Here is a 58599-nt window from a genome sequence, read left to right as displayed (position 1 = left end):
AAATAGTATCTATATTTATAAAGTGTATTTTTTATTTTATTTTGAAAGAGAGATAGAGGGCAAGCAGAGGGGGCAGAGACAGAGAGGGAGACAGAATCCCAAGCAGGCTCTGCGCTGTCAGTGCAGAGAACCCCATGTGGGACTTGAATTCACAGACCTTGAGATCATGACCTGAGCCAAAGTCCAGAGTCAGACGCTTAACCAACTGAGCCACCCAGGTGCCCCAAGTAAGTATATTTATACCTATAGTTAGTTACAAAAATTCTAAAATACACTTATAATGATCCCAAAACTCATGGCTTGTCTTTGGTTCCTTTTTCTTATGAAACCTGCGCTTGGGGAGAACAAATGGATGAGGATTTATCTGCAGGTAGATAAAAGAAAGGAACTCCTTCTGTGAGGGATGCTCCACTTTTTGGTGCCTGCACATCGCCTTCATTTCATCTCAGCTCGTGGCTCTGTTTGAAGGATGAATGGCCAAGGCCACAGGAGCAAATCTGCGTCCTGTCATCCCTGCTTAGTTAAGAGCAGCCCAAGGCCTGGCCAGGTCTTCTCCCTTCAAGTCGTGTGCCCGCACCAGGACACCGTGCCACTTGGGGGCCCAGTAGAATTTCAATGGACCTTCTTCTTCATCCCATCTGGCTCTGACTGCAGACTCTTGGCCCCATCTTTTGGACAAGATTCATCTCATGCGTTTGCTCTTAGAAAATCGAGGGGCGCCTGGGTGGCTCAGTTGGTTAAGCGTCCGAGTTGGGCTCAGGTCATGATCTCACGGTTCATGGGTTCGAGCCTCGTGTTGGGCTCTGTGCTGACTGCCAGCTCAGAGCCTGGAGCCTGCTTCAGATTCTGTGTCTCCCTCTCTCTCTGACCCTCCCCTGCTCATGCGCTCTCTCTCTATCTCAGAAATAAATAAAAAATATTTACAAAAAATAAGAAAATTCAGAGTCCCACCAACACTGGGCCAACGTGGGCCTGCTGTGACCTGCGAGCTGTGCTGATGGCCAGGCATGCATAGTGTCACCAGCAGGTTGGACCCCTGGCTGAGGTGTCTGCGAAGGGCCCACTGGAGTGGCTTCAGGGACGAGCCAGCACACCTCATGGCCCAACATGAGCACCCGCCACCATGTGGAGCTGGCATGCCATCTTTGCCAAGGTTATTTTGTATAAAAAGAATGCCACCATGGGAATGTTTCCTTTGTTCCGTCTAGAATTGTCCAGACTATTGACACCGTCATTTTGTTGACTTAGTTAATGGCATCAAGCTTACCTTTGTTGTAAGTGTTATTTCTGCTGCCTTTTATATACCACAGAGCTATTAAATACAGGGAGAAAAAATAAAGCTGGATTTCACCCCCAATTCACCAACTTTATGAACAAGGTGTGCGCTGTTTATCTCTGAAGGTGCAGAGTATTTAGAGCCACAGGAGCGCAGACAGACAAACTGTCAGGGTCCACTTGGGCTCTTTCTCTGAGCAAACAAAACCCTGGAGTGCAAACACAGGCCTTTTGTTCTCATGGACACTGTTCCAACCCAGTGCTCTGTCACGGGAGGGACAGCCTCAGCCATCCCCAGGGTGTAATGAATTGACATATTGCCTCCGGGCATGAAAAGCGCGCGGCTTGTTCCCTCACCACCTTTTACCAGGTGTGACTTGGCTCCCCCCACTTCTCCCCTCCCCCATGGCCAATCTGCTTTCCAGTTCTCATGCCTGGGCTTGGCCACTGAGGGCCCTCAGAACAGGGCCTCTCCACGACAGTGGGCTCTATTCCCTAGGGACAGGATTGCTTTGAAGTGCGTGGTCTCTATGCCCACTTGGCCACCACAAATAACAGCAACCCCCTGCTTTGGAGCCCTGCTTTCGCATCATGCAGAAGTACTCTGTCCTCCATCAACAACGCTTTCTTCCTTCCCGCCCCAAATTCTGGTTGCTTTTTTTTTTTAATATGGTGACAGTCTTATTTGCCTGCTTTTGCCCTAACCCCAGATATGTGTAATAATACCAAATGGATTTATTTATGGGTTTCTTTCTATTGCATCTCAGCCCGATAGTCAGAGTCTGACATGCCAGAAATGCAGAACAGATTTCTACACCGTGCGATCAGAGAAGGCAAACACCACAGAGTGTCTATTTCTCTTTTAAGTTTCAAACTATCAATCAAAATATTGTAGCTAAAGACCCCTGGTAGGCCAGTCAAAGAAACGCAACCCAATCCACCACCGTCCCCAGGCAGTCTGGAAACAAATAGTTGGGGATAGAGGCATGGAGGGCAAAAAGGGGAAATTGTCCCTGGCAGTAAATCTGGGGCCTTCTTACGTCTGTGCACTCTCTGAGGTTTCTCTCTATTTCTTAAACATGGCTTTTAAATGGGGTTTGTGATTTTGTAACACTCTGAATTAATTTACAGGCCTTTTGAAGCCAGAGGAGTTTGGGGTGAGGGTGAGGGTTGGCCTCTCCTCTGGGGAGAGTGAGGCAAAGCCGGCTGGGGACTCTTCCCTGGGGGTTTGCACACCCTTGACGTAGAGGGTAGCCTTGATTTCATGTTTCCTGTGTTGTCTTTAGATCACTTTCTCCCACTTTGGTTTGGAAAGTCACCTTTCTACAACTTCCCCTTGACTTTAGTAATCTCTTCCCAAGTGGCTGAGGCCCTCAGCTTTTCTGTCAGAAAAACTCACATTGAAGTCCTGGAGGCTCCCTGAGTTGTCTGCATGGCACAGAGGACAGTGTTGGGGTGTGGAGACGCGGTGACACAGGCCCTCCCTCGGATGTGTGGGCCCTGACACGGAGTTCCTGACACGAGCGAATGACATGGTCTCATGTAGGGGTTGAAGGAAGGTGCTGACCTTACAGTTACTTTCCCCACTCCCCTCTAACTTACCCTCTGAGTGCGGAAAGGAGAGTGGTTCCTCCCTGTCACAATCCCCTGTCTCTTTGACCAACTTTCTTTTTGTGATGGAAGAAAAGAATACTATTTATTTAGCATTTATGAAGTGCCAGGTACTATTCTAAACACTTCCATGGAAATATTAACTCATTTAATCTATACAACAACCCTGTGTGGTAGATACGCTGTTTTATTTTTTAATCCTGATTTTACAAATGAGGGAACTGAAGCAAAGGGTGGTTTGTAGCTTTGCTTAATGATACAAGCATGACACCGTTGGTGGCTGCAGCTTTCTCTGTGGTGATGTTCTGAGCCAGGTTCCCAATAAATCCATCATGTCGGCCTCCCTGAGCTCATACCCCAGTCCCAGCCCACCTGAGCTTGCTGGGTTACTTACATTTGGGACTCATTTCAGTCAGTTGCTTCATTTCACTTCAAGGTCATGTCTTCGCCTTCAAATCAGAATCCATTCCAGGGTACAGCATAGAAGGGGCTGACGTACAAGGTTACACGACCCATTTAAACAGAAGGTCATTGTCATTCATTCTAAAATGTTCACTCAGCTCTAAGGAAGGTGAGCCAGGAGGTCACCATAAGGTCAGCCTCATTTTAGGTCTGCTGTTTTCATGGGGCCTCAGATTCCTCATATAGCCTGAAAGCTTCGGAAATTAAAAGTCAATTGGCCCATTGTTCTTTAGCTTCTTCAAATTCTGGCATAACCACCAAGCGAATCTATTTGGAGAAATACAGAATCAAAGCCCAAGTAAGCATAGTGAAAAAAAAAAGGTTTTGAGTTTCTCACCAAAGGACAATGAAGATGCTCAGGGGAAAGCCGAGCAGACAACTGGGGTGAATCTGGGGTGGTTGGTGGGAGGCAGTGCTCTGGGCTACATTGCTTTATGCCGTCATTACTGTTTGCCTGGTGGCTCTGAATAGGCCTGGTTCTCAGTAGGACCTCTGCAAGTTGGTGTCATTAGACAGTAAATGACAGGATGAATATCATAGTACAACCAGCATCTGGCCCTCAGAGGACTGCAGGCCAGAAGCCATGAGGCCCGGCTTCCCCCCAGTGCTACCTTCTTTCCTTCTTCGCTTCAGTGGTCTCCTCAGGTCGGAGCTATAGAAATTCCCTCTCTTCAGCTATGTTAACATCTCTACACTCTTTCCGAGTCTCTGACCCTCCTCCCTCCCTTCTCACCCTCAGAGCCAACAGAAACTGTGGGAGAGAACTTGGAGAACTTTCTGCCACCAAATCTACAATGTTCCTCTTTCCTCAGCTGTTCTCCTCAGAGCTGCTGCTGTGGAGAAGACGGGGGGCTACTCTCTCTTCTCGTCTCTACAGGGACTTCTCTTTATGATTGGTTATTCTTCCCCACCTGTTCCTTCCAGCTCCTCAGCATTCACACATGCTTAGGTCTCATTTGTAAGTGCCACAAAAATGCCTTCCGACCTGCATTCTTACATCTCTCTCTGCGGCTACGGGCTCCTTCCCGTTATGACCAAACTTCTTGAGAGTTCATCTGCCCTCTTCACATCTCATTCATTTCCGGATTCTGTTGCCCCCAACACAGTTCTCAACAAGGCCAGCAATGGGGCGCCTGGGTGGCTCAGTCGGTTGGGTGGCCGACTTCGGCTCAGGTCATGATCTCACAGTTCGTGGGTTCGAGCCCTGTGTCAGGCTCTGTGCTGACAACCAGCTCAGCCTGGAGCCTGTTTCAGATTCTGTATCTCCCTCTCTGACCCTCCCCTGCTCACACTGTCTCTCTCTCTCTCTCTTTCTCTCTCTCAGAAATAAATAAAACATTAAAAAAAAAAAAAACAAGGCCAGCAATGACCATCTTGTAGCTATAGCACCAATGACACTGCTGGTCATCTCTGCCGTCCTTGAAACATTTCCCCAGCTTTTATGACATAGAGGACCCTCTTCTGGTTTTTCTTCCCATCGGTCTTCTCATGGTCTCTTCCTCGGCTCTCCCCTTGATGAGCTTCTTTGGGTTCTGTCCTGCTTTCTCTTCTCTTCCCCTCCTACATGTTCTGCTGACTGTTTCTCTTCCCATGGTCTGAAGTGTTACCTGTGTCCTCTGACAACTCAAATCTAAATGTCCAGTCTAGTTGTTTGTTCTGCATTCCAGTGTGCCCAATCCACCCCAATGCTCACCTCCATGCGGTGTTTATGGATACCTCAAACCCAGCATGTCCCAAATTGAGCCTTTTATCCTTCATCCATAACCCACTCCTTGACTATTTCCTATCTCAAGTGAGCACAATGGCTCTCCACCCAGTCACCCTTGACTTCTACATTTTTCTTGACATCCCCCCCGCCATCCAGTCAGTCACCATGCCCTGCAAATTCTATGTCCCAAAAGCTTCTTTTTTTAAAAAAAAAAATTTAATGTTTTATTTATGTTTGAGAGAGAGAGAGAGAGAGAGAGAGAGAGAGAATGAGCAGGAGAGAGTCAGAGAGAGAGGGAGACACAGAATCTGAAGACAGGCTCCAGGCTCTGAGCTGGCAGTCAGCACAGAGCCCAACGCCGGGCTCGAACCCATGAACCATGAGATCATGACCTTAGCCAAGGTCGGATGCTTAACCGACTGAGCCACCCAGGTGCCTCAGAATTCTAAATGCTTCTTGAGTTTGTGCCTGTCTCCCTTTACCCACTGTGTCCCCCATACGGGCTACCATTAGCTCTCACACAGGTCACTGTGTCTGCCTCCTGGGTGGCTGTCTCAAGTATTACTATTTTTGAATCCATTCTCCAAACTGCAGTTAGAGTGATCTTTTAAAAATACACGTTATCAGGTCACTCCTCTGATGAAAACTTCCAGAAGATTCCATGCATTTAGGAAGAAGTCCAAACTTCTTAACATTATATGGATTTTCATGTCTTGGCCCTGACTCCTTTTACTCCCATCTCTCCTGCCCCTGCTTATCTGTGGCAGATTTTTACCTTCTTCAAGGAATAAAATGTGAGCTGTCTAAATCCCCCTCTGTCCATGGTGATTTGACCCACCGCATGCAGCGCGATCACCTCCCTGTGCATTCCTAGGGTCTTTGATGAGCCTCAAGGAGAGGGGGGCGGGGTGCAGTCCGGGAACGTCACCTTCCCTTGGAGCTGTGGTGCGTCTTTGTGGTCACAAGACCTCTGGAGTGCCGCCCTGAGGCTTACCAGTTTTATCGTCATCTTCACTTCTTAACTAAGAAAGAAGGAGGGGACAGGGGTGGTGGACGCTTCAGTATTTAGAAGCACCAAACCCAGCAAAATTTATGTGGACATTGTAATTATTACTATGCTGAATTAATGAACTCTATCCTCTCCTTTTTTGGCTGGAAGAACATAACAATTCCAATGAAAGGAAACAGATGTCGTTGCTTTGAGCATTTCCAAAGGAAACTGCAGTAAAATATGAAGCATCACCGTATAAAAGCCTGCTGTGTAACGGAGATGTGCTGATATTGTTTTCATTTGCCAGCTGTGTGTAAGTGGAGTTGGTGCCTCTGGCCAACACAGCCCCCACATCAGAGTAATAACAATGACAAAGTCATGGAAACGTTCAGGGAAAAACTTAAACTGCTTCTAAGTGCGCTCGGCTTTCCTTTTAACCAAAAGCCACGTAAAAGAAGTGAGTCCAAAGGAGGATGCGAGGGCCGGTAATTAAAAGTGATTTATAAAACCCCCAGGAGGGGGGAAGAGGCTCATCAGGAAGAACAATCTTTGGTGATCAATTTATAAGCCAGTAAGCAGACAAGAACTCTGGTTCACCCTGACAGTGAATGAGAGCCAGTATTTGCTTCAGGGGGGCTGTCGCTCAGGCTCGCTTCAGTCAGAGCATCTGCGGATGACCCTCCTGTTTGACCTTCTGTGTTCAGGGCGTCAGACCCCTGCCCAGTGGCTTGATGTCTTAGGATGTCCTCTGCCGGTGCATTGGGAAGAGGAGACTTTTTCCCCTTTCCCAAGTCAGGGGGTCAGTGAGTATTCTATTACCCCTCTGACAAGCTTGCTTTCCTACAAAATGTGAGAGCTTGCATACGTAATTCTGTCCATTTAAAAAAAATGTTTTTAATATTTTATTTATTTCTGAGATAGAGAGAGAGCGCATGAGCAGGGGAGGGTCAGAGAGAGAGGGAGACACAGAATCTGAAGCAGGCTCCAGGCTCTGAGCTAGCTGTCAGCACAGAGCCTGATGCAGGGCTCGAACCCATGAACCATGGGATCATGACCTGAGCCAAAGTCAGATGCTTAACCGACTGAGCCACCCAGGCGCCGCTATGTCCATTTTTTAAAATAGGCGCCAGATCATATTTGTGATTAGCCTCTCCCTCTTCTTTTCTCTTCCTTTTTGGCCTTCCCCTTACCTCCTCTTCCCCTCTTCCTGCCACTGCAATTTAGAGAGTGGAAATCAAGGATGAAATGAAGGAAGCTTGCCCTGAACACCTGCAGCGGGAGAACCCAGGGATTGTGCTGATACTTTCTGGTGGCAGAATCCAGTCGGGGAGCCCACTCGTGGTGGGGGAGCCTGGGGACGAGTTGGTCTGTGCGGAGCTCACTGATTTGCTGGGTTCTCCCCCAGTCCTCAGCAACACCCGGAGGCCTGTGAGCTGCAACAGGGCATGCCTCGACCCCGGAGAGGGCTGGAGCGAGAGGGTGGCCCCACGGTCATTGTCACCCAAGCAACTTGCTTTGATGGATGCCTTCATTCTTTCAGGCTGCCCGGATACCACGGGGCTTGAATTAATAATTGACTAAAATTCATAGGCCAGTAATTGTCTAAATGAAATGTGGTCTGGTCTTCATTTCAACTTGACGGTTCTTGTTCCCCTGCTGGATTTTTTTGTTGTTGTTGGTTCTGAGGAAACATTAAAAGGATGTGGGTGGATGTGCCCTAAGTGATTTGTGGTTTAGCTGGATCCTTTTAAGTCAAAATACCCGGCAAACAAAAGGCCCAGCTAGTAGGTCCAGAAAACGATTTACAGAAGTCCAGGGTCTGATGACGGGAGTAGCAGGGACAGGAATGAGACAGACTAAAGGTTGGTTGAGAAAAAAGTTAATATGTGGTACTGGTATGTTGTGTCTGCCAAGAACACGAGATGTGCTGTGTTAATAAAAGTACAGTTTTATTTATTATTTATTTATTTTAAAATGTTTATTTATTTTTGAGAGAGAGACAGAGCGCGAGTGGGGGAAGGTCAGAGAGAGAGGGAGACACAGAATCTGTAGCAGGATCCAGTCTCTGAGCTGTCAGCACAGAGCCCGACGCAGGGCTCCAACCCACCAACCACAAGATCATGACCTGAGCTGAAGTTGGATGCCCAACCACTGAGCCACCCGGATGCCCCAAAAGTGTAGTTTTAGAAGGAGAGTTGCGATCATCTGATTCTGGCTTACTCAGGCCACCCATGGCTTATGGCTGCGTTCTGCCAGGGTCACCTCTCCTTAAAGGGGTCATATCGAATGGGGGCGCTCTGAAAGGAGAAGAACCAGATCCATGTGAGTACCCAAACCACGCTGCATGAGAAACTGGGGAAGCCTGTGATTGGTTCACATATCTTGGTGAAGAGAGTTGAAGGACCATTGGACTGTGTGGGGACACGGTGCCAGGCCAGGACACCAAGGGGTGCTGCCTCAGCGCGAGGGACCCCCTCCAGCAGAACTCTTCAAGGGGATGGAGTTTTGGGTGGTGGTGAGGACCTGTCATGGGAATACTGCATGATCACCCCATTTGTGAGCCTTATCCAACTATGAGAGTTCATGATTTTCAAATGGACAAAGCTGTATTTTTAATAAGTTTAAATGAAATCTGGTAAGTAGATCAAGAGGAATCAAGCTCTTGTGTTCTTTGAAAGAGCTGCTTGGACCAACAGCAGTGGGGTTTCAACTCTCCCTCTGCCTCAGAGACTTGTCCGGTTTGACTCTTGATATATCTTTCCAGTCTTGACCTGCCTGCCAAGGAACAAGTATTTCCTCCTGCCTCCTTCAATGTGTCCCCTTCTCTCCTGAGGAGGCATTTATTTGCTGGGAACAGGTAATTACTTATTCATAGCATTTGTTGGATATAAAAAAATTGGTACAGACAGAATTCAGTACGTTTCCCTCTTTTGACTTTACTGTTAAAATCCAGAGATGGGGAGGGCATCTGAACTGACCCAAATTTGGGGGGAACAGTATGGCAGTGCTTCCTTCCTGACTGACACTGTGGAGGGAAATTCAAGCAGACTCCAAGAAATCCAACAGACAGGGTAGAATGAAAAACCCCATCGTTCCAAGTTTCTGATCTGGGGCCAGAATACAGGCCATTTAAGCTCTGTGGGCAAATGCGCTTGCGTTTGCTTCCCGCCAGAGACATGGAGGGTCAGAGCTGGTGCCCTGGCGAGGACCAGGGCAAGTAGCTTAAGAACAACTTTGAAAGTGGTGTAGATGTTTTCTTAAGGCTACAAGAAAAAGAAGGGGCAGGAGGAAAAGTACCTTGAGATGAGCCATTTACCTTCCCCCCATCCTGTTGAAAGCAGGGAGGCAGAATTGCACAGTAGAAGATGTAATGCCAAGTCAGATAACCATTCCTCACATTGACCCATCGCTTATCCTAATGTCAAAGGCACAGACAGCACCCTCCCGCCCCCCAACTAGGGTGGACAACCAGATCTCTCACAGTGTACAGCACTGTGGCTCTTGGTGGTTGTTGGAATGGCTGGAAGATACCGGGGCCTGCTTCTGCCATCTGAAAGCAATACACCATGCTTGCTTATTAGCTACCTTTCTTGATTATTAATGATACCATTTGGACAGAGACTCTCAGAAAGGTTCTGCTGACTTCAGCTGGCTTGGCCTGGCTGCCAGCGCATGGACCACATCCACCTGAAGACTCTCACTGTTGAAGTCACTTTTGAGGTTGACATTTTGAATTGGGCTTTCCAGCTGGGTCACAAGCCCTGGGCTTGGCCAGCTGGTGAGTAGGACCACAGAAATGGGGATGCAGCCCCAGAGGGGGATCCTACCCCAGCCCTGGGACACGAGAATGAAGCAGAGGGGCTGTGGGCCTTGCGCGCGTGCGGGTGTGTGTGTGTGTGTGTGTGTGTGTGTGTGTGTGTGTGTGTGTGTGTGTTGGGATGGATTGGACAAGGCAGGGAGAGGAAACAAAGGAAAGATAAATGGTGAAGAAGAACTTGGAAAAAATTGAACTAGATTTATTCTGACAGTGTGTGGGCCTACAGCCGTAACATTATAAATCAGTTTCCTACAGAGGAATTCACTTCCTGAGCTTTGCACAACTTCATGAGCCTGGCTTGCGTATGAGAACAGAACCTAGCAATCTGAGAAGGGAAAATGACGGTTTGCACAAATGTGGTTTGAAACCACAACTGGTGATTTTGTCAGCACAAGAGGCTCCTGGGACTGGGGCCCAGCATGGCCGGGAGCTGAGACCGACCGCTGAGGCGTTCACTTCCAGTACTTCCAGGATGGAATCTTAAAGAGCAGAATTAAAAAAATATTTTGTGGTGGCCACATGGCCTTGAACTCTGGATTAAGAAAGAAATTAAAGGGAACTTTGGATCTGAGGATGAGCCCAGGATTAGACCATCCATAGAAGGTCTTTGTTCAATTGATCCTTTTCCAGAAATGAGATGTCCACCTGGCCAGTGCAAACCCGGGTTCTCTCTCCGATCCTGTCTGTAAGAATATTCACAGTTCTAACGTGTTGGTGGGTACATACCATGAGCTCAGAAATTGTGTTTGATTTAATAAATAAAAAATCAAATCCTGGTACAACTGGAATTGCTCTGGTCCTCTGGGTCAAAACGACATGTCCCCTCCTATGTGAAGTCTTTCCCAGTTTTGTTCTGTATTTTTCTTATGACACTTACCTGATATTGTAGCTCTCTTGAACTATATGTAGCTTTCCACAAATGCGGCATTTGTGACTTCTCAGCCTGTGGAGGGCATAGCTCCATGCCTTATATGTGCCTGGCCCAGATCCATGTTAAACGGACTTGAGTTTATACGCAAGTGACCATTCATTAGGGAGTAACATTTCCTTGTCCAGACAAGTGAAGGAAGAGGCTCTGACACTTGCTTGTGATGTATAATTGCACCTGACTCATTAGCTGGACATTGTGATGCTCGGGAGACTGAAAAAAGGTTAAGCTACATAAGGAGAATGGATCCACTAAGCCCTGTAAGGATGCCAGGTCTATTGGCCACAGTGGGTCCACTTTGTGCTGCTCAACATTCAGCTCAGGCAGCATCTACCTGCCTCCCAGTGTGCCATTGCTCAGAAGGCCAGGTGCATCTGGGGGATCTTCACCTCCCTCACAGCATCATCATGGCAGGTGCAGAGTAGACCTGGTCAGTTCCTCCATTCGGGTCCTGTGGCAATGCTGACTATCCTTTAGAAAATCTGTACAGCTTTGCTGCTTGAGGACATCTGTGTGCAGTGCCCCTTCCCCTAGGCGTGCATGGAAAGGAGGCTGCACAAAGACCCAGAGAGTAGAGGCCTTGGTTTGTGGTATTCTCAAAGGCAAGCTTGGACCTTGGCAGCTTCCAGGTGTTGAGGAATCAGGTTCTTCAGAGACACCATCTCTTGTCTTTTTAAACCATGCAAGGTAAGTATTAATTTCCATTGACTGCACTTTACACACAGGATAACTAAGTTACTGAGATGGCAAGGATCTTGCTCAAGACTCTACAGCTTTCCCATGGCCTTTGTATAACCAATACCTAGCACAACAGTGATACGTTGTAGGGGGCTGTTGATCGTGCATTGATTTCAATTCAACTTCATTTCTCTTTACTTTCTCAAATCTTTTAACTTGGTATTTCTGTGGACATAAGGAAACACACTCTGTTCTCTTGTGGGGCAAAGGTAAATCTACTCTTGATGATGTGAAAAATAGTGATTAGGAGGATACAAAGGAAAAAGCAAAGATTGAAGAGGGTTGGGCCTCCAGATCTTACACTTTGAGCCCTCCATTTTTGCACATAGAACCTTTGTTGCTCCATGTCCTCACTACCTATTATAAAGCTCCAAGGGAGAGTTAGTTTCAAATGTGGCTGGTGATGCCCAGCTCCATCCATCTGATCATGGACTCCTGCTCACATGGAGGCCACACAATGCCCCAGGTCCTCTTTTGCTACCTAAGCCGTATTTGTGCTGCTCCCCGAGCTTTATTTTTAGAAGCCCCACTGGGGAGTGCATCTACCAATCTATAATGGACTTCATACTCCACTTTATTAACTCAAGTTTAGATGGTATGCCCGAGACAGCTTTTCTAGAGCTGGCACTTGGCGCAGGGGGTATTAAACATACTGGATGGTCTTTGTAGTAACTTACAATGGGGTGGGAGTAGAGAGAAGAGCCTAATGAGAAGAAGCCTTTGAGATGTGCACAATTGCTTTTTCCTTGAGTAAGACATGTATTTTGTTTTCATCTTTTTGCAGCCACAATCTTGCCATCTGGCCTTAGGGCAGAATCAAAAGAGAACTCTGCCTGAAGACCAAAGGCAGATTATGACCCACATGTTATATTAAATGGTAACTTCCCTCAAAGTCCTCATTAGTCAAGAGACACTATCATGTTGCCATGGGCAGTAGTGCTTGATAAAGAGCACTCCTGCATTTTCCTCCCATCTGTGTCCTCAAAAGAATTCATAAATTAGAATTTCATGCTTATTCTTATTTCTTTACTGCCACATGCACTATTTACTTTGAAGTCCCCAGGACCAATAGATCGTGGATACTCGGTAAATCATATTACTTCTTTAGCACATACGTTCCTCATTTTCATAAGGATAAGGTTGAACTAGGTAACCTTTAAGGTACCAAACCCAGCCTATCTGAGAGAATCCTGACATCCAATGAGTACCTCCAAAGGCTAAAGGTGTCAAGTTTGGGGTAGAGGGCATGCTATCTCTCATCTGCCCAGACATGCAAGAGGTACTACGGATGCCCTGAAAGGCAGTGGTATGTGTATTTACAATTTCCATGTTATAAAGCACCATCATAAGATCACATGTGTCTCCCCGAGCTGGGATATCCTGGTGTTTCCTGAAGGTCCTAGCTAGCTTTCCCCTGCCATGTGGAGCCCCAGGGGCAGAGTCTGAAGGTCAGGGCCAGGAGATGAACAGACTTTCTTTTTTTCTTTTTAATAATTTTGTAAAAGTTGTTATATATTTATTTTGAGAGAGAGAGAGACAGCAAGTATGCAGGAGAGGCAGAGAGAGGGAGAGAGAGAATCCCGAGCAGACTCTGCACTCTCAGTGCAGAGCTCTATGTGGGGCTCAAACCCACAGTGTGAGGTCATGACCTGAGCTGAAATCAAGAGTCAGATGGTCAACAGACCAAGTCACCTAGACGCCCTGAGGAACAGACTTTCATAGCTTTATCTAGCATCAACCCATGAGGTAACTTACTTGGACTCCCTCTGTCTCCGTGTCACTTGGAAATGGATAAGGATGCTCTTTGATATTCTTATATCTACAGGTTGGTTGAAGGTCTGACTATGAATATCAGCATTTGTAAGGTGCCTGTTAGTTGGTAGAGACTTTCACCTTCATAATTTCTTGTAATCCTTTTACTTACCAGGAAGACTAACCAGGCATTATTATTATTGCCCTTCTGCAGGTAAAGTAACTAAAGCACCAGAGAGACTGAGTGAGTTACCCATTATATTAGAATAAATAAGTGGCAGACTGGAACCCAGCCAGATGTTTCGATTCAAGACCTGGGCATTTTCCCTATGCTACATTGTTGCCCAAGAAATTCTAGACTAAATCTGTCCATAACTTTTTTCAAGCAGAGGATAGCCCATTTGGCATTTTCCATTGTTCTTGCCTGCCTAAGTAATCACTCTGCATATAGGTTCTCTGGCTTCTGCTCCCGTTTACACTGGCTCTCCTTTTGATCTCATTCACATGTCTCTGTTATATGGTGCTCTCACTGAAAAGGAATTTTGGTGATTATAATTATGCTGTAGTTTGATACACCTATAATCACCAAGGAATGCTAAATAGATGTTTTTGGAAAATGATCAAGGAAGGCAAGGAAGGGTCCATCTTGATGCATGCATACAAAGAATATCTTTTGTCCATATGGTTCTCATGTCCATCTTCTCAACCACTCATGCATCCTTCCAACTAAGCATGCATGCATCCATCCATGTATTCATTCATCCATCCATCCATCGAACCATCCATCCATTCACCAACCCTCTCATCCATCCATCCACCTTATCTACTCATCCATCCATTCTTCCATCCTTCTATTTATCCACCTATCCATCCATCTGTTCAGTATTGATTGCACACTTCCTATGAGATGGACACTCCAAAAGGCCTCTGTATTACAATGTAAAACAAAAACTACACAAGGCCTTCCCTCATGGATCTTAAAGTTCACTGGAGGGTATAGAGAAATAAATAGGCAAGTATAATTTTGTGTGAGAAGTGCTTTGATAGAGAGAGTACTGGGGGTTATTGAAAGTATGCATAGAGGAGCCTTTTCCTTCTCTGTCTTTTAATTCTTGAATAGATTCTACTTTCCCTGAAATGCATTCTGCTAAGATTGATCTTTCTTCAAAGGGCATTATTCTTTTGATATTGGTCATTGGTCATATTATGCCTTATATAGTTATCCTTTTATGAACATTCTCTCCCGCTCTCAACACACACACACACACACACACACACACACACACACACACACACACACACACGGCTATTTTCAGGAAAGATTTTGTGAGATGTGAAATACAGGGCTCTCCCTTCTGTCAGATCCTGCACTCCTGTGGTACCCAGAGCATCAGGAAACAGCACCTGTGAGGACAGCTATGCTCACGTGCGTCGCTCTACCCAAGGTAGAGCCAAGGTAGGTCGCTCTACCCAAGTCCTCAGGGTCATGGGCACCGACATGAGGCTCTGAGAGGAGAGGAGGGATGACAGGTGTGGCTGGATATCTGGCCTGGGAGCATGGGATGTTTCCTTTGGATGGTCCCAGGAATACTCCAGGATGAGGCTGCTGAAGATCTTGTGTGCATGCTAAGGGGAGAGGGTATGGGCTGGGGGGGGTCTGCTTCACACATACTTCCTCAGCTGGATCCTAGGGCTCATGATGTCAGAGGTCATGTCTGAGGTGCCCTATCCTTTGTAGACTTTTTGGCATTGCATACATATGCCAGGCTCTGAAAAATGACGTATTGATGATTTCTCTCTGCTTTGTGGAAGTGTTAGACCGATCTGGGCTCAAAGTGTGGCATTTATGACTTATTTTACTATTATTTTTTAAAAATTTATTTTGGGAGAGAGCACATCTGGAAGTGGGGGAGGGGCACAGAGAGAATCCCAAGCAGGCTCCTCACCGCCAGTGCAGAACCAGACGTGGGGCTTGATCCCACAAACTGGCATATCATGACCTGAGCCGAAACCAAGAGTGGGACACTTAACCAACTGAGCCACCCAGAGGCCCCTGTCACTTGTTAACCGTGACTTTGGCTCAGTTACCCACAGTGGGTCTCGCCTTATGATTTTGGTGGCTCTGCCCTTGCACTTGACTTTACTCTGAGCTCCTCTCCCACCACCCCTACCTCCCCTACCACCTTGATATGTCCTGTTCATGCCATCATGAGGGCCCTGCTCAGAGAGGCGACCCCTGTACCAATTCTTCTGTTGTCTCAGAACATCCAGAAAACTTTGTCTTGGCTTCCCTTTCTACCTTTGAATAAAGCTGTTTCTGCACGGGGCTGACTGTTTCCCCTGTGGTCTGCCTCCTCCCGGTCAGCAGCATGAACTGGGTTTCATGCAGAGAATGCTGCCCATGCTGGACATTAAGTTGAGGAATGTAATGCCTCTTCTGCAGCATTCTCCTCTGCAAGGATGGCTTAATACAAAGAGGTAAGGGTGGTTCATTTCTATAACCATTTCTGTCTACTCAGGATTTAAGATTCCTCTAGATGTTGCACAACAGGACACACTGGGATAAGCACTTAACTTTTTTTTTTTTAAGTTTACTTATTTATTTTGAGACAGACAGAGACAGCGTGAGTAGGGGAGGGACAGGGAGGGAGAGAGAGAGAATCCCAAGCAGGCTCTGGAGCTGGATGCAGGGCTTGAACTCATGGTCATGACCTGAGCCAAAACCAAGAGTCAGATACTTACCTAACTGAGCCACTCAGGTGCCCCAAGAGCTTACCTTTTGGACTGCTGTTTTGAAGCCCTTCAGCTGGTTGGCAGACTCCAAGCCCACCCCCGACTTTCACTGTAAAGCTCCTTCTTTTAAAAGAACAAACCTGGCACTCTGGGCAAGCATATCATGGCTGGAAAGAGCCACCAAGGAGAAGCAAGAAAACAGCAAGCTCAATCATCAACATCAAAACTGCTGAGTGTTCTAAAAAGCATCTCAATGAAAGTAATTATAGCTCTCGCATCACTCTGGCCATGCCTAGTGCTTTAGGCAGTGAAGCTCATTCTCATTATGTTCTCCCCTTGTTTATTTAGTTGGTCTCCAAGGGCAGGGAGAATTTATCTCAACTAATCCATGTGCCATAAATCCAGCTCACAATGCCTGCAGCCCTGCCTCTTTGAAGCTGGTACCTGCCAGCCCTGCCCAGCCAGGAACTCAGGTTGGAGCAGAGAAGGTCATGCAGACGGGGCGGGGACGGTGCAGTGCACCGGCTGTTCTCCTCCTGAGGGGAGATTCCTTGGCACAACTGGTCCCAGATTTTGCTAGGCCAATGTGATGAAGATTTCATAGTGGCCAGGACTCATGCTGCCCAGGGTACACGTTGAGAGTTTGACCCTACATAGTAGAAATGCCAATATCCATACAGACCTTTCGAGTTAGTAAAATGCTTTCACATCCAGGATCTATCTGATTCTCAGAACAATTTGAGGTGGCTGAGCAATTACCAAATGCAGGATAATTACAGTTTTTGGGTGGTGAGCGACAGAAACCAATTCTGGCTAACTGCAGCCAAAAGTGGATTTATCAGGAGGAGATAGAAGACTCTTATAATTGAAGGAGCAGCTAAAACACCAGCCTGAGATGAATCAGCTCACAGTGTCCATCCTTGGGACCCTATGGTTAAGAGTCAAGGATCTGGGGAGAGAGTCTAGTGGGCCCAGCTGGGGTCAGCACGCTGTTCTTGTGTAGGCAGAGCCTTTACCGACAGAGCCCTGCCAAGACTCAGCAGGGAGGGTGCATTGGATCCTAAAGCAGAGGAAGGTTATTTCCCCCAATGAATTTGAGATGCTTTTACCAGGGAAAGTAAGGTTGGTGGGTCAATCACAACAGTGTATACCACTGTCCCCATTTCACAGATGAAGAAACAAGTGCTGAGAACTTCAGTGGTTTGTCCAGGGAACCATAGAAGTAAAGCCAGGGTTGTAATGCAAGCTGTCCAACTGAAGTTCAGTGAGCTTTTATTTTATCCCTTCCCACTTCTGATTTTATTGTGGAGACGATATGAAAACAACAAAGTCTGCTTTGAGAAGAATCACTCATCATTGCATCAGTATAACTGTTGCCCATTTCCTCATCGATCTGTCCTCGGTGCATTTTCTTTGTCACATGGCTTCAATCCCAGTGTCCCTGCACTGTCCCCACTTACCTGCGAGGCTCTTTGAGCTGGTGAGTTCTGTTAACTTAGGTATTTCTGGTACAAATAACAAACCACCAGGGTCGGTGGATCAGGAGTTTTTCACTATTTATACCAGTGGACATTTAGAAGGACAAAGGCAGCCTTTCGTTCAAGATCTAAAATTCATTTTGACACTGTGTAACAGAAACCCCCGGGATAAGAACTTAACTCCTGAAACTACGTTTTGAAGTCAATGCCATGCTTTTGCTGAGGTGAATGGATGGGTGACTGAGCAATGGGTGCATTTTAGCATGTCTCTGTTCACGGGCTTTTTCTTTGGGTAGAGTGATGGATGTGAAAACTTCACAGCTCCGTATTGAGTGCCTACCAGACCTCTCTTTAATTATAAGGGCCTCGAGTAGGTAGGGCCGATGGCTACGGAGACAGAGGACTGAGGTCACATGATAAATCCATCAAGAGCCCAGAGAACCAAGTCTACTTTTCCTGATTCCAGAGGCACTGCATTAGGCCACAACGAATTCACTCCAGGTGTACATGCTGCTTTCCAGATGACTGCAAGTCCATGTGGGTCCCTCAGTGAGCATGTCCCTCTCCTGGATGGTGAACAAGACAGGAACAATGACCCACAACCAACAGATGGAGGTATGAGGGGCAGCGGAGTATGTGTGAGGGGGTTCAGTGCTATGGACCTCTTGATGGCTGGAATGTGGGGGACCCTGGAGGGTTCTCTGTTTAAGCTGCCAAAAACGTTTTCTGTTTTCTAGATGGAAGTTTGGATTGTTCTTTGCAATTACCTCTTTGAGGGGGCAGAGAGCAAGTCCTCAAAGAGCCTCTTGGTTGTGTGCTAGAGTTCACCAGGGAACCCCTCACAGCCATATAGAGGGAAATAACCCTATCTGGGCATTCTGTTTGGTTCTTGCCTGTGACCAAGCTAAGCCTTGTCAGATACAGCCAAGAGCCAGGTGACATTTACTGCCCTACCCCCAGACACCTTTGGTTTCCACATGCCCTGGGTAAAGGGTGCCTGTCCCCATGGGTTGGCCCAAGTGTGGTGACAAGAATCATGGAACGGCACAGTACTCTGCCAGCTGGCATCTTAGTGGCCTGGACTCTGGGGAGAAGTCCTGGCTGACTCCTTTCTTTCTTTCCCAGTGTTGGGGGAGCACATCTAGTGGGAGCAGCTCTCTTGGCTCCCAGCTTGGGACTTCAGGTGAGCTGCCTGGGACCCCACCCATAGGGTGGAGAGTGGTTATTCTGACTTGGCCAATACTCAGATATTGTTAGAGCTTTATTAAAGGGAAGGAAAAAAATGCGTATATGGTTCAGTTCTTAAAAAATATATATTTCTGAACTTAATCTGATAGCATAGACCGACAGAACTACACTCTGCATATTATTACTCTGACTCCAAAGCTGGTTTTGGACAGGATATACCTTTTCCCTCTTGCTGATCTTTGGAGAGGTAGAGGCCCAGGACTCTGGAGAGAGGCACCCATGATATGCTGATCAAAGCCCTTCTGAATGGCATGGTGGGCAGGTAAATCATGTAGTTCATCTTTCTCTTTGGGGCACTCACAGAGCAGGAGGGAAGCAGCAGTGATTAGTTGGGGACCCATCCAGCGATAACTGCGCTGTCCTTCTCAGGCAAGCTGAGGGGTCTAGTGGGCTTGGGCCTGTGGACAACTGTGTGCAGCTATATCTGGCATTCACTTCTAAGGTTTTTCTTTTTCTATTTTGTAAATTTCATCTATTATCCCCAATTCCTCAATTTATTCTTACAGCCTGACCTCAGTGTTGAGGAAACGGGGGCATGGCCCATGCTGGGGGCAGAGGCGTGGGAAGACCAGCATGGCTCAGGGAGGGCACTGTGATATGGCAGAAGGTGGTTGGCCAGGCCCCCTGGTGACAGGACAGCTGGCCAATGACAGCAAAAACTTGGACTTGGGAGCTGTGTATTCTCTGGGATTTCCAAAATCAGGTAAGTGGGATGGAGGCTACACTATTGCTCTTTGGCCTTAATTAAGGGATGTCTGAGTAGCACAGAGCTGAAGGGATATGTGTCCTGCAGACAGCCATCCTCTGCTTTCCTTAGTTCTGTCACCCCTGGGGTCTGTGTGGTCCCCTGCACCACTTGTCTTTCTGAGGGTCCCGCAGGGTGGTGGCATCACTCCTGGATCTTCCACTGCATCCCCAGTGTCCCAGGCCTTGCTCTTCCTCTGCAATGACAGTCACGGTGACACAGACTGTGTGTGGAGGAAAAGGTGACCACACACTGCTCTCCCATCCCTCGGACAAAATTCCAGCTTGTGTTGGACGGCGTTTCAGGAACCTGGGCTGGATGGCCACAGTGTCAGAGAGAAGAGCTTTGTGCTGGGATTGGCAGAGACACCTCAGAGGGTCTGGGACCCCCGTACCACTTATGCTGGAGAGGATGTAATTAGTGTCACAGCAAACGCCCCAGATCCAAAGATGCTGACAAACGAATTCATTAAAAAGTAGATGGTTTCTTCTTTAGGACGTAAAACATCTTAGATGCTGTGTTGAGCAGTGTTTTGGATCATTATTTTTGTTTGTAAACTCTTTTTCCACACATAATTTTCAGTCCATTCACAAAGATCTTACGATGCAGAAGAAAAAGCCGTTGTGAGAGTTAGAGGGGACAGAAAACAAAGGGACATGGATACCAGGAAAGGGCAAGTGCCTGTCTTGCAATTGAAGAGCACAGAGCAGCAGCCGTCAGTGGGCATGTGACTCAGGAGGTGGAGGTCTCTTTCTCGGCTAAATTGGTGAGATTATTGAACACCTGTCTACATTTGCCTACAGAGTTTTTTCAGAAAGGACAGAAATACTCCTGCCTCTACCCTCACTGCCGTGAGTTGCCTCCATTTCTCCTGTGTGCTCCACGATCCATGGTCTCTTTTTCTTCCATCATACGTACTCCTGGTTGAGACCAGCCACGCTGTGGCTTCAACCAACGGTTCATGAATCTAAGACTCTTGCTTTGCCCTCTTTCTGGAGCTCTAGACTCCAATTTCGAACCTGTTGCCAGATGCTCCCAGTTCTAGGCCCTGCAAACATGTCCCAAACAGAACTTGGTTGTGTTTCTGCAGCTGTATTTTCTAAGTTGGTGAATATCTTCTGTTTAGAATGCCCCTTCCTTTCTAGTCTGGGGAGTTATTATTGACCTTTCCAGTCCTTCTCAAAGGTCACCCATCTCTCTGTCCCCCTCACCATGTGGTTAGGACGGAGTAGTTCTCTCCTTGGTGTCCCTGTGTCCCCTCCTGTGGTCATTGTGCTGTGTGTTACTGTGATTCTTTTTTTATTTATGTCTTATTCTAGAGCTTGCTTCCACTAAATACATATGCCAGGATCCGCGCAGAGTTTAGTACGTAGGAAGTACTCCATAACGGCTTGTTGGTGAATGCAGGAGTGGGTTAGGTGAACTCCTTCTTGCAGCAGGAAAACAGTCACTGTTATGAAGTGGGGAGAGGCAAGCCCTCAGCTCAGGGAAGCGGAGCCAAGCCGCACTCTGACTTCTCACGCTGTGGGGGCAGGAAGGTCTGGGGAAGGAAGCAACAAAGAACTCCTACAGAGGTGATAGTAAGAAAAGCAAAGCATGGTCTGGGTTTTGGTTTCTAATCTCCGGGAAGAGCTACAGAAAACTGAAACTGTGCTCCAAAACTTAGCAGTCAAAATCATCTGCCCCTACTGTGATAAAAGTTAGCCTGGGGCTGATTTAATGCGTGGCTGTCTTCACTTCTGAAATATCCCAGAAGCACTTGGAGCTGGGTGTGTTCTGGGAGATGGCTCAAAGCAAGATTTCCTTAAGCCTGGGAAACACCAGGACTCGACTAAGTTAAGCATCGATGGATAGGTTACAAATGTAAAGGAAAAACTGAGAACTTTATATGAGTGATTAAATACTTCTGTTTCTCTAAAGCTTACCCCCCATTATGCAAATACACTACAGTTAAATGTCCACTGCACTAACCGAGAGATTGTGGTCAGTGGTGAAATACATCCTTAAAATTAAAAGCAAAACAAAACAAAACTATTGAAAGCGTGATTCATCTTTAAAATACTAAGCATGGCTTAAAATACCTTAGGTGTCTTAAAATATTTACGATGTAGTTTTAGACTTTTTGATGGGCAAAGACCCAAAGATAAGCAAATAAAGCCATTAAGACTTTTCCAGGCTGGGCAAAAGCGGAAAAGGGGATTTTTAAAAATCATGAAAAGCTTGAACTGAGCTAATGCCCAATCTGGCAGCCAGAAGGTAATTTCAGGGCTCATAAAATGTTTAAAAATACTGAATAGAACAGTATTTTATGGACTGTAATATGATAAATACACAGAGGCAGGCTAAACGAGGGATGCTAGGTTGCGGGTAGGTGACATTAGTGAATTTCATGACAAATGACAGAATACTGGGTTGGATGAACTTCTGGTTCTGTAGCTGTGTGGCTTTCATAAGAGTAAATGCAGTTCACTCACCTGCCTGTATTACCCCAGAGAGACACATGTATATAGAAATGTATTTCTTGGAGCTTTAAAAAATCCCAATTTTTGGTCACCTTTATAAGCACAGATTTTCATTTTAAATCTGAGGCTCTCTTGAAGGTGAGAAGCATGGGATTAAGTAGGGACTCGTGTTCTAATATCATTTGTCTATTAAATGCATCCTTATTAGGTGCACTTATCCTTACGGGCACACCCTACCATTTTAGCGAGAATCTTCAGGAATCCTGTCAGGGAGAGCTTGTGCCAGAAAAAGACACAAGAGGGGGGGCGCCTGGGTGGCTTAGTCGGTTAAGCGTCCGACTTTCACTTAGGTCATGATCTCGAGGTTCGTGTGAAAACAGAGCCTGGAGCCTGTTTCAGTCTGTGACTCCCTCTCTCTCTGACCCTCCCCTGCTCACGCTGTCTCTCTCTCTCTCTCTCTCCTAGAAATAAATAAAATTTATAAAAAAAAAAAAAAAGACACAAGAGGGACGTGTCAGTGGTGGGGGAAGCCTCAGCCCCAGGAGATGGGGGGACAAAGCAGCCAGCAGAGGGGGGTGTCCAGAGGGTGAGAAAGGGATGTTGGGCCCCAGGTGGGGACAGTCTCAAGGGACAAGGCCAGAGCCTGCCCGTTTGCTGGATCCTGGGTCCAGGGCCTCCCCCAGACCACACCTTGTGTCTTTCAGAGGCTTCCATACACTACCAGCCAGAGCAGCTTTCCTTTCTCTTGATTAGATTCAGGATTACACCCTGAGTATGGGGCTGGGTCTTCCGAGGAGGGGGAGGGTGTGAAGATGAGCTAGCAGTAGCAGCAGGCAGCCTCGTCTCAGACAGTCGGTCGAGGCCAGGCATCTATGTCATCTGTTGTTTTCGGGGGCTGACTTCTCTTTAGGTTCAGGTTCTTTTCCTTCTTCTGATTGGTAGCTTCAAGCTTATAGCTAAACATTAACAAAAAAAACAAGCCCTCAGAACAAGGGTTGTATGCAGCGGGACTTCAGGTAGACTGTGCAAGAGAAGGGTAGGAGAAAGGCATACACATTTGCTGAGCTCCTTCGGCTGACCGGCCGTTGGTCTGGGGCACACTGTGTACAGGGAAGGAACCAAGTGTGCCCCACATGCTGACACATCACATGCTGAATCTTTTACATCCCCATCATCTAGGTAAAACAACAACATCTAGGAGAAGTTGAACGATGTCCCTGTGGTCACACAGCTAAGGGACTGAGCTGGCTTTCAACTCAGGTCCATCTGACTTTCAGATCGGAATGTTACCTGTTGCCTTGGGACTAGAAAAGGTGTTTTTATCCCCTGGGACATGGAGAATAATCTCAAATCTCTAATTCATTGTGAAATTTCTTGATAAAATTTAAGAGAATAGAAATTGGGCATTAGCTCTGAAAAGTACATTGAGAGAGTCAGTCCATGGAAACAAATGGAAGAATATACTATAAACCTAGGCTGTGGTGTAATGGATGATTAGTTCAGGCTCATCAGCTCAACTTGGGCTTGACTTTGTGGTTGGGGAACACATGTGATTAGGGCAGTCTACCAGTTAGGAACCTGTAGGACTTTCTAGATACCTCAGCATCCTTATAGACAAGTGGGCATTGGCTTTTCCGTATGCTAGATATTTAGTTCTGTTGCTTTCATTGCCAGAACTGGGCTTGCTATTTTGTGTCTTGGCTCTTGTAATATCTGGAATGATCAATAGAATGCATTAATTAATTAAACAAATATTTATTGAGTGCCCACCATGCACCAAATACTGGGCTACATTCAGAGGTGGACATTGCATGCCCCAGAACAATGCTGTCTGATAGAATTTTCTATGATGATAAAATGATCTTATCTGTGTTGCCTAATATGGAAGTTACTAGCGTCATGTGGTTAATGTGATTGAGGAGCTGAATTTTTAATGAATTTAATTAAGTTTAAATAGACCATGTGTCCAGGGGTTACCGTATTGGACTGTACAAGTCTAGATTAGCCTTGAGTTGTATTTTGCATATTCCAAAAATGAAAAACATTACATATACTGGAAACATACATTTGTTAACAATTTAGTAAAATTGTATGTTATGCACTAATACATGATTATGATTAATGCATGAGTAGATTTTATTTATTTATTTTAAATTTAAATCCAAGTTAGTTAACATATAGTATAATAACGATTTCAGGAATAGAATTTAATGATTCATCACTTACATATAACAGCCAGTGCTCATCCCAACAAGTGCCCTCCTTAATGCCCATCATGAGTAGATTTTCTATGTATTGATTTATTCAGACATTTAGGTGGTGTCTTCTATGTATTAGGCACTATGCTAGATCCTGTGGGAGGGAAAAATGATGTGTAAGACCTCACCCATGTTCTGAAGAAGCTCACAGATTTGTAGATAAGTGCCTATACCCACACACGTGCATTTACATATCCATCCATACATATAATCAGGTAACCAACTGCCAAGGGCCCTTAGGCAACTATGTCTCTGAATCCTCTTAATCACAGATGGCTGAAAGTTCCATTCATCAGATCCAAACAGCAGGATCCAGAGGAAAATGGCATTTCTTTTTAAGAATAAGGAAAATGAATGTCCCCCCCCAGCCTATTTCCTGTCATATTTTTTTTTGCCATAATATCAGCACGTGTCCTTATGTAAATCCATCCTGGCAAGAGAAATGGAATTACCACGACTGGGTTGCATTAGTCAGGACTTATTCTTGTGAGTTCCTTCTCTTAAGGATAGATACCGGAACAGAATCAGGGATCTGTTGGCAAAGACCTGGGGTGGTGGAATGGATGTTGAGTAGGCAATCACTGTCCTGAAAATTTCCCATCCTCTGAATCAGAATGGGCTAATCCAGTCACCACGCAGCACTCAAAGTGTAGAGTGTGATGTGTTTGCTCAAGGGCTTGATTTCCTGTTGATTGGGTACCAACAAAATACATTTCTCTGTTAATTGTAAGCTCACTGAGGGGGTCAGACATGCTTTATTCATATTTGAAAGCTCCACACCCAGCCCAGCTCCTGCCATACCCAGAGCTCAGTAAAGATTTGTGGGGCCAGATATACATTTATTGAAACACTACTCAGTTCACATCTTCTTTCCTGATTTATTCTTTCAGAGACTACACCTGTTGTTCTGGACTGCAGCTGGAATTGGAAGGGAAATTTATTTCCATGAATGGAGAAGTGTCAGAGCAGGCAGGCATGCGGCAGCTGAAACACGGATATAGGCTCACGAGAATAATGTCGAAGCAAAATAACTCTCAGAGACTTTAGAAGATAAACCAACCAAACAACATAAAGAAGTTACATGTGCTATTAGGGCAGAAGCTTCCAGATGGATGCAAGAATCAAAGCCTTCAAGGAGCTGATGTAAGTAGCACTCGGAATATGTCTATATTAATTTGCATGGACCATAAAAGCAATCTTATCTAGAATCTTCCATTTACAGCCCTTGTTATTTTCTCTCCTCATTTTCACCTCTTCTCTTCTGCCTGGCTTCCTAACTCCTGGCTATCTGTCTCTGGTACATCTGTAGCTTCTCAACTAGGATGTTTATGGGGTGTCAGATGCCTACATATCAAGAACTCTTCCTGTCTCTGGGAATTAGATGTTAAGAGACAGAAAACAGGGCACAAGACCACGTACACCTTAGCTCTGAGTTAGATCATCCGAAAGCTATGTTCCTGGACCTCGTTATCTTAGCTTCCCTCAGAAAAGCATCCAACAAATTAAGATTTAATATCATGTCTCCAACTTTTGTGGAGGGCAACTGACACAGAAATGTACTTGTGAAGAACAAAGCTGGGTATTTTGCAAAACCTCAGTGGAGGACTTTATCATGTCACCCAAAGTCCTTTTTATAAGAATCTGTAAGACTTTTGGGGGCGCCTGGGTGGCTTAGCCGGTTAAGCGTCCAACTTTCGCTTAGGTCATGATCTCGTGGTTCGTGGGTTCGGGCCCCGCGTCAGGCTCTGTGCTGACTGCCAGCTCAGAGCCTGGAGCCTGTTTCAGAGTCTGTGTCTCCCTCTCTCTCTGACCCTCCCCTGCTCACGCTGTCTCTCTCTCTCTCCTAGAAATAAATAAAACATTTTTTAAAAAAAAGAATCTGTAAGACTTTTGTTTCTCTAAGTCCACATTATATTGACAGTGACAAGTATATCCCATACAATTACAGGGAGCTCACGACTGAATTTGGCCTCCAGTGGCAGCATCTGTCACTTCTTGGTGACTGGTGGTATCCATGTATTTGTTCCTTTCAACTGATTTTGATTCCATTTTTATTATTTATTTTTCTGTTGCATATTGTGGTTAATTTTCTAAGTTGCCTCAAATGTTTATAGCTATGTGTGCACGTGTTTTTGCCTACTTATCTACCCATCTACCTACCTACCTACCTACATACCTATCTGTTTACTTAGCTCCTTACCTATGCATTACCTGTCTTCCCAGCTATGTGTGTGGTACATATCTTCACCAGCCTGGACTTCCTTAAAGTAATTGAGTTGTTGTTCTTTTCCTTCTTTGGCCTGATTATTCAGGTTATTTTCCACAAATAATTTGGAGGACACTGAGCCGGATGTTCAGGGTAGCAGTGTGGGACAGGAGACCTTGGTCCTATTCCAGCTTTGCCTCCTGCAAAATGTCTCATCCTGGGTAAGTCATTCATCCTCTAGGTGTTTCAGTTTGGTCATCTTTAAAATGGGATAATTATATCCACTTCACCTATTGAACAGAGTCAGAGTGAGGACACATGTATTTTGGTGTGTTAACATATATAAGGTTGAAGAGAAAGTGGTCAAGATGAAGCCTTTGGCCAGTGGCCTGGGCAGCTCAGTTGGTATCTTCAGGTATAATTAGAGTTACTTGAAGGTCTTCCAAGTGTTTCCCTCCATTAACCCTAACCTTTCCACCTTTAAATAATTTTTTCAGGATCCCATAGGAAATTTGTGTATTTCATGGGTTATGGACCCAATGGAGTCAGATTTCTATTTCAACTTAGCTCTGTTCCACTTTTGCTAAAACCTTTGAAGAAAATGAATTATTTCTTATTAAGTTTAGATTGCTAGCAACTTAGATTCAGTCTGTCAGTTAGAATGCCTTTTTGCAACATAGTGTCACAGGTAGAAGTTTTCGGATAAGCACATCTGTGATTGTATGGCATAGTCCACAGTTCACTGACCCACATCAGCCCAGATTTGGTTACCTTTTGATGCTTCAGGGCATGTGGCTTTTTAGGAGAGAAGTGAAGCTCCCAGGTGAGAGGTATAGGATAAATAAGTTGTAGTGGAGGTTACGGTGGGAGGGTGGAGGAAGTTTATGGAGCAGGTAGTATTCAGTATCAGGCCTGAAGTGAGCTTTCTCCATAATGAGTTTGGGAAGCTGTTGAGAATTTGGGCTTTTAGCATAAGAATAGGCTGAAACAAAAAAAAAGAATAGGCTGAAACTGACTTTGTGGAACTTGGGCCTCAAAGCTTTTTGCAAAATATTCCTCTATTTGCATGGCTTGGAGGAAACTCAGGAATGACTTAGTGATTTCATGTGGATTCCCAAGCAGGAAGCCAGATCTTTCATTGCTTCCAGAAAATTCTACCACCTTTCCATTTCCCACATGGGATCTTTGACTCTGTGGGACAGATGGGTATATGTTACCACTACCATTTTATTGATAAGGAGAATGAGGAGCCAGAAAGGTTATGTGACCTGTTGAAAGTCACATAACTAGTGACCAGCAGGGCTGGACCTGGGAGCCAGTGTTGGGAGAGAAAGTCCTCCTTGGGCCACAAGTGCTCCTGTCTAGTGGGCCAAGACTACTCTTTGCCCAGGCCATTTTCAGAGTTGTTCTTCAAGAAATGAGATAATGTCTGCCACCCTCAGCACCTAAAAAGCAGACTTGTTTATTGTTGCCTTTGAAAACAGTAGATTCCTCAAGCTCAGTGTTCCTTGGCCGTGACACAAGCCCACTTTACCTATCATACTGATCTAGGCCTGGAGTCATGCGTGTGGACCTTGAGAGCAAGAGAAGCTGGTGCCAACATGTTGATGTTCGAGCCGTTGCTACATCATGAGTAATATCGTCCTTTGTTTCTGACCCAGGAACTCATGTCTCCTGCTAGCATCCACAAAATAGAATCAGGCTAACCTGTTAGTGTATAAGCGGGGTAAAGTCACATCTTAGACCTGACATCTAGCTTCCCAAGTCCTGGGCAAGTTCCTTCCATAAGCACGCCTTCTGTAGATAACTCAACCCGAGGGGAAGGATTCATGGTCACACAGCTCATCTGGTGATATGAGTGGATCTGCACCAAGTTCTTTCCTTTTGATTTTCTGGGCCTGGCTTCTGTTAGCAGGCCTTCAGTAGGTCTCTACAGTGGATAGTTGACTGGTTCATTGGTAAACAGAGATCTCTAGAAGCCAGCAGAAGCCAGCCAGTGGAAGTGATAGGGAAAGAGCAGAAAGGAAGAGGGAGAGTGGGAAGAGAGAAGGAAGATCATTTGGCAAAGACGTTTACTGTCCCTTTACCATTTTATGTACCTGTCATACCATGCCAAAAAAAAATAAAAATAAAAATAAAGGTTGGAAATTTGCTCTGCTGAGGCAGCAGCATCCTTCAGGATCTAGAGAATGCGGAGGGAGGTCAGGACTAGTGGCATGTGGGGGGCATGGTGTGAGGGAGGAGGGCTGCCTCTCCAAGGCCTCACTTGGGGAGAGATCTGACTGTTTGGTCTGGGGTAGAAGAGGGGAAGCAAGGCCATGGCAGTGTCATGATCTCTCTTGTAAAATATTGAAGCTAATTTTTGCCTTGTTGACTAATTCTTTGCAAGAATCCTAAAGAAATCTTAGTCAGGAGGAGAACTCTAACCAGGAGTGAGTGTTCCAGTTCCTTTAAGCTTGATGAGCCTCCTCACACACATGGCCCACAGAAAGTGAGGCTAACTCTGCCCAAGACTTATCAACCACTACAGTAGTCTGAAATGATAGGAGTTTCTCAAAATAACTTTCCCTTTATTGACTGAAGTAGATGGGCCTCTGTCATAAAACCTTTAATTGCTTAGCAAATATTTGACTAAAATTGAGCAGTTTTCTTTCAGGGGAAGTTAGCATTCTTAAATCACTAGCACAGGAGAGGTTTGTAAAAAATTTACCAAAGCACTCTGTGTGTGTGCACAATGGTTAATGGTCAATAAATAGACACTTTTCTTTATTGCCTAGAGATCCTGTCTAATGTTTAATTTTTAAAAAGTGTACCACTTATATGAGGTGTCTATCTAATGTAATCAAACTCATAGAAATAGAAAGTAGAATGGTAGTTACCAGAGGGTCGAAGAGAGGGAAATTGTAAGTTTTTAAATGGGTATAGGGTTTCACTTTTGCAAGATGGAAAGTTTCTGGAACTCTATTGATTTTATAGTTTTAACTTCCTTGGTTGATTTAAATTCAAGTGTTCATGCTGTGGGAAGAAGCAAAGCTTAGAAAAAGAAAGACTTCTTTTTCACTGAAGTTTAGAGAACTTCTCAGGCTATTGACAAATAGCAATTAGTTGAATTTCTACTCAATCTATGGAGGCATATATATGTATATATACATATACATAGATATATATAGCACATGCAAGTATGGAATTTGAATACACTTCACATTTCACTAAAGGTCATTGCATATTTTCTTGTGTGAAAGGAAATCATATCAATGCTTATTCAGTTTCCAGCCATTATAAAAGATCACTAATTAAGGAAGACACTTTTAGATTTACATTCAAAAGGAATGAAAGCAGGGTCCTGAAGATATAGTTGTTATTCCCATGTTCATAGCAGCATTGTTCACAACAGCCAAAAGGTGTAAGCAACTCACATGTCCATTGACGGATGAATGGATAATCAAAATGTGATCTATACACCTATGGAATATTATTCAGCTTAAAAAGGGAGGAAATTCTAACACATGTTAAAACATAAGTAAACTTTGAAGATATTATGCTAAGTGAAATAAGCCAGTCACAAAAAGACAAGTACTGTATGACTCCATGTCCATGAGATACCTATAGTGATCAAATTCAGAGAGATAGAAGTAGAATGGTGCTTGCTGGGTACTTGTGGGGGCAATGGGTGGGGGGGATGGGGAGTCATGTTTAACTGGTATAGAGTTTCAGTTTTGCAAGATATAAAGAGTTCTAGAGATGAACAGTGGTGATGGTTATCCAACAAGGTGAATGGACTTAATGCCACTAAAGTGCACACTCACATGGTTAGGTTGTAAATTTTATGTTCTGTGTATTTTACCATACTTTTAAAAAGTAATGATAAACACTGCTAAAAAATAATCACAAATTAAGGAAGAACCTTACCAACATTGCCATTCATTTCTGGCAGCCGCTGGCCCAAGCTCATAGGACGCTTTTCTTAGCACTTCACAGGCCAAACCAACAGGGTCTAACATGACCAAAATATGTAAGTCTTTCTGACACTATGGTCTTCTTGTCTGAGGATCTGGAAAGTGGTGGAGAGAAACAGGAACTGCCTCCTGCCCCATTTAGTATTCTTTCCACATTCTGGAGGATTTGCAATTTTCCACTGTGCACATGTGTGCAGAAGATTCTCTATTATCAAAGATATTTTCATCATTAAAGAAAGCCTTTGATTCAGCCATAAATAATCATCTCTGAGTGAGGTGATTTCTTCAAAAGTTTCATTTGTAAAAATTGGTGATTCTTAAGTGAGATCATCATCATATTGAACCAAGATGTCTGTTTGGTGCTGTTCTTTGAGCCTTGCCAGGGTAAACATACCAACTGGACATTGGCCCACTCCCATCCAAGTGAATGTAGACCCTCCCCCCCACCAGTCCCTGTTGACAGATGATTGTGTGATGGGTAAGCTGTTCAATGAGAACACTTCCTTTCTCTCACAACCACAGAATCCTGTGTTGCTTTGTATGCAAAATTCCTGCCCAGAAAAGAGCAGTTTGGGTGTTTAAGTCTACTGGCAAAGCCATGATGACTGGAGACATGATTTAGTCTATATTAAAAAAAAAACAAAAAACCCAAAAAACAAAACCTTGTGTTTCACTGATCAGCATTTACCCATAGTAAATGGGTATTTAGTTGAATTTAAGGAAGGAAATGATGAATTTAATCTAAGTGTAAAAGAAATTAATATTAATCCAGAGCAGGTGCAGAGCATGGCATTATAGAATTAAAGCACTTTGTCAAGGCACTGCAGCCTTGAGTCCCTTCCTTAGGGTTAATATCTCAACTGAATTGTTAATTCTAACCAAGTAGTTAACTAATGTGGAGAAATTTGTGAATGTTAGGAGGTCTGCCTGTCTCTACATTGAGTTGTTTTGGTCCCCTCAATTTTTGGCTTTTATTATATGGTGATGCTCTATGCCCTGTTTACCCTCTGGTGATACAAGTTTTCCCTTCCTCTTGTTGCAAGGACACATTAGCATAATCAGAGGAGGAAGGTTCTGTAATGATTGTCATCATCCCCATCTTACAGATGAGGAAATAGAAGCTTAAAGAAATAATTTGCTTTACTGAAAAAGAGGTAGATTTGGGACTGAGCCCAGGGAAAGAGATTCAGTAGCTCAAGCCTATCTTGTGTTCTGAGTTACCTTATGTCACTGGGAAGTTGGCTCCCTGTTTCTTCCAGTTTCACTCAACAAGGGCCTTGCATGGATGCTTCCCAGAATAGGGAGTCCCTGTATTGCACTCAGAGACCTGTAGACACAGCGAGTGGTGTCTCCTGCCTGGCCAAGAGAGAAGGAGTGCTGAGAGCCTTGGAGCTCAGAGAGATGATCTGGATACAGCCGAAACAAGGTCCCAGTTTGATTTTTTAGTCTCTTCTGCCTGAGGTACTGACAGACTTCTTGCAGGCAACACTCCTCTTGTTGACATACACAGTCTCTTCCTAGGATGCAAGCTGTCTCTGGAACATGGAGTTGAGTAGCCTCGGGCATGTGCCACAATTAGGATCTAGAACCCCGACTCTGTTCTCCCCCACAGCCCATCTTTCTTTGTGGGCTGGAAGGGTTTTCTCTTTCAACTCCCAAGTGTGAGTGGGTAAAAGAACTAACTGCCTGCCCACCTTAGGAGCACAGGCAGCTACCTTGTTGTCCTCGGGGTCCTGAGTCCTCCCAGAAGAATAGTGTTCTGGTCCCTCCCCTCCTAGAGCAGGGCACACCCCCTCACCTCATCCAGCAATTAGCAGGCACCCCTACATTTATACCAGGTGAAAACGATAATGACGAGATCATGAGTTTGGCAACACAGCTTGAATAATGATCGAAGCAAATCCTTGCTAAAACGTTTCTGCTTCATTATAGGTCTCCAGAATTACTTCTTTACACTTTCCCTTTCTCATTCTTCCCTACTTTTAGGCTCACTAACCATGTATTCTTTGGATTACATTTTCTTGACCACTCTCAGATGGCACTGTTTGGAGTGACGTCTAATCTTTTCACATCTGTTCTTTATTTTAATGTGTGCATTCTCTAGGTTCTGTTGTCCACTACACTGTTTTCTCTACAACATATGATTACTAAAAGAAAAGTGTTAAATGACAATCTATATAGGTCATTGTGTTGTGCTATGATATTCCTTAGCTATTGTTCCAGGTTTTGAGTTGGTGCCAACCAGTATCATCTTCTCCCTTCTCTGTCTTTTTCCCTGGGGGTTAGTTAGTATCCATTCGCCTCTGGATCCTGAAATTTGAACAGATCCGTTTCCTTCACAAACAGTCCATTTGGTCCTGACTCGAGTGTTGCCAACTGTACAGTTGACTCAGATAGTACCGTACTCACTGGAGAGACTTGGACTTGTCTCCATCCACCAGGGCCCTTTTCTTCTCCCAAGACAGTTGTCTCAAGTCTGTTCATTATCAATGCAGACACTCGGCTGAAATTTATCTTAATCTCTTTCCTTCCTATTTTGAAATTCTTACCCATTTTCTAATCGCTTCCGGCTTCCAACTGCAATTTCCTTTTCATGGGCTTCTTCAAACATCGTTCTCTAAACTTCAAGTGGTTTGGATTGAACTCAGCCAGAATGAGCTGGGACTCTGGAATGCGCGATGTTAGGATACCCAACACTTCCCATCGGCTTACAGTTGACTTGAACATTGAGTCCCGAATCCCCTGGAAACACAAGTGGGACACTTCTGCCTCATACCTAGTTGTTTCTCTGACCACTCCTCCTCCTTCCTGTTTGGCATGCTTGCCACTGAGTTCTAATTGGGTCTTTGTGACTATGAGCCTGCATCTTCCATGAGAGGGATGGCTGGGGATTTGGGTGAGGGGGAGTGGGAAGAGAATTAGAGAAGGAAATTTATAGCCACCAATTTCCTTCACAGACTTATGGCTGGTTCTCTCTCACACAAGTCCACTGGTAGAAAACACTTGAGGGAAGTATATGTGAATTAGAGCAATGCTAAGGTGTGAACACACCTGTGCAAGTTGCATAGGGTATGACAGAGAGGGCTGGAAGAGAAGAAGAGAGAATCCTAGGGTCATGTCATGGAGAAGAAAAGAAGATACAAGAGGAAGGGGTGCAGGATATTGCCAATTCTGCACCTGTCTCTAAGTTTGGAACAACTAGAGATATCAACCATACCATGAAATTTCGGGCAGTTTGCTTATATTAGGAAGGAGGTGAGGTCATGACAATTCCTAGCATAAGTATTGCAATGGTCTGAATGTGTGTATCTTCTCAAAATTCACATGTTGAAATTCTAACTCCCAATATGATGGTCTCAGGAGTTGGGGCCTTTGGGAGGTGATTAGTCCATGAGGGTGGAGCCTTCATGAGTGGGACTAGTGCCTTTATAAAGAGACCCCAGAGAACTTTCATGCCTTCTTGCTTGCCAAGAGGTAGGCGACCTGGAAAAGGCTCCTCACTAGAACTGGACCATGCTGGCATCTCTTGCTTTTGGATTTCCAGCTCCAGAACTGTGGGAAATAAGTTCCTATTATTTTAAGCCACCAGATCTATGGCACTTCATTATAGCCACCGGAGCTGACTAAGACAGGCCCTGTGATTTGCTAGGAGTCCTCAAGTTTGCACAATGTTCTGAGTAGCTTTCCTTGAGTACAAGTGGGAGGAGATAAATGATCGAGTTTGATTTTCTATTGCTGATAAATAGAATCTAAATAGATCTGCATCTTTGGCACTTTAAAGTTAGCCTTCAAGTTCTGCAAGCAAAGTCATGGATATGAGTGGGTCGTACTCTTCGCAATGAGGTGAGGACTTGCTTTAAGTTCCTCCGCTCTGCCAAAAGCCTGTGAAATTCCTTTTCTGCTCAGTGTTCACATATGTTAAGAAGTGTTCACTCTTGGAACCAGAGCGTTCTCACCAGGAGCCTGGGCCTGGAGCCAACACCCGGGGTTTTAATCCAGGCCCTGCTGCTTCCCAGTTGGGTGGCCTTGTGCAAGTTGCTAAGTATCTCTCTGCCTTAAGCGGGATCAGCTACACCATATGCAGGGCCCAGTGCTAAATGAGAATGAGGGGGGCCCTTCCCCAAGATTGGTAAGAGAGCATTCCACCGAGCATGGGGCTGCGAGACCACACAAGTTGCCCTCCGTGGAGCCCGCCCACGTACTCATTTCTGCATGTAGCTGAGGACACTGATAACAGCTCCCTCTGAGGTCATTGAGTGAATCGAGTGAATCCAACAGAGTTTAGGGTGGGTGTTAGTGTCACTCAGGGGTGTCACACACGCGTTCAGAGAAAGAGCCCTGTTCTAGGGTCAGTCAACTAAGGGCTTGATTGTACCAAGCTTGTGGCATCTCAGGCAAGTGTCTTCAAGCCTTTAATGCCTCCCCTTGTGAAATGGATGCTTGCCCTGTGCCCCTCACAGAGCTGCTCTGAGGACACTGCCATGTGCTGATAGAATGACCAAATCATGCCCATGAGCTGGGCTGCCTGGTTTCAGCACCAATACCCCAAGTCGTAGGAACTCCCTTTATCTGAGCAAACTGGGTGGCTGGTCACCACATCTGCTGAGTTTTGTCAGGTTTTTTATTAGGCCACCTACGCATCTTGGTTCATTTAATCTTCCCCAACCAGATGTACAAGGTAGAGAGGATCACTTCCATCTTGCAGATGCAAAAGCTGAGTTTTGAGAGATCATTGGTGGTAGCTCTGGGGTTACAAGTGGGGCCAGATCTTTTTACTTTTGAAAGCTGGTGCTTTCCTTGATGGGTGGCGTGCATCAAAATCACTGCACAGCCCACCCCACGTTTCTAATTCAGTAGGTGGATGGGCCCAAGAATGTGCATTTCTAACAAATTCCCAGGGGATGCTCGTGCTGCTGGACCAGGGTTCACTCTGAAAACCACTGCTCAGGACCGGGGTTCTCAGTCTCGTATGCACATGGAAATTGCCTAGAGACCTTGGGAAGCGCTGATGCCAGGGTCTCCACCCCCAGACATTCTGATGTAATTGAATTGGTCTGGGGTGTGGTGTGGACATCAGGGTTTTAAAAAACTCCCCAGATAATTCCAGTATGCAGCCAGTGTTGAAGCCTACTGCACTGTACCACATTATCTGCCAACATTTGAAGACGAAATGAGGCAGTGGGTGTCAAATGGCTTTGGAAACAAATGCAGATGTTATCTCTCCTATCTAGAGAGAAACACCAACTCCAGAACTCCATTGGCTTAGAACCCAAACCAGATAGTCAAATGCATGCTGGAGTCCTTATACAAGATTGAGACAAAATCAAGATCAAAGAAAATGAATAACAGATGTCTGAAACATGTTGGGGCCTTAAAAGTGTTTTTCATCTCTGACTCTGAGAAACATGTTAGCTGGGATCAGATAAGAGGCAACTCCCAAGGCCAGCTGGTACCCTTGTCCTAAGTGTCCAGCAGAAGCAGAAGGAGGTACCAGGGGCTTACAGACCTCCCATATGCAGGCATCCCCAGCTGGGAGCTCTCAGTTCATACCTATTTCTTCCCATAAGAAAATGCTAGCTAGCTATGTGTCAGCCCACGTGATTGTGTTGCTGGGAAGTGGATTGTGTGGAAGGTGTTTAAGGAGTGTAAGTCCTGTTCAGATAGGAATGCCTGACATTTGGAGATAAAGTTGACAGATTTTGGCCCCCCCCCCCCCACTCCAAACAAAACAAAAAAGAAACAAACAAAACTCTTGAAAACCAAATGCCCACATTTGAATTCCAGATAAATGATGTAAAAGTGTTTCCTATCAGTATGTCCCGTGAAACATTTGAGATGTACTTTATACTAAAAAAGTATTTGTTTGTTTATCCGAATTTTGATTTCTGTTTTTTAATGTTTATCTATTTTTGAGAGAGAGAGAGAGAGAGCAAGGGAGGGACAGAGAGAGGGGGAGACCAGAATCTGAAGCAGGCTCCAGTCTCTGAGATGTCAGCACAGAGCCCGATGCAGGGTTCGAACTCACAGACCGCAAGATTGTGACCTGAGCTGAGGTCAGATGCTTACCGACTGAGCCACTCGGGTGCCCACATCTGAATTCTGATTTCTGTGGGCATCTTGTGCTTCATCTGGTTTGGGGAGGGCTTTATTTTTACCATGAGGTGACCCCATACTCCGGGCACATTTCTTATATCACCCTTCTGACTAGATAGAAAAGGTATTACTCACAAAGAAACATCCTGGAGAGCCAAGTTAACCGTTAGCAAGATGGAGAGACCAGGTTTAGAATGCAGTTTTGTGTTTTCTCCTCTTCACTACACTGCACCTCATGAGCAAAAACAATTCCAGGAGCTAAGCGCCTGGCTGAATGGCATGCAGTAGTGTCTTAGTCTTACTTCTGTTCCGGGACTACTGACCTCCTTATAGAGAATGCATGCAGTTGGAATCAGATTTACCACACTTCTGAGGGGACCAGTGTGGGGAGTAGCACACACCCCAGTTGGAAACCCTTCTTGGCCCCTCCAGGGCCTCTGCTGTTGGCCACTTGGGGGCAGCAAAGGGCAGCAGATGCCAGGGGGGTGGGGGTAGAGGGAACCTCTGGGTAGAGGGGAGGTGGGTGCCCCCAGGACAGAACAGCTCCACGGAGCAGGCAGGCCCAGATGGTCAGGAGGCCTGGCCCAGTGCTGTGAGGTTCAGCCTCAGAGTGGCCCAGCAAGTCACTGTTCTGCGCCTGGAGTTTAGTTGAAAGATGCAGAGCCTTGGCCCACAAGGAGGGAGGGAGGCTCTCTGCTCTGGTCAGACAGACCTCAGAGCAAAGGAGCCAAGAGAATTGCTCTCCCGACGTTTCCAGAATATTGAACGTTCCGTTAATGCTCAGCCTGGAGTGGGTCATGTTTGATAGGGGTTAGGAAGGCAAAGAGTTATTTTCGCGGTTCAACCAGAGGAGAAATAAACTTTGATTTCTTCCTGTTTTGTTCGACTCCAGTTCTATGCTTGACTATTGTTTTGTGCCCAGGGTCGTTCAACAGACACCAAGGCTGTGTTTTGTTCTGAGGGCCTGAGACCAAACATTAGTTTAGCTGGGGTGAGAAAGTGCCCTTTGCAGTATTGATTTTCAAGCAGTAAATCTATTTGTGTACACATGTGGGAAATGAGACCCCTGGACCCAGTCGCCTAGATGGGCCTTCAGTGCTTGGGCCGGTTTAGGGGCCTGCAGATATATTTAATGCTGGGAAGCCCAGGGAAGCTTGGAACTAACATTGATACCACCTTTCCAACCAGTTACTGAATGAGGAAAACAGCAGGGGGTCTGGAATGTGTGTGTGTATGTGTGTGTGTGTGTGTGCGTGCGCGCACGTGATATACATATATTTATGGTGTGTGTAGTTTCTTTAAAAAAAATGTTTTTTAATGTTTATTTATTTTAGAGAGAGACCGAGCACAAGCAGAGGAGGGACAGAGAGAGAGGGAGACACAGACTCCAAAGCAGGCTCCAGCCTCTGAGCTGTCAGCACAGAGCCCAATGCAGGGATAGAACCCTCGAACCACAAGATCATCACCTAAGCGTAAGTCAGCTGCTTAACCAACTGAGCCACCCAGGTGCCCTGTGTGTGTAGTTTCTAAATGGTGAGAGACTCCGGTGGAGTTTTGACTCTCACACTATCCAACAAATATTTTCTTTCTCATCCTGTCCTCTGATCATGAATTCAATAGGTCAGATACTGAAGAACCTCATCTGGTCATTGGCCATTTTTGCTCTTAAGTCTTCCTTGGGTTTCTCTTTTCCTGCATCCTTCTATTAGATGGGGTTCTCAGAATATTCTCAGAATATTCTCAGGCTCTTCCATGCCCCAACCATCTTCAATGGGACCGTGGGGAGGGGGCATGCACTTCATTCCTTCTGCTGCAGGCCTGAGACGCACGCCCTACTCTCCTCAAACACAAACGGACTGCTCCCAGGTGCCATACAGCCGACAACAGGCCCAAAACCCACATTTGTGTGATGAGTTACGATTTACGGCTTTCCTCCATGACCTCATGTAATCCCAGAACCGTGTGGTCCTAACACATTCCTCCACGAGGAGCCTGATGGAAAATGACTTCGAGATAGATAGAATAATTTTTGGCCATTTCATTTTCACACCTGAACTGAGATTTCTATCCCCGCTGCTGGTGCCAAGCAGTGGGGGAAGCAGCAGGCCTAATTAGCAGGTGTAGAGGAGCTTGGTACATTACTGGCTCTTTAGAAAAAGAAAATACAAATAAGTAATTAAAAGTTATCCCTTTGGGTATGGCTATGATCTGTCAGCACACACGGACAGTTTCTCTAAAAGGACGACTCTCCTTTCCCTAGTACATCAGTCAATTGAATCCTAAATTTTCATATCATAAGAAAATAATGCACTTTGTGGCTGACAGAGGAAATATATCTAAGCTAAGAAAAAATAAAAGGAAAACTACTGCATACAGTTCTATTGCTCTGCCACAACCACTGTGGCCAATTTGGTAGAATTCCTTTTAGACTTTTCTCTGTGCACACACAAACACACACTCTCATCTGCACGTACTCTTTTGTATTATGTTTTCCTTTTTATTTCTTAAAAAAATTTTTTTAATGTTTATTTATTTTTGAGACAGAGAGACAGAGTGCGAGTGGGGGAAGGGCAGAGAGAGAGGGAGACACAGAATCCTAAGCAGGCTCCTGGCTCTGAGCTGTCAGCACCGAGCCCGATGCGGGGCTTGAACTTACGAACCATGAGATCATGACCTGGATGGAAGTCAGGCACTCAACCGACTGAGCCACCCAGGCACCCCCTCCATTTTCCCTTTTAGTGATGTATCATAAGCATTTGGGCCCATCGTGAAATATTCTTCTAAACATCACTGTAATGGTTGTGTACTATTCCACTGCAGACACACAGACTTACTTAACACCCTTCGATGTTTCATATAGTGAATGTCCAGAATGGAAAATAGTCAGCCCCATCCAGGAAGGTGCCAGATCTTTTATTCTGAGAAAGTGATAGACAGAAATTTCTGTGGGACCGCACAGTGGCACTCTCCATACGAGGAGGCCTGGGGAGAAAGGCCCTCCATGTGAGTCCTTGGCCAAGTCTGCTCCCTTGGGACCCCCGGGTATCAGCTTTCTCCCATGGTGCTTAGCCCTGTGAAGCATGTTTGCCTGAGTGTGACCTACAAGCTTAAGGTATTAATTCATGTCCTTCCCGCCCCCACTCAGATTAATATCTGATGTGAAATTAGTAGGGGGAAAAAGATGTGCTACTTACCCACCGAGCTCTGCACTGCAGGAGGATGTAGAAGTCAGAGGAAGAGATAAAGTTACATCCCTCGGGCATTAGCTGCTCGGCGGTTTGGAGCACATGCCTTTGATAATCGGCATTAGTATCTCTTTCATGTCACTGAACACAGAACGAGGCTGCATCAAAGGGGCTGTTTCAGAGGAGAAATTGTTCAACAGGCTTGACTGGGTGGAACAATGCCGTCCGGGGCAGGGGTGGAGGGTGGGTCAGTGCTTGGGGGCAAGCAGGGGAACGTGTTGCCTCCGTGGCATTGGTGGCTGTCCCCAGGCTGCCCCCTCTGTGTGCTCGGTGACCATCAGCATGGCCAGGAGGAAGTGCTCAGTGGCCAGGGGTTTGTTAGCAGTTAGGAACTGCTGCAGACCTCAGTTACACAGCCTCTCGGATTTTTTTTCCTCTCCCTAATCTTGACTTTTTCTTAATGTTAATCTACTAGTAGATACTCGTTCTTTCACAGACACACTTGAGCGTCCAACAAAAACATGAGAAAGAACAGCTCTTTGTTCGCTTGCTTTCAGGAATCCGGCTCAGTGAGTGCCCCAGAAACCGACGGGCTTTAGAATGATTCACAGTTTTCTTGGCTGGAGCCTCCGAGGGCCAAGTGACCTGCTGAGGTTCGATCTAGTGCACGTGCGACATGGTTTTACCCTTAGATCATCCAGGCAGACCTTGCCTCTGACCCCTGCCACGGTCCTTCTGGTCACTTGGCATTGCTAGCACTGTTTGGTCTTAAATGAGCTTTTCTTTTCTTTTAGTGTTTACATTTTAAATGATGTAAAGTGGAGAAAACGCTACTAAGAATTCCTGTATGAGAACGAATACACATGTCATGTTTTAAGCCCTTGAGACCCAGAAGGAAGACGCCAGGCAAGACTTTTGATTCTTTCCACCGAAGGGGGTTAAACAGGGTAGGTGGTCCTACTGATAAACTCCTGCCCGTTGTTTAGAATGGAGCAAACACTTGGTACGAAGCATCTGCGGTTGCTAATGGAAGGTTCAAAGCCATCTGGTGAAGTTGTATGAAGGTTGCATGTTCTTCCTTCTGTCTCTCCAAGCTTTCCTTGTCCTTGTTTCTCTTCTGTTAGAGTTCATTTTTGGTCTCGTTCATTCTTTCACTACCTCCCCCCAACCCCAGACTTTATTATATATTGAATATATTCTTTTTTTTATTGGAGTATAGCTGACACATAATGTTTCAAGTGTACAACACAGTGATTGAACATCTCTGTATGCTATGCTGTGCTCACAAGTGTGGCTACCATCTGTCACCACACAATGCTATTACAATCCTTCTGACTATGTGCCCCATGGTGTGACTTTTATTCCCATGACTTACTTGTTCCGTGACTGGAAGCCTGTATCTCCCTTTCCCTTCACCCATTTTGCCTGTCCCCCTAACCCTTTCTCTTCTGACAATCATCAGTTTTGTTTTTTGTTTTGTTTTTTTTTGATTTAAGGGTCTATTTCTGCTTTTGTTTACTTGTTCTGTTTTCTGGATTCCACATATAAGTGAAATCATATGATATTTGTCTTTCTGTGTCTGACTAATTTCACGCAACATAATGATCTCTAGTTCCAACCGTGTTGTCACAAACGGCAAGATCTCATCCTTTTTTTAATGCAGAGTAATATTCCATTATTCTATATATATGGCATATGGGGGTTAGAGGCAAGGTCTGACTGGATGGTCTCTCTCTGTATATCTCACATCTTCTTTATCCACTAATCTATTGTTGGACACTTGGGTTGCTTCCATATCTTGGCTAATGTAAATGATTGAACTATAACACCCAGGCAGAAAGCTCAGCTGTAGAAAGGATCAGAGCTGCATTTCAGGTGTGGGGTGTGAGTAGCAACCAGGGGCAGGACAGAATATTGCAAGCTCTTTAGGATGTGCACCAGCCTTAATAACCAGCGTGGCCTGCCCTGGTCACAGCACTGGGACAAATCATCCTATGAGAGGAAGGTGGGCTGGTAAACTTAGACATAACCTTTTTATTTGGATGAAAGGGCTGACCTGTTTTTTGGAGATGAGGTGCTAGAGAGTAACAGAGGGACAGTGTGCGAAGTACATTTGAGGGGTGCAGAGAATTTTGCCTGTTTTGGTTCCTACTTTAAATCACGGGTAACAAACATCTAGATTGGACACTTGTCAAGTATAATCTGGGCCTCAGCCACAGTAGGGTGAACTATTTCACTGAGTACCTAATCTAGTCATAATTTTGGTGACGATGTCAAAGTAAACCAGCACAAGGCACCTGAAGCTGGGCTGGTTTTGTCATCCTCTGTAAGACGTCAGCCCTTGGTGAGTCCATATATCCATATACTCACCCTTGCACTGAGCTTGGTGCTGTATAGGAGCTGCCCCAGCACTTGTTTCCCGACTGCCCTGCTGCTCTTTCTCACACTGACTAGCAGGCTCCTTGATGGGCACTGGCTTGTTGAGTCCAGGAGGGCCCTGCCATGTTTCCCTTGTGTTCTTGGGTCTTGTATGAAGCCTGTTGTATCATGAGCAAAGCCAGTCCCCAGGGTTCTCTTCCTCCTGCCTCTCTTTCTCTCTTTTCTTCATTTAATGTTTATTTTATTTTTGAGGGAGAGAGGGCGCAAGTGGAGGAGGGGCAGAGAGAGAAGGAGAGAGAGGATCCCAAGTAGGCTCCATACTGACAGCAGTGAGCCTGACATGGGGCTCAAACTCACAAAGCATGAGGTCATGCCCTGAACCTAAGTTGGACGTTCAACCGACTAAGCCACCAGATGCCCCCCTGCCCCCTGTCTTCTTGCTCCTTCTCAGATGCTTCTTCCTTCTCCCCTTTGTGCACATGTCTTTCTCTAGTAGTTGTCTTTGCCCACCGGTCTCTCTCTTTTTAAAAGGTTTTTAATGTTTATTTATTTTTGAGAGACAGAAAGATAGAGACAGAGAGAGAGTGTGTATGTGTGAGTGATNACTGTGAGACCATGACCTGAGCCGGAGTTGGACGCTTAACCGACTGAGCCACCCAGGTACCCGCCCCCCCTTTCTTTTAAAAAATGTATCCTCCTGTCATTCCTGTGATTTCAACAATTTCCTTTATGCAGGCTTGCCCTGGAGGCACGTAGGGGAAGATCTACATTTTATTTCACGTTTGTAGCTCTATGGTTCTGGGTGCAGTGCCTGGTATATACCGGATAACGATGACATTAAAATGAAGCTGGCCAATATTGGAGCTTTATCTTGGCTAGTGGTTTTACCTAAAAGTGCTGTGAGCAGGGAAAGATATGCCCAGGTAGAGGATGGCACAAGCTCCCCCCAGCCCCTTTGTCCAGCTGATGGTTGCTCCCTGAGATAACCATACCCAGGTCTGCATAGGTATGCATGGCAGTGGCCTTTTGAGTTCATGCACTTCCATTACTATTGAAACTCTTTCCTTGGGAGGAGGAAATAAAATAGGGAGATCCCACATAAGCCATGGGTATTTGAGGCCCTGCCATTTGGCTTCTCTGTACCAGTGACATCAGACAGGGTACATCAGTTCTGAACATAGATGTACTAATCGACATGTGTCCGTCAAACATATAGCATACAATCCTGACCCCTGGATGCAGGGCAATGACATGATCAGTAGTTAAAAAAAAAAAAAAAGGACAAAAAGACTTAAAAAAAAAACCCAAAAAAGTACAGGCTCTTGGGTGGCTCAGTCGGTTAAGCATCTGACTTCAGCTCAGGTCATGATCTCATGGTTCACGAGTTTGGGCCCCGCATTGGCTCTGAGCTGTCAGCACAGACAGGCTCTGAGCCTGCTTTGGATTCTGTGTCTCCCTCTTTCTCTGCCTCTCCCCAGCTCATGCTCTGTCTCTCTCAAAAATAAATGAAACATGAGAAAAAAAAATTTTTAAAAAACAACAAAAAAGTATAAAAGAGACTCCATGATTATGTCATGGGTGAAGGTTTGATTTTAAATTGTTTGGCTGTTAGGGTCCCTGAGAACACCACCTTCTCTGTCCTGGAAATAGCCTTTTTGGGTTGAGTTCAATAAGTATTTATTGAGAGCAGCACAAGTATATGTAGGAAGTAGGTAAACACAGGTCATTGAACACAGGGTATGCATAAGGTCTTGTGCCAGGAGCTGCAGCTTGGGTAGAAAGGTAACTAAGGCAAATCTGTTTCTCCCAAAAGCTCAGTCTGGTTGGGGAGGCCAACATGGCAACATGCAATTTACAGAATAAAGAGTGAAGTGCCTACTCTTTATGCTCAGGGGCATGGAATCATGGAGAAGGAACCCTGAGCTTAACCATGGTGGCAGGGAAGGCTCCCTGGGGAAGAAGCTGTCCTAGGGTTTTACAAGAATGGTGTTTCTCTCTGTCAGCATATTGCCACTAATTTCCTTATTGGGCCTCTTAAAAGACAACAGAAAGGGAGCTTCGGGGGTCTTGTGCCGGAGCTGGTTTGGCAGCCTGAAATCCAGATTAGTTAGCCAACTTTTTCCTGGATTGTCTAACATAATGGACACCTTGGGACAAGCTTCTGACTCCTACTCACTCAGCTTTGGTTTACCTTTCTGGAAGTGCTACTCTGTGTAATGTGCCACCAGCTGGCATCGGGGAAATCTGGAAGCCTGTGGCATCCTCAACTGGGTTTATGCAAAGATCTCTATGTTGCCCCTCTGGCCAATGGGTAGGAGCGTGTGTGTGCTAACACTCTGGGGTGCTTTAGCCTGGGCAGGTGTGGCATGGCGGGCTGGGCAAGGAATTGCCATGTCTCTCAGGGGCTAGAAATGAAGAGAACTGTGAATTGATATCTGGAGTGTGTTGTGCTAATTTACTGAACACTTAGCTGAAATCAAATATTCATCATTTACTGAACCAGGGGTGGAGCCAATATTATTTAAAAGAATCTGGGAACGTCTGGGTGGCTCAGTTGGTTGAGTGCCTGACTTTGGCTCAGGTCATGACCCCATGGTTTGTGGGTTCAAGCCCCACGTTGGGCTTTGTGCTGGGAACTCAGAGCCTGTTTGGGATTCTCTCTCCCTCTCTCTCTGCCCACCCCCCACTTGCACGCTGCCTCTCTCTCTCTCTCTCTCTCAGAAATAAATATTTTAAAAATCCAACCATCTATGAGAACAAAAATCTCTAATCATAAACCCCAATGTATCAATGAACAATGAATGAATCGTTTCGAAACCAAAACTATATATTTTCAATTTCCTGAGCTAGAAAAAAAGGAGGCACCAGCGCCCATTTAATTCAGCTGCTCTCCATTTTGCTTGGCTTCCTGACAGTCCAGAGGATAAACAATAAGAGGACAAGGGGTAAAATAGAAGAGCCTCCCTACATCTGTTAGTGATGAGTCCCAGCCTGACTTTCCCCACTCAACCTGCTAGAGATCACATGTCATTGGTTCCTAGAGATGAGGTGTTTGGTAGTGCCGGAGCTCGAGAGCACCCAACTCCTGAAGGCAGGTGGAAGCTGTCCTTGCCTCCCCTTTCCTCTCCATTTGATGCTCAATTGTTTGCTTTTCTATAAAATGGAGATGATAATATGTGGCCTGCATACTTGACAGTGCTCTTGTGATAGTCAGTTTGGATCATGCTAATTATTCACTTTCCCATTTTTCCCCCCAGAAGCACAGAGACAGACATCCCAGTAAGAATAAAGATGATATTTGGTTTCTTCCAAAGCTTAACACAACAGGTAGATTTGAGGTCAAGAGCACCCATCATTCATTTCAGAGCTATTTAATGTGCACCCATGATGTGCCAGGACTGTGACAATTGCTGGGCAGAGCTATGAACAGGGCAGACATGGCCCTGTCCCCCATAAGCTTAGGACCAGTGAGCAAGTAATTGCAAGATGATGTGAAAATACTGTACAAGGGGAGTGCCTGGTGCCATGTGAGTGTGTGGGATGAGGGATGGCAGGCCCCAGAAGTCTTCTCAGAAGCGCAGCTTCAACCAGAATCTAAAGGAGACATGAGTTAATTAACCAGATAAAGGAAGAGAGAGAGAGAAAGGCATTGGGGGTCTCAGTGAAAACATCAACAGGTTTTGTCAGCACAGTGCCAAACATTTAGGTGGTTGGTGGCTCTGACACTTTATCTGATTTTTTTTTTTTTTAATTACTAGGAGAGAGAGAGAGAGAGAGACAGCGTGAGCAGGGGAAGGTCAGAGAGAGAGGGAGTCACAGACTGAAACAGGCTCCAGGCTCTGAGCTGGCAGTCAGCACAGAGCCCGACGCGGGGCTTGAACCCACGAACCCCGAGATCCTGACCTAAGCGAAAGTCGGACGCTCAACCGACTAAGCCACCCAGGCGCCCCTGATTTGTTTTTTTAAAGTGCTGACACTTAGCTTTCTATACACACAATTGAGGGAGCCTCCCCAACAATCAACCATATAGACATCCAAGAGCAAGGCAGAGTTTAGCTGGCCAATTACCACCTTAAGTGGTGACACTCCCAGTGTGAAATGGATGTCTGTCTACACCTGGGGTGGGATCCCAAGTCACGCAGAAGGAATGCTGATGCTGTCCACACTGAGGGCTTCATGCATGTGTTGTTCACTTGTGGAGAAATGGAAAGATTCTCCTTTTCGGAGACTGGTCATGGCTATTGTCCTGGCTCCTGGGACAAGACCCTGAAGTTCTTTTCCCAAGCCCTATCAGATGAAAGAGGGTTAGCAAAAGAGGATTTTGTCTTCAGCAGAAAGGGGGAGTCAAAGTGTGACAATCTGTAACTGAAAGCCCAGTGAAGACTGATACTTCTTTATTCCCAGCTGAATTCAGGGTGTTTTCTGCTATTTCCTCACGTTACTTGCAGATAGGGCGACCAACTGTCATGGCAGCCTGGGAACAAGGCTTCATGGGACATGGGCCGTTTAGTGCCCAAACTGGAGTATTCCCACCAAACGTACTTACAGAGTTACCAGAGCAGGGGAATCATGTTTTCCAGGCTAAAAAAATACGAGATGTGTAAGTAGTTCTGCCATTCCCCATTCTGCCAATGTTTTCATGAAACAAAGGTCCATGTATTTAGAGAGACACATTTGCTGCATTCTGGCCTACAGGCTCTGTGCCTGTGGTCACAGAGGGCAAGGCAGAGATATGCTCAAAATAGGTAAAGTGACTTTAAAACGAACCCAAATGAAATACCCTGGGAGAAGCAGAAATGACACAAAATATGGGCACATCTCTTTGTAAGTTAAGAGGATGGGCCTAGGCATGCCTGGGATGTCAGTCTGACTCTACACTGTCATGTGGCCTTATGCCAGCTGATGTACCCCTTTAAGTCTCCTCTGGGCGAAGAGGTGATAATGACCCTTGACCTCACTGGGCCCTTGGGAAGATCAAAGGACAGAGCTTGAAAAACACAAAGTAGGAGCACCTGGGTGGCTCAGTCAGTTGAGCATCTGACTCTTGCTTTTGGCTCAGGTCATGAATCCTGGGGTTGTGGGATCAAGCCCCACATTGGCTCTGCTCTGAGTGTGGAGTCTGCTTAAGTTTCTCTCTCTCTCTCTCTCTCTCTCTCTCTCTTTCTCCCACTGCCCCTCTCACCTGCTCACTCTTTCTCTCTCTCTAAAATAAAAGAAAAAAAATTTAAAAGCCACAACATAGTTCCTCAATAACTACAATTATCAAGACTGTTGTATTTATACTACATTTAGCTTAGAAAGCTGCAAGTTGGCTAAATAATTAAATATGTAAAATAGTCTAGTGTCTATTTAAAAAATAATATCTATAGATCAATTGATAGCAGTGCTATTGATGAGGACACAGGAGCCCTTAGGAATGTCTTTCTTTGGTCCCATTTTATATTATAAATATATATGGAAAGATACCTGTATTTCTTATTATATTTCTGAAAAGTTTTAAAAGGTTTTCTATAAGTTACATATTTTTCATTTAAAACAAGTGATTCATTTTGTTTTCCTGGTTTTGTTTTCCGTATTTGTATATGCGTATATAAGAGTTGAGTTGATTTCCAATGAACTGATTTCACATTGTATTTTATAGACTTGTGCCATCCAATACCGCAGCCACTAACCCTGTGTGGCTACTTAAACCTAAATTAATTACAATTAAATGAAATAGAGTGACATCAGTGAAAGTGGTGCAGTAAGGGCTTCTGAAAATTCTCTCCTCCATAAAAGCAATGGAAATATTGGCAAAATTAGTCAGAATTGACTTTTTCAGAACTCTGGAAATGAACCAAAGGCTGCAGCAACCCAAAGAGTGTTCAAGAAAAATAGCTGAATCTCCATAAGAACAGTGAGCTTTATGATGTTTTAACTTGCACTGTTCCTACCACCTTCCCCCAACAGCCCTGCCCTGGCTGCATAGCTGTCTTGAAAACAGACAGCCTGTGATTATGGTAAAAACCAGCAGCCTGGCAGCCGCTAACGGGGGCAGAATGAGGTTGGAGCTCCTTCAAAGTCCTGTTTCTAGAGTACTGTCATTATTTGACTCATCTGCTTGTTCCCTGGAAGACCCCATTCTCAAGGCTGTCGCTTTCCAAGTGTGAACAGCCTTTTCCCCAGGGGCGTCTGTCAAAAACAATGAGAGGCGATTGTTAAACTTCTCAGCTACCTGAGGCACTGGGTAACAGTTGGGACTAATAAAAGGTTAACCAAAGAGCTTAAAAGGTAAATCTAAAGAGTGGGATGTTCCTATGGAAATTTGAAAAGCTAAAATGTATTCCTGGGACTACAGGAAAAGACCATGTGCACGTAAAGGGTTGTATGACTGCCCAGGGATGTGCACATTCTCAGGAAAGACTTGATAGGACCATAATAAGCTTTCATCTTTGACTGACTTTGTGGCTCTGTGCAAGTGGGAAGTGAAGGATAAGGCAAAGGTGTAAACTGTCTGACTGAGGCACCCAGAGCTCCTGGCAAAGACTTGGAAGACTTACGGGTGCTAGGTGCTTAAAGAAATCTCTTAAAAAAAATTTTTTTTTATGTTTTATTTATTTCTAGGAGAGAGAGAGAGACAGCGTGAGCAGGGGAGGGTCAGAGAGAGAGGGAGTCACAGACTGAAAGAGGCTCCAGGCTCCAAGCTGGCAGTCAGCACAGAGCCCAACGCGGGGCTCGAACCCACGAACCGCGAGATCATGACCTAGGCGAAAGTCGGACGCTTAACCTACTAAGCCACCCAGGCGCCCCTAAAGAAATCTCTTTCTAATCACTAGCTGACTACAAAGCTAACCAGCAAGGGCTTGAGTGGCCACATGTAACAAAAAATATACAATTAGTTCAGGAAAGTCCCTAAAAAACAGCAATAGCAATGAAAAGCAACAATGAAAATTCTGGGAATGGGGGAGAATCTGATGTTCTGAGTTTCCACATTATATATTATTTAAAATATAATACAAGTAGCATATTACATACAATTTCAACCGAAAACTTGAGACAAGTAAAAAAAATGAAATATGACCTATAGAAAGGGGGCAGGGAAGCAATCAATAGAAACTATCCCCAAGGAAGTCCATATATGGACTTAGGAGACAAGCACGTTGGGTCAACTATTTTAAATATGCACAATGAGCTAAAGGAAGCTATGAGAATAATGTCTCACCAAATAGACATTATTAACAAAGAGATAGAAATTATAAGAATGAACCAAATAAAAACTATGGAGTTGGAAAGTACAATTACTGAAATAAAATGCTCACTAGAAGGTTTCTGCAGAAGATTTGAGGGAACAGAAGGAAGAATTACTGAACTTGAAGATAGGTCAACTGATATTATCCAGTCTGAAGATATCCAGTCTGATTTCCTTCTGAAGAGCAAAAGGAAAAAAGAATGAAGAAAAATGAACAGAGCCTAGGAGACTTGATGAAAACCATCAAATGGACCAATAAAAACATACTAGAAGTCCCAGAAGAGCAGGGTGGATAGAGAGAGAGAATGAGAGGGATAGAGGAGAATAGTTGAGGGAATAATGACTGAAAACTCCCCAATTTGGATGAAAAACATTAATATCCAAGAAGCTCAATGAAGTCTAATTAAAATACACTCAAAGAGAGCCACACCTGGACATAGCATATGAATACAGTTAAAAGCAAAATACAAGACAGAAGTAATTCATAACTACAAGAGGTACTTATGATAAAGAGCTGTCACGTAATTATCATTTTGGGGGGATGGTGGTGGGACCTATTTGAAGTGCTGAAAGCAAAACGCTGTCAGCCAAGAATCTATATCCGGTAAAACTATCCTTTAAAAAAATGAAGAAGAAATCAAGACATTCCCAGATAAACAAAAACAGACAGAGTTTGTTATTGGCAGATGTGCCCTACAAAATATGAGAGGGAGTCCATCAGGCTGAAATAAAAGAACACTAGGTAGTGACTCAGTCCACATGAAGACAAAAAGCACTGGAAAGGCAACCAGCAAGGTAAATATAAAAGATAGAGCAAATACGCTTCTGTTTGTAACTCTTAAGAGACAACTGCATAAAGCCATAATTATAAATCTGTGTTGATGGGCATACAAAATATGAAGGTCTAGTTTGCATGATAATGGCACAAACGAGGGAGGAGGGGCCAGGGCTACACAGGTGTAAAGTTTTGGTATACTGTCGAAATTAGGTTGGTATTAATCTGAGGTAGGTCGTCATACATTCAATCTCTGGGACAACCACTAAGAAAATAACTAACATTGAAGATTTCTGGGTTATTTTTAAAAAATGTTTATTTATTTTGAGAAAGAGAGAGAGCATGCACGAGAGAGCAAGAGAGCACGAGCCGGGGAGGGGCATTGAGAAAGGGAGAGAGTCCCAAGCAGGCTTCTCCCTGTCAGCACAGAGCCTGAGGCAGGGCTGGAACTTGCCAACCACGAGATCATGACCTGAGCCGAAATCAAGAGTTGGATGCTTAACCGACTGAGCCACCCAGGCACCCCTTAAAGATTTATTGGTTATTTTGGATCCTTGACTATGTAGGCTGACCTCAATCTCATTCCTTCTGTTGTGTACATATTCTGTTGTGGGAGTGAACCACAATTTATTACATGTCTTATTGTACATGTAACATGTTTTACTGTTTTTGTTATTACAAAGAATGTTGTAGTGACCATTCTTACACAGACACACTGGCATACTTTTGTGAGTGCATCTGTAGGGCAAATTCCTAGCTAAGAGATTCCTGAGTCAAAGGCTATGTATATTTCAAATTTTGATAAGTTTTGCTATATTGATCTCCTAAAAGGATATTCCAAATTACATTTCTATCAATAATATAGGATAGTATCTATTTTTTACCCTCCCTAATGCTTGGTATTATTAAGCTTTTAATTTTTTTTTTTTTTTGAATTTAGACAGAGAGGCAGAGGGAGAGAGAGAGAGAATCTTAAGCATGCTCCACACTCAGCCCAGAGCCCGATGTGGGGCTTGATCCCACAAGTCCAAGATTCTGACCTGTTAAACTTTTTAAATTTAGGTGAATAGATAAATAGACAGTATGTCAGGTACTTTGCATGTAATATTTACTTTCGAATGAGATTGAACATCTTTTTTGTGGTCCATTTCTATTTTTCTTCTGGTAACCTGCCTGTCTGACTTTTTACAGAGTGTTTTAATAAGCTGGTTATCTTTTATCTTTTTCTCATTTAGTTGTAAGATAAGCCCGGTTTTTGAATCTCAGTTACACATACTGAGTTTGGGAAAATTCTTAATCTGTACTGAATTCTCTTGCCTTGTGTGTGAAATGGGAGCGGACTGTTATGCCTTATAGGGGTGTGGGAGGGAAATGCCTTGCACATCTCAATAAGCTTTAGTCTCCCTCCATCTTCAAAGCACCAAAAATACATATCCAATTCTCCTTCTGCTTGGAATCTCTCCACCTTCCTCTTACTGCCAGCAGCCAGAGAAAGCACTCTGCTTTTAAGGGCTCCCTGGATAATCTCCCTAAGGGTCAAGCGTGCCACACAACACAATCCAATCGTGGGAGTGGTAGCTCATCATACTCACACATTAGGCAAGGAGTCCTGGGATGGGGTCCCACAGTGTAGAATTCTGACTTCCACAGAAGTGGGACTTTTACCTTTTTTTTTTTTTTTTTTCCAAATGAAGGCTTGAGCAGAGCTCTGCTAAATAGAGCAGGTAATGCTGTGGGTGGAGATGGGGAGTGAAGGTTGGAGCTCCCTCTGCCTAAGACCTCTGCTCTTGGAGTGCCCCAAACCTGGTATCATAATTGTGGAAGTTACAAGTTTAAGGCATTAAGGCTGTTTCTAGAACTCAGATGCTATACTGCAAAGGGTAAACCATCAACCATAAACAGTGTAAAGGGATAGGTTTTGTTGAAGTAGAGTGCTGAGTGAATGAGCCACAGGACTAATATGCTTTTTTAAAAATTTTTTTAATGTTTTTTTTTTTGAGAGAGAGAGAGAGACAGAGGGGAGGGTCAGGGAGAGAGTGAGACTCAGAATCTGAAGCAGGCTCCAGGCTCTGAGCTGTCAGCACAGAGCTTGACATGGGGCTGGAACTCGACCGCAAGATCATGACCTGAGCTAAAGTTAGATGCTCAACCACTGAGCCATCCAGGCACCCCAGGACTAATATGTTTTGATAAAATAGGAGAAAAAAAGAGCAGCAGATCCAGGCATAACTGAGCAGTTAGCTGACTTATACAAGATCATGCTGAGTTGGGTTTCAGATCCAGTTCTGCTTGGTTCCCAAATGCAAAGGCTTTTCTTTCTAACATCTTAATCCCACTGCTGCACATCAAGCCCAGAGAGTAATCACCGTGAAAGAGCCTAGCCCTCTGGCTTCTCCTGTCTCTGCAGCAACTAAGGGTAGCTCTGACTTTGGGAATTCAAACTGCAGTGGCTTCCCAGCCTCATGCTGCAAAGTGATGAGCACAGGCCTTTGAATGAGTAACCTCTTACATTAGTACTGAAAGACCCCAGAGCTTCCTACCATATTTCGCAACAGAATCTCATCTTTCTGAATACTGGGACTTGAATGCCAAAAAAGCATTTTGGTACATGACTTTTATAAAATGTATTTCTTCAGTTCTAATTGAATGGATGTTTTGGTAAAGAAGAAAATAATATTCTTAGAGTTCTTCTGGGAGCCATCCTGGGAAACTCATTTACCCTTTTTGTGGCTGCTTTATATTCAGAAACACACACACACACACATAATGGCAAGCTGATTGCAAAAAGAGGCTCGCTGTTGTCTTTCTGTTGGGAGGTCTGAGTGTTTACAATGGAGTTCATGTAGCAGTTGGGTAATTGCTTATTGGAGAAAGCACCAGATATATTCTCAAACAGAAGGCTTCCCCTCACTAGACTCCTACTCAGTCAGCCTGGACTCCTTACCCAGAGTCTTCCAGAACTATTCTTGTCCACTCAGTATAAGAGGCAAGAGATGTTTTATAATGGTCGGAAGAATTTATAGACTAAAGTAGAATCAGGTAAATGAATGAAGTCACTAAATTATCTATAGTAGCTTTATGTAGATTCATATAAATAACTCATGCTTGTGAAGTCACTAAGGAGCTTGTTAAAATGGAGTTTGTTCACTTCTACTTCCAGAGAGGTTCTGATTCAGTTTGCCTGAGCTCTGAAAAGTTTGAAGTTTTTAAAAATTTATTTATTTGTATTGAGAGACAGAGAGAGAGAGGGAGCAGGGACGGGGGGAGCAGAGAGAGAGAGAGAGGTAGAGAGAATCTCAAGCAGGCTCATGTTGTCAGCACAGATCCTGATGCAGGGCTTGATCCCATGAACCATGAGATCATGACCTGAGCTGAAATCAAGAGTTAGATGCTTAGCTGACTGAGCCACCCAGTCACCCTCAAAATTTTTAATTTTTAATAAATAGCTCAGGTACAAACAAGAATTCTACCTGTCTGGCTAACTGAGCTTGTCAGAAGAGGCACAGCCAGGTATATGCTGGGGAAGGACCTCATACCTCTGTTTTAAGGGAAAAATATCTTGAAAGCTCCAAATGGAGAAATGGGTTGGTAAATTGTGGTGCATGAATATAATGGAATATTGTGTGGGTCAATAAAAATGGTATACATACATTCATATTGTGAACACAAGTGAAATGTGGATTCATGGTGATTACGATGATGGGCACAGGTAATGAGAAAGTGATAGCAGAAACGGACATGGTTGTCATTAATATTGTTTGACTTCATCTATTCAATTATTTTGTAAACGTGTTCACTGCAAGGTCTATATTAAAACCATCATATATTTTGCATTTTGTTTAGATACTGGGTTCTGTAACACACGCTCGGAAGATGTAATTCCTATCGCAAGAAACTGTTGGCCAAGTGATGATGGAAATCCCAAGAGAAATACAGAGAAAGATCGCAGGATTTTTGGCCAAAAGACTTGTGTTTGAGTTCCAGCGTTAGTAACAAAGTCGGGTATTGACAGCTATCTCAACTTCCGCTTGAGCCGATTTTCACACGGTTAATACGAGAATAACAACAACAATAACCATATTTGCCTCAAGAGCTGTGCTAATGGTTATATTAGGGGAATGAAAATGAAAGTAGACTGTAAAATATTATGCAAATAGAAATTATTTTCTTAAGCTGTTATGCTAAGTGACATCGAGAAATGTCCACATTGAGAAATCTTACCCCTGGGAGTATTTTATTTATTTTTTAAATTAACTATGAGTTTGGAAACTACAGTTTGGTCTGTTTAATAGCGAGTTTTTGTAACCAAGCATCTCTCAGGCTCATGTGTGTGAGACAGCATTTCCTCGCAGAGGATAGAATAGCCTCAGGAGCGCCTCTCAGCCCTGGCACATGCTGTCAACCGAAACGACTTCTACTGGCCTTGACATTCAACAAGCCCCCTCTCCTCTTTTTCTGTACAGGAAGATGTAAAAAGACCACCGGGATGGGATGCACATATCACATGGAGGATCCATTGCCTTCTTCCTCCTGACAGCTGTGCAGATTGTGTGTCCAGCTCTGGTTGCAGACCTAAGGTCTCAGCTGGTCGTTCTCTTGTGCGCTGGCCAGCTCTTCCTCAGATCTGACAGAATGCTTGTGCGGGTCACTGCCTTGACAGGTGTGTCATCCAATTTTGCTAGAAAGACTCTGACAAGGCCAGAGAAAGCAGCAGACTCTGTTCCCATGGGAAGGCAGCAAGCGAGTGCCACCCTGGCACTAGTGGAATAGGAGAGTTAGCCAGATCCTTCCAGTAAAGCCAAGAAGTACTAGTTAATTTCATGGTCATTTCCACACTGTTTATCAAAGAGCCTCTGCTCCAATGTAAAGCTCCCAAATATGGTGTTTTCACGAGCCTGGCTGAGATGTGGCTGAATGCCTGAGACATATAAATATTTACTAAATAAGCAAATACACTTGGAAATGTGTTTCTGCCTCAGCGTTACCACAGTGGTCATTGATGCTAATTCTCAGAGTGAGACCATTTTATGGATTATTCCCAATAGGGGCTCAGAAAACATATCAACATCCAGAGCTTTTAAGGTCCACAGAGCCCAGGGATGACATCCACATTTTTTATGTGCAGAGGGGCAGTAGTGAGGCTACTCTCTTGCAAAGCAGGGCAGGGCAGAGGAGAATGTGGTGGGCAGCATTAGCCTGAGTCAGACTCGGGGTCAAGTCTCAGCTTCAGCATACTTCGTGACTTCCTGTAAATAACTCACCCTCTCTGAACTCCTGTTGCTTTATCTATAAACGAGGGGCAGCAGTCCACATTCCATGGGGTGTTGTGAGGATTAAGGGAGACGATGTACAGAAAGCATCTGGTCAATACCATGCACTCATGAAATACTAGTTTTCCTTTCTTTTGAATTATTATTATTTTTTATAGCTTAGGGTTCTCCCAAATCTCACATTTCTTCCCCAGGATGTTCCTCTGCAATCCTGGTGTATGTATGCAGTGAAATTGAATCCACATGTTCCTCATTTGTGTGTACTAAAAACATTAAGATGTTATTCCAGAAGATTTGTTTGATGTTCAAAAGTTCTATAGTGGTAACATTGGGAGAATGTCTGGAGTGCTTCTAAGATGGCTGTCCAGTCAGATTTCAAAGCCACGTCAGTAATTGCTTTTTATGTTCTGTCCACTTAGACCAGTTTTGAAGATAACCACTGGCCTATATTATCGTGATGTCTGACACATGATTGCATTTCTTTTGTTATAAAGTATGGTCACAAATATTTTCTCCTTTAATCATGAGACAATCCTGCATAAGTGTGTGAGTCTGTGTGATTAGTACATCATTATCTAGCGTTACAGATGGGTAAACTGAGTCTCAGAGGGATAGATCAACCTATTCAAAGGCAAAAACCTGGTATTTGGCAAATGTGACTTTCAGATCGTGTTTTTTGTCTCCAAATCTAGAGCAGGCCACAGTCCCACGGGACAAAAAAATTAGATGTTAAATGAGATCCCTTTCTCCTTTTGGCTTTGTGTTGCTTTGTTTTCTCTGGGAATCCCCACAGAAGTTCAAGCATTTAGGCAGATCCTGTGGACTCATTACACAGTGACCAAGTTATGAGGGGTTGGGCTCAGTGCAAATTTTGTAGGCTAAGTGATTTTAAAAAAATCTGGCAAGAATCACAGAATTGAGAGCCAAAGGGGACCTTTAGAGGTTGTTGCATTCCCGCAGATAGTCATTACTTCATTCAGCAGTTTTTACGGAGGTCCTGCCACGCCCCAGGCACCATGCAAGATGCTGAAGATCCAATTCAACCATAATGGATATAGACCTTGTCTTTGGGGACAGAGCGGTGGTCTTTCATTCACTCCTCTAAATTCACAGAAGAAACAGGCATAGAGAAGGAAAATCACTTTGCCCCAGGCCAGATAGCTGGTTAGTCATTGGCAGGTTCCCAATTTTCCTATTCCCAATTTCGCCCCACTCCCACCATGGCCACCAACTTAGAAGAGAACAGTTCCAAACCTCTGGATTTTTCTTCCTATTCCTCTGACATGGGCCCATCTGGTGGATCCTTGCAGGAGGAAAACCAGAGCAGCTTCCACGGAAGGGGACCAGCATTCTGGATCACAGATGCTGGTCTTGTCAAGTTCCTGATGCCACACCCCCCAAAAATGGGTGCTAAGAAAGCAACTCAGGGCACACTTCCCCTGGTCTCCTCTCTGTGCTTTGAAGGACCCAGCCCTGGTCTCTGAGTGGGGCTGCTACTTGCCAGGGGAGGAAGGCCAGCCTCAGAAGAGTTCAGATGCTTTTCAGTGGTGCCTCAGAAACCTAGAAAACTGGAGGAAATAACCTCAGATCACAGATGGGGGGCAAGTCCTAAAGCATCAGGCCCCGTTCTGCTTAAATCAAGACATCCGGTCACTTTGCTTCACCAGGACAAAGAGTCTTTTCTTCCTGAGCCAGGACTTCATGTCTTTAATCTTTCCCAGAAGAAAAGAGTTCTCATTACGTCTACATCTTATCACATAGCTGTATATCATAAAGATGCTGTTATCACCTCTGCCTTCTGATTAACTGGCCCTGAGTGATTCTAGCCCATGTTATGAGCTGTGCTCTAAAAACAATGACAGTCACTCAGCCATCAACAGAGGCCCGAGTCACAGGCACTGTTGAGTAATCTGCAGGAATCTCTGCGGGCTCTTCATAATAAACAATGACGAGAACAGTTCTTTGTCCAGACCACGGCTAAGAGAGCCTTTCTGTGCAGATATGACTTGGCACCTGCAGCCAGAGCTCAAGAGCCTCCAGAAAACTCCATTCCAATATGTGGCCTCACTTGTTGGCTTTATTTCCTATGTCAAAACAATAGAAGTGAATAGAGATACAGCACCTGGTGTCTTAGGTGGCCAAGTAGCAAACAGGTGATATCCCTTTGTACATCAAAAGCACACTTTGGAAGGGAGCCTGGTGCTGAATATGGGCATGGCTTTCAACTTTGAATATGTGAAAATCCAAAGAGAAGCATGGATATTTGAAAAGCATGTCAAGGATTATCATGATTGAAATGGTAATGATGGTGATGATCCCGTGATGGCGATGCCAACAATTCCCAGTTTATGATCAAGGTTATGGTAGTGAAAGCACTTGCTCCTTGGGCAGTGTAGGCTAGGCCAGTATTTAGACCTGGCCCTCTGGCAGGCTTCCTTGGCCCAGGTGCACCCCAGGGAGGCAGATTTAATTGTTTTAGGGGAAGGCGGGCCTAGGCATTGGTGCAGTTCTATCCAAACTCTCCAGGAGATGTTCACTTGCAGCCAGAATTGAGAATCACTGCCTTTGATGAAAATCACCCAATCTGGTGGGATCTGGAAGGAAAACACAAGTCAGTGACTTGTGCGATATGTGAGGAGTGAGCAAGGGGAAAAGGGAGGAAGATGATTTAGGGAAAGGACCAGAACAGTCGGCCTGGGGCCCGGAGGGATACAGATGCTTTCTTGGAGAGGCAGGATGGTGGTGGGTCTGGCAGGAGCGCTGGGTGGGAGGTGAGAAGTGACTGAAGGTGCCTGTGGAGATAGGCTAAGAAGGCTTTGTGAGCGACACTGTGTGAATTAGACGCTCATCCAAAAAGTCGGCTGGGGAATTGGCTTCGAGCAGAGTAGACAACATCAGATAGACACATCTCGAATAATCAAAAGAGTGTGTGGCTGCAATGTGGAGAGTGAATGGATGAGAGAGGAAGACAGCAGGTTTGAGCCAGGAAGAGGCTGAGGCTCTAACTCAGATGAGGGCAATGGTGGCCTGAGCAGAGAGTATGGCCATGCAGGGGGATTCACATTCTGCTGGAGGATGGAGTTGGCAGGGTTTGCCGATTGACTGCACTCAGAAAGTAAGAGAAGGAGTCCAGTATTCCTCAGAATCCTTCCCTGCTGCTCTCAGGCTACCTGGCTCACACTTCCTTTCTACTGAGCCCAGTGGTTCCGGACTTCTTCTCCTGCCCAGCTGCCCTCCCCCAGCACTGATGCCCAGCCCCCCCCACCCCCATCAGCCCCAGGAGCAGTGTGGCTCGTTCCTC

The 58599-nt window shown here is 44.9% G+C and overlaps 1 long non-coding RNA gene across 1 annotated transcript; it reads left to right on the top strand.

Annotated features, from left to right (window-relative positions):
• Window positions 1–26472: 26472 nt before the first annotated feature.
• On the top strand, window positions 26473–54207 carry LOC144243117 (uncharacterized). The gene is made up of 4 exons (XR_013338538.1): window positions 26473–26633; window positions 37796–37933; window positions 40441–40593; window positions 53872–54207. It is a non-coding gene; the product is annotated as an uncharacterized LOC144243117 (long non-coding RNA).
• The last annotated feature ends 4392 nt before the right edge of the window (window positions 54208–58599 follow it).

The sequence above is a fragment of the Crocuta crocuta genome, unplaced genomic scaffold, assembly GCF_008692635.1.
Source record: "Crocuta crocuta isolate KB4526 unplaced genomic scaffold, BGI_CrCroc_1.0 scaffold26, whole genome shotgun sequence".
Classification (NCBI taxonomy): Eukaryota; Metazoa; Chordata; class Mammalia; order Carnivora; family Hyaenidae; genus Crocuta; species Crocuta crocuta.
The sequence above is the reverse complement of the archived record's forward strand: the minus strand, read 5'-3'. Positions and strand labels throughout refer to the sequence as shown.